Genomic DNA, 72,089 nt, shown 5'->3' on the forward strand with positions numbered 1-72,089 from the left:
TCAAATTCTCATATCAAAAGATGATCTCCCCAAGACGGTGTTTCGATGCTCTGGAGCTCTGGGGACATATGAATGGGTTGTAATGCCGTTTGGTATAAAAAATGCAGGAGCTACCTATCAAAGAGCCATGAATGCCATATTCCACGATTTCATTGAAAAATTTATGCAGGTATACATTGATGACATTGTGATAAAATTGTCATCTCAAAATGATCATCTTAATCACCTTCGACGCTCGTTTCAGAGGATGAGAAATATATGGATTAAAAATGAATCCATCAAAATGTGCTTTTGGTGTACATGTAGGAGACTTCTTAGGTTTTGTGGCACACAAGAAAGGCATCGAGATCAATCAAAACAAGACAAAAGCAATTTTGGATCTTAAGCCCCCATTGACAAAGAAACAACTCCAATCTTTGTTGGGAAAGATAAACTTCTTGAGAATATTCATATCGAATCTAAGTGGCAAGACAAAGGTTTTTTCACCACTGATAAGTGCATATTTATGCAGAATTCTCCAACTTTTTACTTAGGCATTTCTTTATTTTATTTTGTTTATTTTTATATTTTATTATGTTTTCATATTTTATTTTATTTTTAGTTTAATTTAATTTTCGCACTTATTTTTCAACTTTAGCAGTCTGCGCAGAAACGATCATAACTGGAGTTCCGGGAATCCGTTTGAGGCGTTCTAAAAATCGCCGGAAAGCTAAGAGAGAGAGCTACGACTTTTGTGTTGGAGTCGAAGTCAGGTTCGGAGCTCAAAATTCCAGAATTTCGTTTCAAGTTACAGCATTAGAATTTTATTTTAGTGTTGGGTCATGTTGTGGGCCTGGGTTATATTTTCGACCCAGTTGGGTTTTGAACCGGATCCATTTTTTTTATCTTTTTAAGGAGAACGTGTGTACTGTTCAGAGGGGACTATTCACGAAATACTTGAAAGCTTTGGCAAGAATTCTCATGAAGAACTAATCGATCCAAACAATTTGCTGTATTCGGGTTCCGATACCTTGAGATTTTAGTAATTCTTATTCAGGTTTTTTATTCCTTTCAATATTAATATATGTATTTTGTTTGCTTAACCCGATTTACATATGCTATATTGATTTAATCCGATTGATTGTGTGATCCTAACTATAGTCACGATTTCGTTTGCTTAATTCGTTATCGGGTCCGTTTAATTCATGTTTGCTTAATTCATGAAACTTAATCCCGTTTGCTTAATTCGGATAATAGGAACATACAACTTATACTATCAATTGCGCTTGTCAGTTGATATTATAATCGAATATGAATAGTTAATTTGCGGTTGGAATTACGATAGTCGATGATAGGCAAAGACCGAATCAGTAAATTGTTGCTACAACTTATTTCAATAATCACTTATTTTAATCTATTTTTTAATTGAATCCTAAACCAACCAAAACCCCATTAATCGTTATTATCATTGGTTAATTCATTCAAGAATCCTTGTGAGAACGATAATCCGAGTCAATCTGTCGCTAACTACGTTTTGTCAAAAATACTCGTTTTTGATCCGCGCGCGACAGCGGATCAAATTGGCGCCGTTGCCGGGGATTCTTGTAGATCTTAACCAATATTATAATTTTAGGTACTGTGTTTTAGCATTTTTTTCTCTAAACTTCTTGTGTTTTGGTCTTTTTGCGGTTTAGAAAAAAAATAATCTGTTTTTAAACAAATTGTTTTAGATTTTTCCGATTTTTTGTCGATTTATTAGGAAACAATTAGTAAGCAAAAGCCTCTATTTATGAAATAAATAATGGACGACACCCTAAAAAATCGAAATTCCCTATTTTTCTATTTTTTATGATTTTTTTTCTGTTTTGATAGTTTTAGAAAATTCCGAAAAAATTCTCAAAAATTTTAATTGACGTCATTAGATTAATTTCGGTGTTAGTTTATTTTTCTAAATTTGTTTTAATCATTTTCCTTCATTGTGTTTGTTTTTGATTATGGCTGACCAAAGAACTTTAAGGCAGTTAGCTGCCCCTGATGTGAATTATAATGGCATGTGTATTGAATATCCTGAAGCTGACACTCCTTTTGAACTAAAATCTGGTTTGATACACTTGTTGCCAAAGTTTAATGGTCTTGCAGGTGAGGATCCGCATGAGCATCTGAAGGAATTTGAGGTTGTGTGCTCTGCACCTTCTGGACCTTCACTAGAAGATATTGTCAAACAAATGGCTGCAAATAATCTCCAGTTTCAACAACAAGTAGATTCTACTTTAAAGACTTTGCAAACACAGATTGGACAGCTTGCCACTTTGGTGAATGCCATGCAGCAAGCTCAAGGATCAAACCAACAACCCTTGGAAGAACATTCGGTTTTTCAAATAGATTTGATTTCTGAAATTGTTGATGATACTTGCAGTGATTTGTTTGCATCTGATTTTCCATCATTGTCTGGTTTTGATGATGTTTATTCTTGTGATATTTGTACTGAAACTAAAATTTGCTCTGTTTGTGCTGAAATTGAGGCTGTCTTGCAAGTTGATATTCTTACTGCAGATGAGGTTGCGAATAAAGTTGTTCAGGTAGATAAAGCTCTTGACATCCCGGATGCCCCAAACACTCCTTCTATTGAGCAGCCACCTTCCCTCGAGCTGAAGCAAGTTCCTGAAAATATGAAATATGCTTATTTAGAGATGAATGAAAAACTACCGACTATAATTTCTTCTAATCTTAATTTCGATCAAGAAAATAAGCTTTTGCAGGTTTTAAGGAAGCATAAAAAGGCATTTGGTTGGACATTGGCTGACATTCCAGATCAGATCACCTTCACGTGTCCATTTGACACTTTTACTTTTAGAAGATTCTTTGATCCTGGAATAAAAGGCGAAGATACTAATAAAAATTTCACGTTCAATGGACATTACCCAAAGCTATTCCATGACAGCCCCACTTTGGAAGAAGAAAATGTAGAACATATCTCTTTGGGAAAGGCTGCTTATGTGATCACCTATCCTCCTTGACTACTCGGGTGTGTTCTTTCCTCTCTCTTCTCTCTCTTATTTTATGTTTGTTTCTTTCATTGAGGACAGTGCATATTTTAAGTGTGGGGGAGGGAATACTTTATTTTCTTTATTTTTGTTCTTTGTTTTGTTTTGTTTTTGTTTTCTTTCTAAAAAAAATTGCATTTTTGTTGAAAGTTTTAGGCTATAGAATAATTTGAGGTCGAGTTTGCGGAGACTTGGAAAAAAATTCACAAGATCGGTATTGTTTTAACACCGTAAGTCTCCTGCATATAGAAATTGAGTTGAATTTTTATTATGACATAACCTTAAATTCTCATTCTCTGACAGCTCTTGAGTAGTTTATTTCAGCAGTCAGCACCATCTCACACACACTCTACGCAGGGAAGCCGATGAATATAAGTGAGTGTTCCGAAAAAGAAAAAAAAAGAAAGAAAATGGAATGCACCTTCTAAGTTTGGTGACCCTCACCCGGTCACTTAACCCAACGAATGTAGAACCTTCAAAAAAAGTTGGAAATAAGACTCTTTTGTAGTTGGTTCAGCGGTTTCTGGTGCTGAACTTGGTAGGGCGGATTATGGTCCGATCCCCCGCAACTACAATTGAGTAAGCAAAGGGTTATGCCACTTAAGTACCAGAACCCCGTGCAGAAAAGGATCAGAGTCACTAACCGGTCGCCTTGTTATGAGTGTGTGGAGATAACGGGCTTAATGTGATTGCGCCTGAATGAAAAAGGGTAAAAGAAGGATGAGTAAGTTAGGCTTTAGTATAATAATATGATTCGAGTTGATTTGTGTATTCAGGAGGTTTATGTCTGCATAACTGTGGATTAGTGTTCTTACAATATCCTTAGTGTGCAAGATTAGTACCTATCAATGCAAACTTAACCGAAGAAGACTTGTAGCCTGGAATGAGTAGCTATTGATGTGTGTGTGCTTTCTTTGTTTTATTTCAATTTTGCTCGGAGTGCAAAAGTTCAAGTCCGGGGGAATTTGATAAGTGCATATTTATGCACAATTCTCCTACTTTTTACTTAGGCATTTCTTTATTTTATTTTGTTTATTTTTATATTTTATTATGTTTTCATATTTTATTTTATTTTTAGTTTAATTTAATTTTCGCACTTATTTTTCAGCTTTAGCAGTCTACGCGGAAACGATCATAACTGGAGTTCCGGGAATTCGTTTGAGGCATTCTAAAAATCGTCGGAAAGCTAAGAGAGAGAGCTACGACTTCCGTGTTGAAGTCAAAGTCAGATTCGGAGCTCAAAATTCCAGAATTTCGTTTCAAGTTACAACATTAGAATTTTATTTTAGTGTTGGGTCATGTTGTGGGCCTGGGTTATATTTTCGACCCAGTTGGGTTTTGAACCGGATCCATTTTTTATCTTTTTAAGGAGAACGTGTGTACTGTTCAGAGGGGACTATTCACGAAATACTTGAAAGCTTTGGCAAGAATTCTCATGAAAAACTAATCGATCCAAACAATTTGCTGTATTCGGGTTCCGATACCTTGAGATTTTAGTAATTCTTATTCAGGTTTTTTATTCCTTTCAATATTAATATATGTATTTTGTTTGCTTAATCCGATTTACATATGCTATATTGATTTAATCCGATTGATTGTGTGATCCTAACTATAGTCACGATTTCGTTTGCTTAATTCGTTATCGGGTCCGTTTAATTCATGTTTGCTTAATTCATGAAACTTAATCCCGTTTGCTTAATTCGGATAATAGGAACATACAACTTATACTATCAATTGCGCTTGTCAGTTGATATTATAATCGAATAGGAATAGTTAATATGCGGTTGGAATTACGATAGTCGATGATAGGCAAAGACCGAATCAGTAAATTGTTGCTACAACTTATTTCAATAATCACTTATTTTAATCTATTTTTTTAATTGAATCCTAAACCAACCAAAACCCCATTAATCGTTATTATCATTGGTTAATTCATTCAAGAATCCTTGTGAGAACGATAATCCGAGTCAATCTGTCGCTAACTACGTTTTGTCAAAAATACTCGTTTTTGATCCGCGCGCGACAGCGGATCAACCACTCCTCAAGATCAAGAAGGAGAGTGATTTTCACTGGGGACAAGAGCAACAAGAGGCTTTCAAAACCATCAAAGAGTACCTTACAAAGCCTTCCATTTTGTTACCCCCTAGTAGGAATAAAAATATGAGTTTGTATATTGCTGCGTCGGATACGACCATAGGAAGTATGTTAGCTCAAGAGGATATCAATGGTGTCGAAAGACCCATATACTACCTCAGTCAAATTTTGATAGATGCTGAAACTAGGTACAGTCTGATTGAAAACTGTGCTTATGCATGTACTTCTCATGTATGAAATTAAAGCAATATATAAAACCAGTTGATGTTTATGTTTCATCTCACTATGATGTTATTAAACATGTGTTGTCTAAACCTATTATGCATAGTCGGATTGGAAAATATGCACTAACATTAACAAATTTTTCTTTAACATATAAGCCTTTGAGGGCTATGAAGGGCCAAATAATAGCAAATTTTATAGTGGATCAAGCCATAGTCGAGCTTTCATTAAACATGGTTGATACGAACCCTTGCCAGTTATATTTTGATGGGTCAAGCCACAAGAATGGACCGGGAGTTGGGGTATTAATACTATCCCCACAAGACATTCTGACAAGGTTCAACAGTAGACTAAATGAAAAATGTTCCAATAACGAAGTAGAATATTATGCCCTAATAGTTGGTCTTAAAATCTCAAGAGATTTAGGAGCCAAGAAAATAGAGGTTAAGGGAGATTCAGAGTTGGTGATTAGACAAATCACACTAGAATACAAGTGCAATAAGGAAAATTTACTGATGTACTTCGCGGTGGCTACACAACTATTGGAATGCTTCGAGATCGTTAGCATTGCGCACATGCCAAGGATGGAAAACCAAGAAGCCAACGAGTTGGTCCAAATCGCCTCTGGATACAAGGTATCAAAATCAAGACTCAATGATATTATTGAGATACAAGAAAAGATGGTGTTGAACGTCCCGCCATCACCTAATATGGCAATCTTAAGAACAAGGGGGAAGAGGGAATCCAACAGCAGTTTCAGCTACGACGAATGTCTCGAAAATTTTGAGTCCGGAAATTCTGCAAGACACAAAGTTTTTGCCATTGAAAACTTATCACAATCAAATTGGAGGAGACCAATCATAAAGTACTTAGAAAATCCAGTCGGAAACACTCACAGGAAAATCAAGTACATGGCTTTAAGTTATATATGCTTGGGGAATGAGTTGTTGAAGAAAACCCCATAAGGAATATTTCTCAAATGTTTAGGAAATACAGAAGCCTACTTGGCCATATCTGAAGCACACAATGGAGCCTGTGGAGTGCACCAAGCAGGCCATAAGATGAAATGGCTGCTATTCCGACAAAGGCGTTTATTGGCATAGTATGTTAAAAGATTGTATCGAGTTCGCCAAAGGGTGCCAAGAATGTCAGATGCACGCAAGCGTCCAACACATACCAGCAAGTGAGCTACACACACTTATCAAGCCTTGGCCTTTTAGAGGGTGGGAGTTGGATGTCATCGGTGAAATTCGACCAGCTTCATCGAAACAACAAAAGTTTATCCTGGTCGGAATAGACTACTTTACAAAATGGATAGAAGTTATCCCTTTGGGGAAAGTGGATCAGGAGGTTGTGATCGAATTCATTAAAAAAACATATCATATATAGGTTTGGCATTCCATAAACCATCACCACAAATCAGGGTTCAGTTTTTGTTGGACAAAAGATGCAGGAATTCACTGTCGAAACAAGCTTCAAGATGGTAACTTCCACACCGTATTACGCCCAAACAAATGGCCAAGTCGAAGCAGCCAACAAGGTGATAGTTACTTTAATAATAAAACATGTTGCCAAAAAGCCAAAAAATTGGCACAAGACGCTAGACCAAATTTTATGGGCTTGTCAAACATCCCCAAAAGAGGTGACGAATTCTACGCCTTTTCGTTTGACATTTGGGCATGATGTTGTGTTACTAGTAGGGATTTGTTTACAATCAGTCAGAGTGCAACGCCAAAACGATATTCAGTCGGAACAATATTGGGAGTTGATGTTCGACGAATTAACTGATTTAGACGAAGAGAGGTTGGCCGCAATGAACGTACTAATATGACAAAAAGCGCATGTGGCTAGAGTGTACAACAGAAAGGTTAAAACGAAAACCTTTGTGGTAGATGATTACATTTGGAAAGTAATTCTACCTATGGATCGAAGAGATCGAACCTTAGGAAAATGGTCTCCAAAATGGAAGGGACCGTTTCAAATAATCTGAATGTTTACGAACAATGCTTACGAAATCTAGGAACTGAGTATGGATCGAAGGATCTTAAGGGTAAATGGGAAATATTTAAAAATATATAAACCTATGCTACAAGAGATTCAAGTCTAAACATAGTGAAAGTATTCATTAAATTGTTCAAATAGCCAAGGATGACATTACAAAATGGTCAACCGACCTTACAAGGGCCACTATAAAAAACAAAAGTCAAACAGGAAATCTAGATTTAAAATCCTCGAAGGAGGTCGTCTCATGACCGATTAGATTATCCATAAAGCTTTTTATCCCCCGCAACTGCTTAATACTAGCCTCGATCTTAAGGGCTTTTTCGCCATGAGAAATCCCTTTTAGAACTTCAAAGTCGACATCGTCTTGTGTGGGAAGCTCTTCAGCCGTATCTAAGGAAGATTTCAGTGCTTCCACTTCAGCAATCTTCTTGTTGAGTTCGGCTATTTGAGCTTGGTAGTTTGAAATTTGCTGATTGAAGGCTTGTTGTTGGTAGAGGCACTCCTTTTTCTTGGCCTCGAAGTTACTAAGTTTCTTCTCGCACGCTTCGCTGAAATCCTACTCAAGCCTCATCTCATTGATCTTCGTCTTGATCTGAAAGTCAGCATTTCAACGAAGGGCAAAGTCCTTGACCAGTTGGGTAAAGAAAGCCTCAAACTTAACGAAGTACTTGACAGCCAAGGCAGGAAGCTCATTAAGCGCAAGTGCGTCAAAGAGCTTAAAGAAGACACAAGCTAAACCTTTTTTTTCTTCGAGGACGATTAAGAATTCATGCTCAAACAATAGGTCTTCCAACTGTTGAAGTCTGAGAGTGGCGGCAACATCCATCTATGACGAAGGTATAACGGTCGAAGACGAAGGTTGTGCCTCGTCGAAAGCCGACGAAGTTGTTGCAGTTTCCTTAAAGCCTCCGCTAGATTCTGTTGCTTTATAGCCAGGATCTCATCCGGAGTCAAAGTACTGGTAGAGACTCCTTCGCCAATGACAATCAAAGGGTTTAAGTTTGTTGAGCGATATGACTTTGTTGCGTCTCAGGCAATACGCTTTGAAACTCATTTTGTTTTTGGGGACTCAAGATAACTTCAATGGTTTGATTGTCGACCCTCTCTTCTATCACATGCTCAACCGAAGTCGAGTTGGCCATGTGTTCCTTGGATATAGAGAATTAGAACTCACGTCAAAAAACAAGCTCATAAGTTGGTAAAAAGTAAAGAAAGACAAATACCTAAGAAGCCACGCGAGGTGGAGAAATAAGATGACTTATTTCTGGACCATGAGGGGCAAATACCTCATCAAGGTCATCTGGAACTGCAGGGGTTGTGGTCGAAGGAGCGACCTTTGAGGGGTTTTTCTTAGCTTGGACTTTCCTTCTTCGTGCTAAAGTAGGGGGGGTTGTCGGTGGCACCTTCGACGATGGGAAAATATGCGAATGCACACTGCCGTCAGAATCCTCATTGTCGACTAAAGGGACCTCTTCAGGAACCCGAGTCACAAGACAAGTAAGAAGTTGACAGAACTGTTAAAATATAAAGCCTCATAAGGACATTGATACTAAGTACCTTCGATTTTGAAGTCAATGTCGCCCTTTGCTTTTTCGAAGGTTTGCCAGGGGCTGGTTCAGATGGGGGAACCCTTTTTCGACCCTAACAACAGAGAAAAAGAGTGTTTAATCTTCGCGTTATGTAAAGAGAGGAAACGTGAAAGAGTAGTGGTTACCTTTTTTAGGGCTTCGTCAGCATTATTAGTTTGGATTATTGTGTCGGGAGCATCGTCAGACTGTGTTGGAGGAGGTATATTGCCGACGAGAGTGGAAAAGGCATCAATCATATTTTGGAGAAAGAGATCACTAGAAAAAGCTTGACGTTGGTAGTCGGCCCACCATTCGTCGAAATCAATGGTTGTCAAAAAAGACGGTTGGAACTTGAACATAGGTAGTTCAAAGCGTTGAGTGGACTTGTGAAAACGCAGGCAAGCTTTATGGTCATCAAAATTTAAGGATCGACCAGACTATATGATGTCAGTCGAGTGTGACACAAAAGGTTTTAGGACCATTTGACTAAGGCCGAATTGGCGAGCCACCAAGTTGGGTTGATAACTCATAAAGCCATATCCCTTCGACCCCGCTTCAATCCTGAAGGATAGCAGCGTAGGAGTCAAAAACGCCCTCCATACAACATTCGATTACGCTGCTTCCTGAGGAGATTCACTTGTGAAAGGATCTTTAAATCATTTCGGGTCAAAGCTTCGATATGCGAATGGAGCCATACCAGGGGAAAAATTATCGGCCTCGATGAACATATTCAGGTACTTCATGAAAATATGTTTGTTAGAGGTTCCTTGACATGTCATCAGGTCAAGCCTTGCTCTTTCGATTGGTCGATACTAATTTAACCGAAGTATACGCTCTAATACTGGGTAGCCTAACTGATATTCGAAGGTAACATTCAACTAGTGTTGCAATAGCCACATAGGACCCGACAGGTTCAGGGCCTTGGTAGTAGAATGGGGAAATTTTAATTTAAGGGTTGCAAGCCTCAAAGATTGGTACAAGGAAGCTAGTAAAAGCTTACCCAAAGAGATCTGTCAACCCTTATGGATTTGGATCTCTAGATTGATGTAACTCTTGGCTATCTGCAAAGAGCCAGGATAGAACACGTAATATGAGAGCCACAATGTTAGAAAAGCGATATGATCTTCGTCAGAAACTTCGACAAAATCCTTGTCGTGGTGATCCTCGATGTAGTTTTGAAGAGTAGCTCGACCAAACGAAAAAGTGGTCTCTATTGGAAGTGTGGGGTCGAAAGTGTCGCCCAATGGCAATAGACCTGTAATGGCCGCTACGTCGAAGAGTGTCAGCGTCAACATACCACATGGAAGTTGGAAAGTATTGGTCGAACCTTCCCCAAAATACATAAAGGCCAGCAACATACAAGGATTGATTCGGTAAACATACTTGGATATCTGGATAGCGTCAAAGATCCCCGCGTTTCTCCACCGATCTTGGCGTTTTCTTTGGACTTTGTTGAGCCAAGCTAAATATTCTTTGTTGCCTGGGGTAGGCATTGATCTGAAGACCCTTGCCTTTAGATCCATGAATCTGACGTCGATAGCTCCATCTTTATCGAAAGCTGGAGAGCAGCAGGAACATAACCAGAAAAAAGCCTTAAACTGATTTTGGTGCAAATTTTAAGTATGAGAGGTCCATGAAATGCGACTAGTTTTTTGTCAATGACAAATGGAATGAGCATTTGGCGTTGCCAAATTTTTTTCACTGCTTCATCAGCAGAAACAGGTTAAGGAATACGCTTCGTGCTTTCTATTGGATTAAGTTGAAATGCAATGGGGTTGCCACCAGTGTTGAAGGAGTTAACACCTTTGGTACGAGTGGAGAAAACCATGGTTATGAAGGTTGAAGAAAATCTGTGAAAACTAGGATTGCTGTGAAAGTTGCAGGAGAGTTAAGCAGATGAAGAAGCAGGAAGAAAATTTTGAGAGTAAAAAATGGCTATTTATAGGCAAACCAAGGGATAGTCAAGCGTTAGTCGACTGACAACTATCCAACTAGAAGGTAGTGGGAGAGTTGATAACTTTAGTTGGGATCCTATGACCTAGAGAGTAGCTAATAATGATGACAGTTTGTCTAGGAAATCACAACGCATGAAAACTATCATTGCACACAAAAGCATCATTAGCGATTGAATGGCTAGCCGAAATTTGGAAAGTCAAAAGTCAGGTTTCTCGGTCAAAGAGCTCAAGTCGAAACCAGCCCTTTTGGGGGGAAGTTTGTTAGCTGGAAAATTTCAACCTAGAGGTACAGAGTCAGGTCGACCAAGGGATAGTCGGGAGCTGGATCGACGAGGGAGAAAGCCAAAAGCGCTGGGTCGACGAAAGAGGAAGTTTGTCGAAGTCGAAGGTCAGTGTACCATGTTGGGGATTAATCGTGGGTAGCTACCAACAACGTGGGTGATATGCTTTGACACATGCCATGTGATAGATGCGTCATAACCTCATCGCAATTATTTTTTTCTACTATTTAAGCAAATGTAATTTTCATGTCAAAAGGTGACATTTTTAGCATTGCAATAGGAATACACTCGATGTATCAAGCGTTTGAGAAAAAAAATTATCTTTCTACAAAATATACTTTTGCTTCCATCTTTATCTTCAAGTCATTTAACTTGTCAAATTACTTTTATTTGCTTTGTTCATTTACATCATTATTTTGTCTTTTATTGCCTTACTTTTATTGTATTTCTAGTTTGCAAAGCATTGCACTTATTACCCAAAAGTATTTCAAACACCCTACCCATAAAAACTACCATATACTCAACACATATAAGTCTAGAACCTTGTAGCCGGTCCTGCAAGTAAACCTCAAATAGGAAGGCTAGAGGTTGTCGCGAGAAACAAATCCATATAATTTTGGTTCGGGTATCGGGTTTGAGTTTTGCAACCCGTTGACCCAACCCATTGATGTGACTTTAATAATTTATTATTATTTTAAATAAAAATATAAATTTAATATCTCACTAATAACCATAATTTTTCCAAAAAAAATTATTTTCCAATAATAATACTATTAGACCAATGATTTCTGTAATTATAAGATTAAATATTGTTTTTTATTTTCTTTTGTGTCATTTTCAACTTTATGTATTTTATGAAAATAATATGCCTGGTTGAATTTTATATTATTATAATGTATTATATCGTATAAATGAATTTTATTAGATATTATGTGACGTGTTTAATTGAATTTTAGTGTATTGAGTTGTGTTACTTTTTTTTTAAATCAACAAAAAGAATTCTAAAAAATATATTTTTTATTTGAAACCCAACCCGCAAACCCAACCCGCAAATCCAACTCAAAGCCGATTTTGACTATGAAATTGCATGTTGAACGATGAATCAAACTCATTATAATTTGAACGAGTTGGATAACGGATCAGACAAAAATCGATTCAAATCAATCCGCGTATATCCGTAGGTAAAACGGACATACCCAACGGATCAAACCCGTTTTACCACGCTAAACACTCCGATTCAATATAAAAAATGAGATAGGAAAGAGATCTATACCTTAGAACTAACCTGAATAAAGTCTATTTTTTTACTCATGCCATTATTTTAATTTAATCAATTGCTAGAGAAAAACGAAAATTTCAAAGTTGGAGGCTCGGAGCGGTACAATGAAAGTGACAGAAGGCACTTCCCTAATAGTTATTATAGTCAACAAATAAAAAGAGAAAATAGGCAAGTGACAGAAATACGACGACGATGGTGGTGTGGGAGAGGGTAATTGAGCTAACGAAACGGGCACAGGAGAAGAAGACGGAGCCTGTCGTATGGTCAATCGAGGTGACCTCATTGCTGAACACGGCGGCTGTGTCGCTACCGTCGGCGGAGCTAGCAAACCGTCTGGTGTCTCACATATGTTGGGAGAATCACGTGCCGATCACGTGGAAGTATCTGGAGAAAGCCATGGAAGTTCGCATGGTTCCTCCTTTCCTGGTAGTGGTTCTCCTCTCCACCAAAGTTGTTCCAAACAGACACGCTCTCCTCCACCCCGCAGCCTACTCTCTATATCTTCATCTTCTCAACAAACTCGTTTTTTCTCTTTCTTCTCTCGTCAATTCCCCTAACTACCCCTCTCTCATGAACTCTATTCACCACGTTCTTCGCCTTAACCAACTCTATGATGATTATCATCACCCTCACCCTAACCCTCACCCTGGCGTTGTTCTCGTTCAGTTTCTTTTCACTCTTGTGTGGCAGTTACTCCAAGCATCCTTACAAGACGAAGGCTTACTCCAACACAAGTCGTCCTTATTATTCCTCGATCCCGATCCCTATCCCGATCACGATCTCACCATGGAATTGGATACTCATCCCCATAAACACGCCTTGCACGCCAAAAATACATCAACCGCTATTCAATTCATTGCGCGCTTTCTTCATGACAAACTCACTTCAAGAATTCTCTCATTGGCTCAACGAAACATGTATGTAATATTATTACGAACTAATCTTAATTTGTTTGTTTCTCTCGGTTTCATTTTTATTAAGTACTCATTTGCAGGCCAACGCACTGGGGAGCATTCGTTGATGAGCTAGAGCAACTTGCGGGGAACTCGATGATATTGAGGACTTTGAAAAATTTATCTCCAGAGTCGTTTTTTCCTTTGAATTTAAAATCAAACTGGCCTTTGTCTAGTGAACCGAAGAAGAAGATGAAGCTGAGTTCAGTGTTGGCTGGAAGTGCAAGTGCAAGTGGGGTCCAATCTCATAATGATAGTTCACTTTGGCTTCCCATTGATCTAATACTGGAGGATGCAATGGATGGTCATCATGTCATGGCTGCAAGTGCTGTTGAACTTTTTACTGGTTACTCTCTCTGCCTTCGTTTTTTAATATGCCCATTCGCAACTAATACTAACTTCTAACTCCTATATCTAATAATATCAATATCTGATGTCACTGCACAACTACCAACTAAGCTGACTTAACCTGACTTATCTGTATTAATAATATACTAATACTACTTAACTGTATCTATGTTTTTAATTTCTCTCATTTGCAACTTTAATTTCTTACTCTAATACTAATACTACTTGACTCTATCTAACCATTTTTCTTTCCTTTTTTTTTTCATTTATTGCTTGCAGGGTTGGTGAAGGCTTTACAAGCAGTTAATGGTACTGCATGGCACAATGCATTTTTAGGTTTATGGATTGCTGCACTACGACTGGTTCAACGGGTAAGAAAGAACTGATATCAGGCAATTGATTAACCAAATTTTTTTCGGATTGGTTGCTCATTTATGCGTGAGAAACTGAATCATTGATGAGCTTACAAATTTGTAAGATATGGTAAATGCAGATTTCCAGCCATAAAAATGAAAGAATATGTAGTGTGTCATTTACGTTCTTTGTTTTTGTTATCAGATCTACTGATTCTTCACTAAATTTGAGTCAGGGGGTGCTGTAAGCTTGCACGCTATTGGAGTCTATTTGCTTGTTTTGAGGCTTGACATATTTGTTTTCCGCTTCTTTTAGGAGAGGGATCCATGTGAGGGTCCTGTACCTCGCCTTGATACCTGCTTGTGTATGTTATTGTGTATTACGACCCTTGTAGTTGCTAATCTTATTGAAGAAGAGGAAGGTGAACTAATTGAAGAAGCTGAGCGTAGCCCTACGAATCAAAGGAAGAACAAGCCGGCTACTGGAAAGCGTCGAGGGGAATTGGTTACAAGCTTACAGTTATTGGGTGATTATGAAGATTTACTCAATCCACCTCAACCTGTTACTTGGGTAGCTAATCAGGCCGCTGCCAAGGCTATCGTGTTTGTATCGGGACATAGTGGATACTTGGAACATGTGAATGTGAATGACTTGCCCACAAACTGCTGTAAGTGTTTGCTTTTGTGAATCTTTAAGTGTCAGTTACAGAAGGAACCTTGAGCATTATTATCACTTGATCACATATTTTTTTTTCTTGTGGGTGATATCTTCAGATACAAGAAGAATGTAATTAAAATGTTAGGGTCCTAAAATTTAAATAAATGGATGGTTTTAGCCTTTTCGAAACAGTTCAAAACAAATTTAAGGAAATTTCATTACAAATTAGAACCAAAAACAATGTAGGCCTACTCTATGTACGCATTCATTTACCATGATAATTGTTCCTAAATGAATTTTCTGGGGGAAGACAACCTGACCCTTTTCTCTATCATTATCTTGGCCATCATAATTTTAGTCATGAATTGTTTATCATTTCAATTTAGTCTGGTTCCATCAGATTTAATCTTTTTTTTTTGTCATTGATCTAGTTTTCTGTTTTCTTCTGTTTGATTTGCTCTCAGATTTGGTGGTCTCTTAAGGGCTTTTCATATTAGTCTTGGGTTCCTAATTATACCTCTTTTATGATTCGTTGCAGCTGGTAACCTATGGCACCTGATTATTGAGGCTTGTATTGCAAGACATCTGATTGATACCTCAGCTTATTTTTGGCCTGGTTATGTAAAAGCACCTTACAATCAACTACCTCATAGTATTCCTAACCATTTGCCCAGCTGGTCATCATTGATGAAGGGTTCACCGCTTACTCCTCCAATGGTTAATGTCTTAAGTGCAACTCCTGCTTCCAGGTATGCTGCTGCCTCATATATCACTGCTTCCCTAATATGGCACATGTGCTCTTTGTGATACTTGCTCTTCCTACATGGAAAAGTAACAGTGATGAAAATTTTACAATATTATCTGGCCTAGTTTTTCTATTTATCTTTTCCATTTTTTTTAATGTTTTAAATTGATTAAATTGCATTACAAACTCTATGAGAAACCTTTGGTGTAACTTTGGACATTCCAAATTTCTAGTTCGTAATGATACCCTTTGGTTGCTGCCATTCACTCTGCTCACTTAGACTGCTCATTAGTTGATCACTATCATGAATTGCGAGTATTTTGGGATTTTTATTGTTGGACCGTGTATCCTTTTACTACTGTGACTCTGAACAATCAAAACTATAGTTTTTTTCAATAGGATTTCTAATTTGATATTGAACTGTTTTCTCATAATTTCTGTCACATGTGAAGTAAATGTTTTAAGGCTATAGCTGGTAATCAAGATTCATTTCTTTTTATGGAATTCCTTATCACTCTTAGTTCATTCAGACCTGAATATTACTCTCCTTTCTGTTGTCTTTTACTCTCTCTTCCTAAGTTGATCTCTAGATGTGTCTCAGCATCTGCTAATTTCTTTTACTGTAACCATCCTACATCAATATATATTAGCCACACCATGTTGGCATGTGTAGTATTCTTAAAATAAAATTTTGATGTTTCTTGTCTAGTGTCCATGGTTGCACTACCCTTTTGTCCAGTTCCGTGTTTTAGGTATTGGTCCATTCTTGCATGGAGCCTTCTATATTTAATTTAAGAATGCAAATCTTTTTTTGGCTTGAATCTTTTCCTTATTTCGTTGTGGTTTTAAGAACATATGCATGTCTTTTATGTTGCCAAAATAGTTTTTTTGGTTATTCAGTGGAATTGGAGGCTCTTTTAAGCTGATGCTTGTGTGCTCTCCTGTTTCCTTTTTTAGTTGCTATGAGGAGAATTCCTGATGATATTACTTCTGTGTCTGTTTTTTCTTCAATAAATATGTTATAGAAGAAAAAATTTAATCTTACAATATACTCATGTGAAGGATACGTGTTTACAGAATAATAGGGAGAATATCTCTTATTGAATTGAACAAAAGAAATGGCTCTTAAATAGCCTTACAGAAACTGAATCAGAGAAAAAATAGCCCACTCTAACAAACACTAAAAATGTGGGATAGTGGCAAGAGAATAGGTAAAAGCAACAACTCACTAACAGCACTAACATTGCTTATTCTAACTGACAGTAAATTAACGTTAAATAAAAACAATTTTAACATCCTCCCTTAAACTGAATGTTACTTAACAATCAGTTTACTATTGGCAGTTGACACACTCCCAATAGGTTGCGCAATTTCACAAAAGCATCAAGTTTCAAAGGCTTTGTCATCACATCGGCCACTTGTTCTTGAGTATTGCAGTGAACTAGTTCTATAGTTTCATCCTTTACGAGTTCACGAAGAAAATGGAATCGAACATCGATATGTTTGCTACGACCGTGCATTACAGGATTCTTAGCAAGCTTGATTGCTGAGTTGCTGTCGCAATAAACAGTTGTTGAGCTGTTTTGAGTATGTCCAAGCTTCTCCAAAATCTTTCTCAACCAAACAGCCTGACAAGCACAAGTAGATGCAGCTATAAATTCAGCTTCTGTAGTAGACAAAGATACTACAGGCTGTTTTTTAGATAACCAGGATATTGCAGCAGAGCTCAATAGAAACACATATCCCGACGTGCTTTTTCTATCATCCAAGTCACCAGCATAGTCACTATCCGTGTACGCGACCAACTCTTCATTTCCGCCCTTCTTGTAAAACACACCATAATCAGCTGTCCCTCTTAAATATCTTAAGATTTTCGTTGCTGCTTGCAAATGTAGTTTAGTAGGATGCTCCATGTACCTGCTTATGAGACTAACAGCAAACATAACATCCGGTCGAGTTGCCGTTAAGTACATAAGACTTCCTACAATCTGCGTGTAGTAAGTACTATCAATCTTCATGCCATCTTGATCCTTTTGAAGTTTCTCTCCAGGAACCATTGGATTAAGAACAGAATTACTTTTGTCCATTCCAAATCTTTCCAATACTTCCATCACATATTTTTTTTGACTAATGAATATGCCATCACTCTTTTGCATTACTTCAACACCTAAAAAATACCTCATTTTTCCCAAATCGGTCATATCAAACTCAACCATCATGGATTTTTTGAATTCAACATACATTGACTCATCATTGCCAGTGAATATCAAATCATCAACATACAAGCTTACAATTAGAATTTTACCTCCAGCACTTGTCTTAACAAACAAAGTGTGTTCATGAGTGCATTTTTCAAAGCCTTCCTTCAAAAAGTATGATTCTATGCGACTGTACCAAGCTCGTGGAGCTTGCTTCAGTCCATAAAGTGCTTTCTTTAACTTGTACACCTTATGCTCATTGTCCTTGATTTCATATCCGCAAGGCTGTTCCACAAAAACTTCTTCATTTAGTACACCGTGCAAGAATGCCGACTTTACATCCAACTGATAAACGGTCCATCCCCTTTGAGCAGCAAGTGCAAGCACTAGTCGAATGGTATCTAATCTTGCCACCGGTGCAAAGACTTCATTATAATCAACTCCATATTTTTGAGCATATCCTTTTGCTACAAGTCGCGCTTTGTGTTTGTCTATTTCTCCATTCTCATTAAGCTTTGTTTTGAATATCCATTTCACTCCAATTTTCTTTCCACCAACCGGTAAATTTGTCAACTCCCAAGTGTCATTCTTCTCTATTGACTCTAATTCCAAATTCATGGCATTTCTCCATTTTTCACTCTTCACAGCTTCTTCAAATGAAATTGGATCAGCACCTGCAAACATGGCCATGTTAGTCATGTTTTCTTCTTCTTCTGACAGTCCTTCTCCACTTTCATAATCCCTCATCCATGCAGGTCGTCGTATTATTCTTCTATTTGAATCTTGCCGACTCTCTTCAATTGAATCGTTTGAATCAGAGTGATCAAGTTCTCCTTGTATCTCTTCATTGATGCTTGTATCATTTTCTGCACTTGCAGCAGAGGCAGACTCATCTTGTTCATCTTCCCAATCTAAATTTTCTTTGATGTTTTCCTCATGTCTTTTATTCCAGTCCCAACTTTTATCTTCTTCAAAGACAACATCTCTACTAACAATAATCTTATGAGAAATTGGATCGTACAACCTGTATGCCTTTGATTCTTCACTTACTCCAAGTAAAACACAACTAGTACTTTTTCTGTCTAGCTTTGTTCTTTTTCTGTCGGGTACGTGAACATGCGAAACACATCCAAAGACTCTAAAGTACTCAACTGATGGCTTTACATCACTCCAAGCTTCTTCAGGAGTCTTGTTTTTCACAGCAACTGTTGGACATCGGTTCAGCACATGAACAGTCCAATTTACAGCCTCGGGCCAAAAATTCCTTGGAACTTGTTTCTCATACAGCATGCAACGAACCATGTTCATAATGGTTTTGTTTTTCCTCTCGGCTACACCATTTTGTTGTGGTGTATATGCAGCCGTCAGTTGCCTATTTATACCATTCTCCTTGCAAAAGTCATTAAATGCTTGTGATGTAAATTCACCACCCCTGTCAGTACGCAAGCATTTGATGAATATACTTGTTTCTTTCTCCACATGATTTTTAAAGCTTCTAAAAGTGTCAAAAGCTTCAGATTTTTCTACTAAAAAATATACCCATGTTTTACGACTATAGTCATCAATGAAAGTAATTAGGTACCTCTTTTTGCTATTTGAGGCTGGTGTAATAGGCCCGCATATGTCAGCATGTATCAACTGTAGGATTTGAGATGCTCTCCACGTGCTCACTTTAGGAAATGGATCCCTCTGTTGCTTTCCCGCAAGGCAGTCTTTACAAATTTTAGAGGGAGTTTTGAGTTGTGGCAGACCATTCACCATCCTTTTTTGCTCAAGTATCCTTAAGCCTTTAAAGCCTAAATGTCCAAATCTACAATGCCATAACTGAGTTGAGTCTTCAGTAATTGTGTTGAAACAAGCCGATACATTTGACTGAGGCTTAACCGGCAAAATGAACATTCTGTTTGAGGACATTGTTGTTTCCATGATCAAGCCCTTCTCCTTATGATAGATCTTGCATTTTCCATGTTGAAAAATGATAGTTAACCCCTTTTCTTGTAGCTGACCAATGCTCAACAAGTTGTTCTTTAGCTCAGGTACATAGAACACACTAGTAATGATATGTGAGATTCCATTCAATTGAAATCTTACATTTCCTTTTCCTTTCACAGCCATGCTGGAATTATTTCCCAACTTCACAGTTTCACTAAAATTTTCATCCAAATCAGAGAATACTTCCTTCTTACCACACATATGATTACTACACCCTGAGTCAATGAACCATGCTTCTTCCTTATCTGATTCTTTATTTTCCATGGATGCCATCAAAAGCATTTCATCTTGAAATTCTGCATAATTGACTTCACTCTCCTTGCTTGGACATTCATATTGAAAATGTCCAAGTTTATGGCAGTAATAACACTCCACAGTGGACTTGTCAAAATTTGGCATGCCCCTTCCTCCTCCTCGTCCGCGAAATCCTCCACGACCACGACCGCGACCTCTTGTTCTGCTTTCATAGGTTACTTTCAAGGCTTGCTCTTCAATAACAGGAACATTCATGCGTTGCTCATGCACCAGCAAGCTACTTTGTAGTTGGTCGACTGATAAGGAGTCAATGTCATTTGACTCCTCAATGGAGCAAACCACATAGTTGAATTCCGGAGTCATGGACCGCAAAATTTTTTCAATAACAACAACATCTCCCATAGTCTCTCCATGAGTTCTCATCTTGTTGGCTATGGTGAGGGTTCGAGAAAAGTACTCGTTCACCGATTCTCCAGCTTTCATCTGCAAGATTTCAAATTCCCTTCGAAGTGCTTGTAGTTGTGCTCGTTTAACCCTTGCCGTTCCTTGATACTTCTGCTTCATTGAGTCCCAAATGTTCTTTGACGTTTCTTTCTTCAAGATTGTCTCCAAGATAGATCTATCAATTGCTTGAAAAAGATAATTTTTTACCTTTAAATCCTTGAGTTTCTGATCTTCAACAGTTTTTCTTTGTGCCTCAGTTGATTCTGTACCCCCAACTGCTGTAGGGATCCCATTTTCAACCAAGCTCCAGTATTCTTTGGATCGAAGGAAGTTCTCCATGAGCATTGCCCAATGATCATAGTGACCATCAAACTTTGGAATTGATGGTTGAACAAAACTGCTGTTTTCTGCCATCTGCTTGAAAAGACTGCTGCGTTTCAAGTATTGATCAGGCCCCTTCTAGAGGAGCTCTGATACCAATTGTGAAGGATACGTGTTTACAGAATAATAGGGAGAATATCTCTTATTGAATTGAACAAAAGAAATGGCTCTTAAATAGCCTTACAGAAACTGAATCAGAGAAAAAATAGCCCACTCTAACAAACACTAAAAATGTGGGATAGTGGCAAGAGAATAGGTAAAAGCAACAACTCACTAACAGCACTAACATTGCTTATTCTAACTGACAGTAAATTAACGTTAAATAAAAACAATTTTAACAACTCAGTGCTGCTATTTAAGACAATGATAAGTTAATGTGGTAGGTAGGTAAAATACGTTATATAGAATTTGTTTTTAGGTATCATAGATAATATACATAACCATTAGTAAAAAGGTCTTGCATAGTACCTTGTCTTGTTGCAGCCTGGGAAGGGTAGAACCAGTACTTAGTCTATGGGCTTAATTACCTACTCCTATTAATCTGGGATAAAGCGACTTGTTTCATCTGGAAATGAAGAGAAGTTACTTGTTTCTTGGCCAAAATAGAGATGAATTTATAAATTTTATAAAGACACAGACACTTCACATGCATGGATAAAGATGTTTGTGTCTGAAAATGACAGCTGTCTAATTGAGAATAGTTTTTCCTAATATCTGGCTTTAGTGTCCCCTTTCTTTTTCCAGAATCAGCTGTATCAATGCTCTATTTTTTATATTAGTGGTAATGCAACTGAGTTTTAAGCTTTTGAATTTGATGGAAGCTTAGCAGAGATTGAGAAAATTTTTGAATTCGCAACCAATGGCTCAGATGAAGAAAAGATATCTGCAGCTAGCATTCTTTGTGGGGCATCTCTAGTACGTGGGTGGAATGTGCAGGTGATCTCAACACCAACAACATCGTTAGACTTTTTATATGAAAACCTTGTCTGGCTCATTCTTGTCTCTATCCTGCTTTTGCTATTGTTTACTATTATTTTTTCATGATTATAATGACTGTCTCGGTTTGCAGGAACACGTCGTTTTTTTCATCATAAAATTGCTTTCTCCTCCAGTTTCTCCTAAATACTCTGAGACTGAAAACCATTTGATTAGCTATGCCCCATTTTTGAATGTCCTTCTGGTTGGAATTTCACCTGTAGACAGTGTTCAGATTTTCTCCCTACACGGTGCGGTATGTTCAAATTTAATAATCTGTGTATTCTAACGCATACTTGCACATGCACAATGAAAGTTTGCATCTTCAACCCACTTCACTATTTCTGCATTAGTTTATTTCCTGTTTCTGTGAATTCACTTTACCGTCTTTTTTCAGGTTCCGCTACTTGCTGCTGCACTAATGCCAATATGTGAGGCTTTTGGATCATGTGTTCCTAGTGAGTCATGGACTGCTGCAACTGGTGAAAAGCACTCTTGCCATGCAGTGTTCTCTAATGCATTTGTTCTCCTGCTGAGATTATGGCAGTTTAATCATCCACCTGCTGAACATGTGATGGGAGGTGCAGCAACTCCAGCATTAGGATCACAGTTAGGTCCTGAGTACCTTTTATTGGTTCGGAATAGTACGTTAGCATCCTTTGGGAAATCACCAAGAGATAGAATAAAAAGCAGAAGATTTTCAAAAATGATAAGTTTTTCTTCAGAGCCTGTATTTATGGATTTCTTTCCAAAATTGAACACTTGGTATCAGCAACATCAAGAATGTCTTGTATCAACTCGACGTGCTCTTGTTCCTGGAGGGCCTGTTCTTCAGATTGTTGATGCGCTTCTAAGTATGATGTGCAGGAAATTAAATAAAAGTCCTCAATCATTGACATCTACAACTTCAGGAAGCAGCAACTCATCCGGTTCATCATTGGATGACTCTTTAACGAAACTCAAAGTTCCAGCATGGGATATCCTTGAAGCAACTCCATTTGTTCTTGATGCCGCCCTTACAGCTTGTGCTCACGGAAGACTCTGCCCTCGTGAACTGGCTACAGGTTTGCCCAGTTTCCTTGCATTATCATTATTTATCATTAAGAATTATCTCAGGATTGTTTTGAGGCTTTCATGCTTTAAAATTAAAAGTAGAGAATGGCTGAACTATGAAATAGAGTTGTCCTATAAAAAAATTAGAGAAGATTGAACATGACACTACTGGGATCCTTGCAATAACTGAGCTAGTGAAAAGACTGAATATAAATATTTTTAAAACCATAGATATTTTAATACAGAATTCTGATGGCAACTTTCTACTCATTTACTTATATAAGTATTTTCTAAATGATGTATTGTTTTTATTTTATTTTAATATTAGAATATTCCTTGTTTTGATTTAGGGTTTCATAGTATAAGATTTATGTTATGTGCACTAACATTTGATTATGGGGTAAAAGTGATTTATAGGACTGAATATAAATATTTTTAAAACCATAGATATTTTAATACAGAATTCTGATGGCAATTTTCTACTCATTTACTTATATAAGTATTTTCTAAATGATGTATTGTTTTTTTTAATTTTAATATTAGAATATTCCTTGTTTTGATTTAGGGTTTCATAGTATAAGATTTATGTTATGTGCACTACCATGTTAAGAATTTGTAATTGGACCTAACTCAACTCTACAAAACCGGTTAGTAGAGTGAGGACCGTCCCCACTTATAAACACATATTCAGACCATATATTATCCGATGTGGGACTCTTAACAGAACCGAATAATGACAATAGTTTGGAAAAACTGAACCATTAATACATCGACCCGAACCGAGCCAAAATGGTGTAAAGGTTAGGTGAACCGGTTCTTCATATTCGAACTGAATATTTTTTCTTTGCAAAAGTGAACTGTTAACTTTTTACGATCTGACTTTTTTTTAATTTTTGGATTAAAGGTACTTTTGTCCTCTTCCATTTGGGCGAGTTTTGATTTTTTTTTTCTTTTCGATTTCATTCTTGTAATATAATACTTTTTTGTTTAACCCCCTATGAGCCTAATATTGCCCCCCTACCATTTGGGCGAGTTCTGCTTTTGCCCCTCTAATTTCAGGCGAATTCGCTTTAAACCCTGCCACATCATATAATTTGTACAATGAGGATGCAAAACTATATTATAAGAGTGAATTTGCAAACAAAAAATAAACCAAAACTCAGCCCAAATAGCATGAGGCGACAGTGCCTTTAATCCTTTATTTTTTGAGCTGTGTATTTGGAGTTGTAAAGAACTGAATTTATAATATTTTAACCTTACTTTCTACTCCAAAGTTACACTATTTTATTAATTCGTCATTAAAGGCAACATCAGAACATCATAAGCAGTAGAATTCAACCAGCATAAAGCCAATCAAAAGCTCATTACCCATCATTGTTTCAGATTTCAAAATCACAGTCAAATTTGGGACAACATCAAATTTGAAAAATTAAGAACTTATAAGCTATCCTCTGTAACATCTAAAAATATTCGACTTAAAACAAAGCCAGGGACAACATCAAATACCAGAGACAAAATCCATATAAATACTAGAAATCCAACATAAACAATAGTGTTGGCAGCACTTGCAAAGTTGCAATCCTAGGCCACATATCAGCACACTGTTTCCAGTCTTTGTTAGTTCCAATGCCAATTTCCTTTTGGCTACTTCATGGGAAAACCAGGTTTCCCATCTCACTTTCTTTCCTTAATTTTTTCTATTGCATTTCACATAAACCATTTCCATCAAATTAGTGAAACTGAAATTTGGGAAGTAATTAAAAGAAATAATAAAGAATAACAAATGGAAACTTGATGGCCTGGTTTATTGGATGTTTTTCTATTAGGGATGTATCGGAATGTTCATTTCTTAATTCTTATACTTGTATGAGTTGACCATTCCGATACCAATAGTTTAAAACCTATGGCTAATGATAAGGCCTAAAACTATAGTGATCCCAACTTACAAGGAGTTAGACTAAATGTATGTATAAGATTAAGTTGGTTCAGATTAAACTATAGCAAACTCAAGTGCAAAATTCCTAAATTCCCAACTACATGCATAAAACTTAGACCAGATACACTTGTATACACAGTTCACTACAGGGGAATACAAAAGTGATCTCTTAGGAGAAGAAACCCACAAAAACTTCATATTTTTTTCAGAGCATCTAAACACCTACCTGGAAGAGAGTGACGTACAATGCATTTCAATTCAAGCAATAGCTAGCTTTTATACTATATCACATTATCATCATTCATCATAATATAGCTATCAACACAAGAAATTGACAATAGATATCAACGCCGAACTGACTTCATAAATCAAATTATCATTATAATATAGCTAGACTTACATGATCACATGGGTCTTCTCGAGCTAATGCAGCACATACACACAACCGCAAAAACTAAGCCAGAAATGTACAACGGGGGTGAAAACAAAGCTAGAAATGCAGTAACATCAAATCCAAGAAGCACAAAAATGCAAAAATGAAGAACCAATTAAACTCAAACTTGATTTTATCTTGTACCTTCTATGATGCAAAGACTCTGAAACGGGCACCGCGACACGACACGGACACTGCGACACGACACGAACACGGACACCCTGACACCGATATTTCAAAAACCTTGGACACTGACACTGCTATATATGTCATAGTATTTGAGTTTCATTTATTCATCTAATATTAAAAAGGTTAAAAATATTCTAAAAAAATTAATGCTTTTAATTCTTCATTGATAATATTGCTTCAATACCCTTTTAATCGTGAGTGAGATTTGTCTAGAAAATGCATGAAGTGTGTTGAGGAAAAGAAAAACAATTTTTTTAAAAGAAAACTTGTATGAATTATCGTATCCATGTTGTATGAGTGTCATATGGGTATCGGACACTGATTCAAAGTGTGTCGAAGCAAAGAAAAAAATCAATTTTTTTAGGACACTTGTCTGACTTTTCCGACACTTGTTTGACTTTTCTGACATGTGTTGTACGGGTATCATACAAGTGTCAGACACCAACACGTGTCGGTCACCGTGACACACCTACTTTTAGAGATGTCCGAGCTTGATAGTGTACCTTAGTTATATTGATGACTGGCGTGGTTGCAGAAGCAAGTACCTATGGGTATGGATAATTTGGTTTTTAAGTTGTTTGCTTAATAATACATCTATGTGCTTGCTTCTTATCTCAGGTCTCAAAGATATTGCTGATTTTTTTCCGGCATGTTTGGCAACCATTGTAAGCTACTTATCAGCTGAAGTAACACGTGGTGTATGGAAGCCAGCTTTTATGAATGGGACTGACTGGCCTAGTCCTGCTGCTAATTTATCCCTTGTCGAGCAACAAATCAAAAAAATTCTGGCAGCCACAGGTGTTGATGTCCCAAGCCTCTCAATAGGTTTGCAAATTCACTTTTTTTTTGGGTTCTGTCAGAATATTAATTGAAATCAATGATTAGATATGGCCCTCTTTACAAGATCAAATTATCCTTTCCTAGACCCCTCTTGCTGCATTTAAACCATTTTCATCCTAGAGGCCGACTAAGTTGTTGTGTTTTACATATTCATTATTCGATTGACCTTCCCATCAAATAATAATAATAATAATAATAATAATAATAATAATAATAATAATAATAATAATAATAATAATAATAATAATAATAATAACTTGGGCGATGGTAAACTCTCAATTAAGAACCAGATACACATATGATTGACCTGGAAATATTTATACTGTTTTTTTACTGACAAGGTTTATAAAGCCAATCTGCTGACACTATGTTTTGAACTTCTGCAAGCAGATGGGAACGCTCCAGCTACACTTCCTTTGCCTTTGGCGGCTTTTCTAAGTCTCACAATAACCTATAAGCTTGACAAGTCTTATGAGCGCTTTCTTGTTTTGCTTGGTCCATCTTTGATCAACCTTTCTGCTGGTTGCCCCTGGCCGTGCATGCCTATTGTAGGTTCTTTGTGGGCTCAGAAGGTGAAGCGTTGGAGTGACTTTTTTGTATTCTCTGCTTCTGGAACTGTCTTCCACCATAGCAGGGATGCTGTAGTTCAGCTCCTAAAAAGTTGCTTCACATCTACCCTTGGGCTTGGTTCTGCTTGTATTTACAACAATGGTGGTGTTGGTGCTCTTCTTGGTCATGGATTTGGTTCTCACTTCTTAGGAGGGATCTCTCCAGTTGCTCCTGGAATTCTCTACTTGCGAGTTTATAGGTCTATTAGAGATGCTATGTTCTTGACTGATGAAATTGTATCTCTTCTAATGCTTTCAGTTAGAGATATAGCATGTGGTGGGTTGCCCAACCGTGATGCACACAAGCTAAAGAAGACTAAGTATGGAATGAGATACGGACAGGTTTCTCTTGCTGCATCAATGGCACGTGTCAAGCATGCTGCCCTTCTTGGGGCTTCTTTTCTTTGGATATCTAGTGGTTCTAGTTTGATTCAATCTTTGATCACAGAAACTTTACCTTCGTGGTTTTTATCTGCCCAAGGGTTGGAGCAGGAAGTGGGAGAATCTGGTGTTGTGGTTGCCATTCTTAGAGGTTACGCGCTGGCATGTTTTGCTGTATTTAGTGGGACATTTGCTTGGGGTATCGACTCTTTATCAGCAGCATCCAAACGGAGACCAAAGGTTATTGGGATTCATCTAGAATTTCTTGCAAATGCTCTAGATGGAAAAATATCACTTCGCTGTGATTCTGCAACTTGGCATGCCTATGTGTCTGGGTTTATGAGCTTGATGGTGAGTTGCACCCCATTGTGGATCGAGGAACTTGATGTGGGTTTGTTGAAGAGAGTGAGCAAGGGATTAAGACATTTGAATGAAGATGACTTGGCTCTGCACTTACTAGAAATCAGAGGGGCAAGTCTCATGGGCGAGGTAGCTGAAATGATAATCCAAAATGGATTTTAACCGGTCAGAACTTAGGAACATGGTGCGTTTGGCCGATGAATCCGACCTTGTTGACTTCATGGATTCTTTGACGGTAAGGAATCTAGATCCCAGACTAATCATTTTTTGTGAAGCTAGGGATGATGGTATTCTTTTCAGGAAGAAAAATGGCGCACTTCTTTTACTACTTGCTACTATTACTGTACATAATGTAAAATTCAAATTCATATAATCCATTGAATTTTGAGCAGCTACAACTAACCGTATAAACAATTAAATCATAGTAAGTATTACAATAGATATCATGTGAGTAAATTTTGGGGGAGTATTTTTGTTACTTATAAAACATCTTTGTTTAGATAGGACTCCTGATTAATGACTATGAAAGATAATTTGGCTGTTCCCATTGACTTTTGTTGTTTAGTAATTGCTTCACCGCCATATAGAAATATAACTAAAGATTCCTACCCAAAGCGTGAGTAGTTAGACATGCGAAAAGTCATTCAATTTTAACTCTTCTATGGTGTATCATCATTTGTATGATTTCGTTTGGTGCAATGTATTTTAAAGTATAGTAAATAACTTAAGATATGGGTTTAAATACATTTAAAAAATTGAAAATATTAGACACCAGTATCAAATGGTTATATCTCATTTCGCTGTTAATCCAAACTCAACCTTATGGATTGAAAATTTTAGTCGAAGAATTGAATAAAAGAAAAACCTGATATATTATGTTTTGAATTAGTTTTGGTGAGTATAGTACATACAAATCAAATCATTTATAATAATGAATAACAAATTATGTGCCCGTGTAATAACTCATAACAATATGGAGTCACAGAAAGAACAAGAAAGCCACAAGCTGGGCTTGGTGTGCTTGATAGCTGAAATGAGAAGAAAGAAAGAGATATAGAGAGTGTTGTTTGAATCACAATTCAGCTTCAGCACACTTTTTCTTCTGCTATGGTCTCCAACAAAGGTTTCTTTGACCTACTGCATATGGACAACCTGTGCATAGACAAGTCTTGATCAATGTCATCCAAGTTCAACTGTGGCTGTGACAATGCCATTTCCAAATTAGATTCTGCAGTAGGAAGAATCTTGTTGACTTTTGCAGAGACTCTTTTGGCCGTGATTAGCAAGGAACCCATGTCAGATGCCGTGACAGCAGAGTTAAGCTTCTTCATTGGAATCATCACATACACATTACCATACTCAAGTTCTTCATCAGCATGGAGGGCACAAAACCTTCTTCCAATCTGCATTGATCGAGTGTTTACCACAAAGAAACTTGGCATCTCAACCATAAGCTCAGCTGCTTTTATGGCTTCTTCAAACTTGCTTATCTCTCCACTTGGGAATACGACCTTTATGCTTCTCCACTGCTTGTTTCCTCCTCCTGCTGATAGACTGCAAGAAATGTAGTTTCCCATATGTAGAGTAAAATATTTGCTGAAATGTTGGTGAAAAATGGAAACAAGTATTATTTTGAAGCTTTTCAATGCAAGGGTTGGATATATATGTGAGCAAAGCAGGTCAAACAAGAAATTTTAGTAGATTGGAAGATTCAAAGGTGGCCAGTGCAGAGTTATATACATATATACGCATAGGGTTGGCATTGACAATGTGATAGAGTCCGCGTTAGGAGTAATTTAGAAATTAAAAATAAATGCCAGTAAGATCGATGTGGGAAGCTTCTTTCCCATTAGAAGCATATAAGCTAATGTTTGTTTATTCTGTATCAAATGTACGCGTGAAACCCAAACTGCAATGTTTCAAAGAGAGAGCTATATAGTGCACCAGCGATTAATTATTCTGCTTACAGGTTGTTGGTACTAGTAGTAGTACCTTGGCCATATCAATATGGTGGATATGATAGGGTTGTTCATGGAGGTTTTAATCACAAGCAATCCACGTTCATTTAAAATTCATTTGTCATAATCGAACCGGATTTGTTATGATACTTAATATTAGAGGATTGCTCAATGCATCTTTAGTGGTGTTCACACACTTTTGTAAAAAATCAATAATATTTCTAAAATTTGGAAGTGCACTTCCGGACGCATCTAAAATGTTCATACTTTTGTTAAATCTCAGAGTCAGGCCAAAACGAAACTGAACAAATCTGAAACTCTAGTTCTGTAGTTGTTACAGGAACATATTTCCAGAATCTCCTATGTTTTTTTAAACCAAAAATAAATATGGGAAGAACAACATAAATTAACATCAATCATTATTATGACATATATAAAATACGTAGATAATCGTTAACCTAAATCTAATATTATATTTCATCATCAGCAGATGGTTGAGGGGGTTTAAACATCTTTTGAGTATTTTCGGTCGATCTTGCAATCGTTGCATCCACCTCGATCAGACATTTTATTTTGTAACTGTGAAATGTGCTCCACGTAACCGTTAAATCTTCATCCATATTTAGCCCAAACTTATTGAACTGTATCTTCTCTTCGTTGTCAATCGATGGTGAACGATACTAAAGCTTCACAACTTTTCAATTGTCTAGGTATCACAACTTATTCTTTAGTGTTGATTTTGGATCGACAAGACTAATGGTCTTTGAGTATCTAAATTTAAGAGGGAGCATCTCGCAGTTAAGTAGATAAATGCAGTATAAGACATTCTATGGTGATTTTGCTAACAATATGAGGGACACCCATATTTATAAATTTTTTAAACCAATATATAACTTAGAAATTCAATTTAGTCTTAGAGGATATTTCAGAGATGTATTTACAGATTAACTCTGTTACGTTTAGTAAATCACGTAAAAAAGAGTTTCTACAGAAATGCAGTTATGAATTAACCCTCTTAGGACTTTTATGCAATTAGCTGGTCAAGTTTCGGAGATGTCTTTTAGTCTTACTCAATTTGATGAATTTTACTATCCTTTTTAGAAAGTTATCTAGTCAAGTTTCTGCTTCTTTAGTGGAATAAACTGGCCACTCCGATGATATTTGTGGTATATGACACCCCAGTTTCAAATAAATTTGAACAAAATGTAGTGATTTTGAAAGCCAACAAATACACATAATGCGTCTGGTTGGATTTTAAGGTGGGTCACTCCGAAGTGAAAAAAATATTTCACACACCATATCTTGTCAGATCAATATACACCTGGTTACATGCATTGTAAGATAATGAAAATCGTGTCCTTCTCATTGATCAGAATAGAATATATATACATCAATGCGTAACATTTGGTTAACTATTTAATTATGATACAACATAATTATAGGAAACTAATTATGACTAATTATAACAAAATATTCTATTCTATCACACTCCTGCAGTCGAAGCGGGAGGTTCACAGACGCTTAGAATGGTCTGAAAATCCTCAAAGAGAATGGGGAAATCCTTTGGTGAAGATGTCTGCGATCTGATGTCTTGAGGGAACATGAAGGACGCGAGTCTGACCATGAGCTACCTTTCCCCGAATAAAATGAATGTCCATCTCAATATGCTTAGTGCACTGACGCTGCACAAGATTACCAGATAGATAGATGACACTAATATTGTCACAATACACCAAAGAGGCACGTCGAATAGGAAAATGGAGTTCCATGAGAATATTGCGAACCCAACACAACTCGGACACAACATTAGCAACCCCACTATATTCGGCTTAGTACTGGAATGGGAGAGAGTTGGCTGCCTTTTGGAAGACCAAGAAATAAGGTTGTCACCTAGAAAAACACAGTAACCAAATGTAGAACGTCTGGTGTCAGGACATCCACCCCAATCATCGTCAGTGTAGGAGATAAGCTTTGTAATGGGAGATGGGGATAAGTGTAGTCTAAAATGTAAGGTGCCCTGAACATAGCGCAAAATGCGCTTAAGAGCAAGCATGTGTTTTGTGCGAGGGGCATGCATGTGAAGACAAACTTGTTGAACAACATATGATATATCATGTCGAGTGGAGGTGAGATACTGTAGGGCCCCTGCAAGACTCCGATACAAGGATGGATCCTCATAAGAAGTGCCGAAGGAGGTGCTGAGTTTTTGCTTGGTGTCAACAGGAGTGGCTGATGGTTTACAGGACGCCATGCCAGCACATTCAATGATCTCTGAAGCATAAGTGCTTTGACTGAGAAATATGCCATCAGGATGACGAGATATTGGAATACCCAGAAAGTAACTCAAAGGGTCCAAATCCTTCATTGCAAACTCAGATGCTAAGAGTGACATAATTGATTAGCGGAGGACCTGAGTGGAGGTGATGAGGATGATGTCGTCTACATACAGCAGAATGTAGGTCATGTCTAACCTTATCGATATATGAAGAGGGATTGGTCTGATGTGCTATGGCGAAAGCCAATGGTGGCGACATAGTCAGCAAAATATTGGTACCATGCCCTAGGCGCTTGCTTGAGACCATACAATGACTTCTTCAACCGACATACATAATTTGGATGACGGAGGTCGCAGAAACCTAATGGCTGATGCATGTAAACAGTCTCATGAAGATCACCATGTAAAAAGGAATTATGGACATCCAATTGATGAATGGGCCAGGATTTGGAGAGAGCAATGGTAAGCATTGTTCGAATGGTAGCGGGTTTCACCATGGGGCTAAAAGTCTCATCACAATCCACACCTGTAACTTGTGACCTGCCATCACCTACAAGACGAGCCTTATAACGCTCAAAGGAGCCATCCAAATTTTTCTTATGCCTAAAAATTCACATACATTGAATAAGATTAGCATCACAAGGACGAGGAACTAAATCCCACGTCTTATTTCGAATAAGAGCATCAAATTCAAATTGCATTGCGGATTTCCAATTCGGGTATGATAAGGCTAGTTTGGAGTTTTTAGGTATGGGAGAGATGGTGTGGTCAGAGTGAGACATTGATAAGTTAAATATCGTACGGGGTTTGACAATGCCTTTCATGCTTCGGGTGCTGATGGTTCGTGTAGGTGGAGATGGATGCGGTTGAATTGGTGGTGGTGATGGAGAGTTTATTGTAATGGGTGTGTTGATCGAAGAGGTAGGAGATGATGATTGTTGGTTTATTGAGGGTAGTGGTTGGTCAATTGAGATTGTGGGTGTTGGTTGGTTATGTGCAACAGGTGGTGAAATTTGATTTTGCCACTAATGTATAAGGTAGGGGTGAAGGTCATCATCTAGGAATTGATAAGAGTGAGGTGAAGGATATGTAAAGGCAAATTGTCATACAACACACAATCATAGGTTTCGATGATGACAAATGACCACCATGGATGAATCGGCATTGTCGATTCCAATTCTACAAAACAAATGCAACATATCCTTTTCTATGCTCATCTAAAACTGCTATATTTCATACAACATATGTGGATAAAATGTGATCATGACAAAATGCATGAAAATCACAAAAATATGAATTTTTGCAGATTTGCAGGGTTTGAGTCGACCACAAGGGTCACCGCATGAACCACGGGTCAGCGCATAGCATAATGCAGTTGGTCACTGGTCAGCGCATGGAGGCTTTGAGTCGACCACAGGTCGGCGCATGGCATAGTGTAGTTGATCACGGGTCAGCGCATGGAAGACTTGAGTCGACCACAGGGTCAGCGCATGAAACTTTCATTTTCCCACGGGTCAGCGCACGCCGACCTATGGTCGACGCATACTGAAGCATTCTTAAGCCTGTCCAAAATTGCAGGCCATGCATCGACGCATAGACCTGCTATGGTCGACCGCTCGTGCGCAAATTCAGTTTCTGAATATTTTCCACTCTATTTGAAAAGCTGTTATTTTTGGTTGGTAAGTTGGTTACTATATATAGAAGTTTAGTTACTTGTATCAACTAACATTTGTCAAATTGATTCAAGTGTTCAAAGAAACAAGAAAAAGTGAAATAGGTGTCCAAGATTCATCATCTCCATCTTCAACATCTCACAACACATCAACTACACACAACCATTTTTGAAGTGCTTTGTGATTGGTTAAAGGTGATAAGGTTCGAAGCCGAGATTGGGGAATCCGGTTCGGGTTGAAGCTTGTGACAGGTTTTTTCTTGAATAAAGCCGTTAGGGTTTTGTCCTCCAAGACTGGTTTGTGTTTGGGGGTTTTTTGGATGATTTTCTTCATCAATTTTCAGCTGAGCGAAGGTGATTGAGAAGAGGAAGTCTTCGTCAATCTAGTAGCGGATTCAGTGATATTGAAGGGAAGAATTCGGGTTCGATTTGTTGTAGTTGAGATCAGCCGGGCCGAGGGTTTGAAGAACTGAGGGTTATTCAACAAAGGGGCTGGAATCGGAGGTCTATCAACAACAATCGAAGGACTTGATTCACCTTGAATCAAGGAACAAGGAGTGGAAGCAACATTCAACGTCTTGAGAGTTCTGTTGTATATTTGTTTTGCAATCCTTGTATAAACGGTTAATTTCAACAGGTGATATCTATTAAATCATCTCAATTCTAGTTTTAGAATTGAGGTCAGACGTACCCCGAAGCGAGGACGACGGGGGAACTGCCTCATCAAATCTTTGTCTTCTCTAATTTTCTGCATAATTGTTTTAGCTTAAAAATTAAGTGATTTTGGTATAAGCACTTTTGTCAAACCTTGGTATTAATTGAGTAAGAGGTTAAAACTTTGTTTTTGAATCCAAAGTACAATAGAATATTGTACTAGGTTAATTGAGAGCACTTACTCAACATAAATATCACTTGGAGTGTTTTTGCACACCAAGTGTTTGATAATTTGCCTAAACCAAAATTATCTTAGTTGTGTATATAGTTTGGTTTACTCTTTGAATCATTGGAACTAGGAATCCTAGCTAGTGAAACAAATCCTTGATAGTGTAACAAGTGGAGTGATTCGTATTCTACATTATCACTAATCCATAGGCTTGACGCATATCCGGTTTTCCAATAACAGTTTGTTTTAGACTATATTTTCCTCGGCCGCTTCTGCACTTAAAACAAATTTTCAAAACCAATTTTTAATTGGTAGCGCCGACTCAATTTTTAATTGGGATCTATTCAACCCCCCCCCCCCCTTCTAGATCCGTGCCATAGTCTAACAGGATAGTGTATCTTGGTGAAGGGAAATTGAGTTTCATCAAAGATAACATGCCTCGAAATTATTAATTTTCTATTAGACAAATCAAAACACTTGTAACCTCTATGATTCAGTGGATAACCCAAGAAGACACACGGAGTAGAGCGGGGTTGTAACTTATGAATGGTAGATGACGGGAATAATGGATAACATAGACAACCAAAGACTATGAGATGTGTGTAGGTGGGATCACGATAATACAGGAGTTGTGTTGGTGACTGATTATGAAGCGTTTTATAGGGAATAATATTTAACAGGTAAGTTGCCATGTGGAGAGCATGATGCCAAAACGAGGGGGGAACAGAAAAATGAGTTAGCATAGTACATATCATATTATTAATGGTTCTTATTTTGCGTTCCGCTTTCCCATTTTATGAGGATGGTGTGGGGACAAGAGAAACGAAAAACTAGACCATGATCAGTGCAATATTTTTAAAAAGATCATTATTATATTCATCGACATTGTCACATTGAAATATTTTGACTTTTTGCAAAAATTGAGTTTGAATGAGTTGAGTAAGTGACTTGAACGTTTTAAACACATGAGATTTTCTGCTAATAGGAAAAGTCCACAAGAAGTTTGTAAAATCATCTAAGAATAAGACATAATATTTATGACCAACAAAACTTAAAATTGGAAACCTCCATAAATCATTATGTAAAATGTCAAAAGGCATCAAAGTCGTAGTTTGAGAAACAAAAAATGGCAATTTAACCTGTTTGCCTAAAACACAATAGTCACAAACGACCGAAGAATTAGAAGGTTCACAACATATGAACTTACTTTTACGAAGGGAATTCAAAACAAACATGTCAGGATGACCAATACGACTATGCCAAAGACTGGATGTGAGACTGGAAAAACTGGGAGGAATGGTAATTGGATTTAGATCTCCACGACTGTCACATCTGAGAAGGGTGATCCCCGTCTGAAAATCAGAGACAGTAAAACCAAAAGGGCCATAGGAAACAGAAACATTATTGTCAGTGGTGAGTCGTCTCACAGAAATTAAATTTTTAATAATTTTTGGGGCATGCAAGACATGGTTAAGGTGAAGTGGTTGGTGAGATGTGGTTATTTATGTGTGTCCGTCCATGGCCACTGCCAACAACGACTTTCTGATTTGAATTACTTACTAGAAAATAAGACGAGAGATTACCTTGTGATGCGGCTGTATGAGATGTTGCGTCCGTGTCCATGTACCACTGATTGTCAGGAGTGTGGAGTGACAAGGTGTGCATTACGGTCTCAATGTCTGTCGGTATTTGAGATGAGGTAGATGTTGCATACACCTGAGGTCGCTGTCCTAGAATGCCTGGCTGCTTAGGAGGACCAACAGGGCATGTCTAATAAGAGGTGGGATAGGGACACGGTGGCATAGTCCATGGTGGTGGAGTCCAACCCCATGGTTGCCAAGTTAGGTACTGCTGTTGCTGTTGCTAAGGAGAAGCGGACCAAGGTGAGGGAGTGTTGAAAGCTCCATACTAAGGTGCACTGTGGATACCACGTCCTTCTCTGCGACCCTGGTTGCCACAGGAGCGAGAACGGTTGCTGGGGCGACAATTTCCACGCTGAGAGGTGTCTTCAGTAGGTTTCGGCTGAGTGGTGTGCATAGCAGCATGAGAGCCTGTGTTTGCCATCTTAGCCATACCGACTTCTTCCAAAGTGAGCATAGAACGAGCCTGATAGATTTTCGGAAAAGGGTTTCTCTGGCGAATCAAAGTAACAACACTGCGGTAAGCTTCTGGGAGACCAGAGATCAGCTAAAGGACCAGGCGATGATTGTTGATAGGGGATCCAACATTTATCAACTGATCAGAAAGCATCTTAAGATGCTGATAATAAGCAGAGACATTGGAAAAATCCTTCATACGAGTGTTAGAAAACTCTTGCTCAAGAGTGACAACTCGAGCATTTTGGTTGTCCCAAAAAATATCTTCCAAGCGATTTCATGCTTCCATTGCAGTGGAGTTGGGTTCCAGAATAGTGGTCAGCAAATCGGTAGAAATAGTGGATAAATCCACTGAAGAACGATGGCATCAAGAGTGGACCATTGTTCATGGTTGGCTTCGGTAACGACTGGTGGCTCTTTCTCGATAGATGGAATGATGTGATGCAGGACTCGATGTGAGCGAGCATGGATGCGAAAAAGCTCGGCCCAGGTACCATATTGATATTTTTCCATCTTAATAATAATAGGAACATGGTTTCTAATATTGGAGACAGAAAGAGCGGGATGAAACTCCGATTTAGAACCTCGAAATGTGGTATTCTTGGACTAGCCGAAATCACCAGTATCGACGGATTTATGGGTATCGGGGTCACTGTGTTTTGAATGGTCTGAATCAGACATGGTTGCAGGCGACGATGCAAATAGATGCGGAAGGCAAGAGAATAAAGTGGTTCTCGTGTTCGGCGGCGGCGGTACAGAGGACGGTAGTCCTGTTGCGGCGATAGACTTCAAGGAGGGAGAAGAAACATGCGACGGCGAACTGTAATGAGGGACAAGAAGCATGCGACGACAGACTGTAATGAGGGAGAAGAAGAAATGTGTTTCAATGTTTTTATTTATTTATTATTTTTAGAGAGAGGGATCAGTTAGGATTGATACCATGTAAGATAATGGAAATCATGTCCTTCTCATTGATCAAAATAGAATATATATATATATATATATATATATATATATATATATATATATATATATATATATATATATATATATATATATATATATATATATATATATATATATATATATATATATATATATATATATATATATATATATATATATATATATATATACACACACATTAATGTGTAACATTTGGTTAACTATCTAATTATGATACAATATAATTATAGGAAACTAATTATGACTAATTGTAACAAAATATTCTATTATATCATGCATTTGCTATAAGATGATCCATTTCAGAAAAACACATCTATTTTTTCTCCAGTGACAAATCACTAACACAGGGAATAAGCGATGCATGAATTGCATTGAAATATTTTTTTTCATATACAGTTGTGTATGATTCCATATACGCTTTTAATTCTTTGAGAAATTATTGGCAGAAAAGTGTATGATTCTCCTATCCTTTATCCAGCAAAGTCGAAACAGCGCAATAACTACAGGTAGCGTCACCTTTAACATCTACATTTTGTTCAATGTATTTGTGCATAAAAAGCAGCATATCTTCAATGTGTATGATGTTAGTAAAGGCAGTGAAGTAGATAGTTTGCTAATGCAAGCACATTTGATTTTTTTTTTAGATTTTGAAGTTGAAGAACTCGAAAAATATGCGTTAACATGTTTGAAATAAGGAAGGAGACCGTTTCGTAGAATTCTCAATCGGTGTTGGTTTGAATTTCAGTGAGCACCCTTTATTTTTACCGGTTCCGATGGTGGTTTCAAATTTGTGGTTTCTGGATAAACAATCTCCCCGAGCTACTCTTTGATGTGCAATTTCATGTTGTCACCAGCTTTCAAAAATCTCTCTTGAATCACTTCCCAATTGGTCATGATAGATATTTCAATTTATCATCCTTCATCACACTATCATCATCAAACTAGAGTCTTTTTCAGTGCGTGTAAACCTCATCCATACGTACGGGTCTATCAAATTTCATCTTTTTTGAAATTAAACAAGCACGAAAGATTGCACACCTTCCTAAGTGTACAACCACACTTTAAGTTATCTCAACCTGTTTTCTCAGCTTGCTTGAATTCATGATAAATAAAATTCATGTTCGTCCGAGATATATTACCCACCAACTGCGAATAAATTTTTTTATCTTTGAATTTGTGTTCTAATACTGTAATTATGCAATCAAATGATGTTTGTACCTCATTATGTTGATTTTGGATCATTTGATTCACGGAGTCTCAACCTCTACATAAATCATATTTAATATCCCCAACTAATTCTTCAATGTAACATGAGCATATTCAACTCTGTTAGTTGTCGTATTTCTAAAGTGTCTACCTGATCGGTCCCAACACAAACAATTTTCTCCTACACTTGGACTAGAATTGTACTTTTAATGATGAGCACAACGAAAAGTATTTTGAACAACGTGATGGTCTTATATGTTGAATCAATAACGAGCATAGTGGGAAATGTGTTGAATGAAATTTCGTTGTAGTTAATATTGTTTTATTTTGATGTTCTGTCTAAATTAATTGGCGCATGTGTAATTTAATTTATTTTGTATTTGTATTTCATTTGTAATTTATTTATAACTTAACAAGTTCATTTGTTTGGACATGCAACTTGAGACACCCCTAAGTTTAATCTATTGAATTTGAATTCATGATAATGTGTTTTTTAACCCTTGCAATATGATATAAGTTAATATATCGAGTATATCTTGAATCACAAGTTAGAACACTTAAATCAAGATTTTTGTGAGGCTTGATTCGAATCAAACAAGTTAAGATTTGAATTAAACACTTGCTTGGAAGTTTAGAATTTGTCTGAAAACCTGATTCGAACCGGGAAAGTATATGATTCAAATCACAACACTTCATTACTCAAATCACATGCCATTTGATTCGAATCATGGGAATTAAAATGTTATTCAAAATGATTTGTGATTTGAATCATGTTTTGTGTGACTTAAATCAGAGACACAAACACATGATTCAAATCAAAATAACAAATTCTTCACTTTACTACCTTTTATTCATATTATTGTTTCTTTGATTTAAATCATAACCTCATGATTTGACTCGAATCACATTGTATTTTGCCTCACCTTTTTATGCATTATCTCTATCACCTATTTAAACCACTTTCTTGTCTTTTGATAAAGGTTATTTAAATGTTCAGGGTAAGAAAATCAATTAATTATTTTTGATCATGAGTTGGTCAATTCACTTAGATTTATTAACTCAAGATATTCACTAAGAACTATATACTTTTTTTGTCAAGAATCATGAGAGAAAATATGAGAATTTCTTCATTCACAAACACATTATCTCGTTGATTTAACCTTGTGAAAAAATTCCTAGAATATTGAGATTGTGACAATTTTGTAGTTGTGTTGTGTGAGATCTTTTAGATATTGTTCATCATCTTCAACCTTATACCAAGAACTCATTATTGTGGTTCTCAACTTTAAAGATTGAGTGTTAGAGGTAGATTTAAGCTGCATTAGGAAATCTAACCTTTTTTTTGGTGATGTTATGTTGTATGTATCAAGAGAAAGGTTTGCTTCTTGTTAATAATATTGTTTGGTTCTTATCAAGAAAGAGAAGAGTTTCTCAATACTTCAAGGAAGATTTTGGTTGATTCGAGTAAAGGTTATCGTAGAATAAAGTTGAGAGTTGTCTAATCATTCATCATTAGAACAATCGCTTAGACAAGTATTCATCAGATCCTAGTAAAGGTTGTTGTAGAATCGAAGCTTGGAGCATGATTATTCTATCTAAGAAGCTTGTTGGATTAATAACATTGAAGACCTTGAGTATTAACAGTTGATTAATCTACATCAATAGAAAGGATTGTCATTTTAGATATGTGTTTGCTAAAGTATTGAGTTGTTAGTGTTTAGAATGGTGATAATTCGTTGTACCAAAATACTTGTATCTTAAACTTTAAAAATAGTGGAAGACGTTACAATTTTCAATGGTGATAACCATTGAAGAGTATAGTAGACATAACGAGGACGAATTGGCAAATCACTATAAATCTGATATGCATTTTTTTTCTCTATCTCTTTTAATTTTTTGCATATTATCATGTATGTTAGATATAATCCATATTTAGAATATCATCTATAATTAGATCTTACTTATAGTGTTTTATCATATAAGTATAGGTATGAGATGCATCTAATTCATTGAACAATATTTACCTCAATTAAGATTATGTTATCCTTAAGTTGTTGGATTTAAATTGCTTGGTAAAGCAAATTCATTTTCCTTTGTTGTTTCTAATATTGATTGAATCACTCTTCTTATGAAGACAATGAACACATTTAAATTTTTAATCCATCTGCTATATTTTATTGAGAATATATCAAGTGTGAGTAGTGTGGATAATAGTCCCACATTGGTTGGAAATGTGGAGACTTGAACATTTATAAGTGAGAGAACCCACCCACCTATCACTTTAAGGTTTTAGGTGAATATGTGGTGTGTCTCTCACAAAGATATTGCTCTAGAAAATAAGTCTCACAATATTCAATGCTCCCTAGTGAAAAAAACCCCCAACAAATGGTATCAGAGTTTGGTTTCAGAAAGGGACCGACTTAATTGTATCGAAAGTCAACGGCGCCGGTGTGGTGAATAAGCTTTCGCTTGAGGGGGAGCATTGTGGACTCACACTTGAGGGGGAGTGTTGAGAATGTAGTAAGTGTGAGTAGTGTGGATAATAGTCCCACATTGGTTGGAACTTATAAGTAAGAGAATTCACTCACCTATCACCTTAAGGTTTTGGGTGAATATGTGGTGTGTCTCTCACAAAGGTGTTGCTCTAAAAGAAGAAGTCTCACAATGTTCAATGCTCCATAATGAAAAACTCCCCCAACATATTTTTTCTTCTGTGCTGTCACAATTTTCCTTCGCTTTTTAAACTCTGATTATCTTTATTTTTAAATGGTATAAGGGGATCAGTCTATTCAACCCTCATTCTAGACAGTTTGATCCCCATATTCTCGCAAATCATTGAAAAACTTGATGGAATCAGAATGAGTATAAAATATATCTCGAACACTTTCTCCATCCTCACACACTTTGTACCTAGATACAACATATATAGTCAGCACACGTGAGGCTCAAAGTAAAATTTTCTAATCTTTATTTTTCACTATACTCATCTTGGACTCTTTAATTTACTTGGGCATTGGAGCGTTAACCTTGCGGATCCACCCCATGTCACGGAGACCAACATCACCGATTTTAGAATCCACATCATCATCAGTTAACACCAATTACGGTTCCAATACAAAACAAAAATATATTTCAAAAATATTTTTTATGAAAAACTATTTGAAATTAGATTAATTGATATGAATTGTCAATGTCAAAATTTTACACAATCAATGCATCATATTTATTCATAGATGATACTTAAGATGTGATTAAAGAAAGTCAAACACATAAAAATTTAACGATTATGATTAACCGACAAAATAAAATATTTTTAAACGATCAATACATATCAATTAAATTCATGTGTAATATCTTCAAATTTAAATGATTTTTTAAAATTTTATTATTAAAAAATTTATAATAAAAAATAAAATATCTAAAATAACATTTTAATAATAACTAATTAAACTAAATTTTTATTTGAATTTTTTTAATATTCTGTACAAATTTTTTAAAATAAAAAAAATCTAATATTAGAAAACCATTTTAGAAAAATGAAACAAACGAGAGCTTTTTACATGTGATTAATCTAATAGAAGAAATAAAAATATTATAGTAGTATATGTGAATGTGTAAGAGTAGGGGACATTATCTTTATTGTCTTCAACGCAAAATAAAGGAAGTTAGTTCAATTAGAATGAATGTGAACTCACGGAACATTGCTGATAGATTAGCTTTGCGTGACATTTTTACCTACGTTGACGGTGTCGGTTAGCTTGTGTCTGCAAGGAGTAGCAGCTCATCATCATATTTAACGAATATTTCCAACTTAGCAATTCTATTCTACTACAATAAAGAATGATTGCAAGCTTGCTTTCCATCTTTTATATCTCAGCTTTATCGGATGACATCTCATTATTTGTAGAACGCCTCCCTTATATATATATATATATATATATATATATATATATATATATATATATATATATATATATATATATATATATATATATATATATATATATAAGTGGTAAAAAGCTCTGTATATAATTTTTGTGTGAATATGAAATTTAATTTTTCAATTTCAGGTTTAAGATATTTATAATAGTCTTGAGCATGAATCCTATATTGTAAATAACATGAAAAAATTTAAAGAATCTAAAGGTGTGTAATATCTTAATTTTGTTCGACAGATTAATAAAAAATGAAGGCTATGTTCAACTTTATTGTTTGTTATTATTCTTTAATATAATAATTTTTTTTAAAAAGATAAAAGAAATTGAAGGATTTATTCATTTGACCCTTCAATTGAATCCGAATTTCTTAAAAAAAATTATGATAAAAGTTATTAACTTTATTTTTCTTTTTAGAATCTAAAAAAAATCCAAAAAGTTTTTTTTATTTCAATAATCCATCTTCTCATACATGATCGAGTCATTAATATAGGTATTTATGTGACTTTTTAATTTTTGGTAATGATTTTGAAAATTGTCTTGTGCACCTAAATGTTGTTCTTGAGAGATCCACCGAAACGAAATTGGTTTTAAATTGAGAAAACTATCATTTTTTAGTAATTTAAGGTATCCTTTTGGGCACAAAATTTGTGCGAAGGGAATAGAGGTGGATTAAGCCAAAATTTAGGTGATTGAAAGATTACCCCCTCCTATGAATGTTAAAGGAGTGAGGAATTTCCTTGGACATGCCGGTTTTTACCGAAGATTTATCAAGGACTTCTCAAAGATTTCAAAAACACATTGCAGTTTGGTTGTTAAAGAAAATGACTATGTATTTGATGATGAATGCTTTAAATCTTTCTCTGTTATTAAGGAAAAACTTGTGATTGCGCCCATAATCACTTCACCAACTTGACAACTTCCCTTTGAGATGATGTGTGATGCTAGTGATTACGCGACAGACGCAATTCTTGGTCAACGCCATGAAAAAAATTTCCATGCAATCTAATATGCTTGTAAAGTTTTGAACTAAAATCAGGTCAACTATACAACCACTGAAAAAGAATTACTACCAGTAGTGTTTGACTTGAAAACATTTCGGGTGTATCTAATTGAATCCAAAGTTGTTGTTTTTACAAATCATGCGACATTGAAATACATGTTCAACTAAGGAGATTCTAAGTCAATGCTCCTCAGATGGGTCTTGTTGCTGCAAGAATTCGACTTAGAAATAAGGGATAAAAAAGGGGTTGAAAACGTAGTAGCTGATCACTTGTCCCGGTTGGATAAAGATGATGTAACAAATAATGAAAAAAGCAGCAATGAAGAATTTTCGAATAAGCACCTAATGGCAATTAGCGGACGACCTTGGTTCGCCGATATGGCAAATTATAAAGCCACCAAAAGTGTTCCAAACTACTTCACGTGGCAGCCGAAGAAGAAGTTTTACAAAGAAGCTAAATACTACTTGTGCGATGAGCCTTGTCTGTTTAGAGTTAGTGCAACAAGTTTAATCCAAAGGTGTGTTGTAGGCAAGGAAGTGAAGGAAAATATATGGCACTGTCGTAACTCAACTTATGGAGTCCATAATAGTGGTGAAAGAACAACTGCCAAAGTCCTTCAAAGTGGTTTCTGGTGGCCAACACTATTCAAGGATTGTAAGTCATAAGTGAAGGAAAAGAGCGATCCAAAACGCATTGGAATTTAAAAATTTCTCCTGTAGTGATCCTTACGAATGGGCATGATCAGTGATATAATCGTTACCTCTTGTGGCGATTGAAACCTTTGATGCAGATCTATGGAGCGATCACGAACTTTGAATGGTGACAACGCCTCTACTCAGTCCACACGGACGTATTCCTTCAATCTCAGTGCTAGCTGCTACGAATGAAGGCTTTGAGTGAGAGAGAGAGAGAAAGAGAAACGAAATTACAACTGCACAAATGCTTCAGCACAAGGGTTCTATTTATAGAACCACTTGTGTGGGCTGTAAGCTAAAAAGCCCACTTAAGTGTATGTGGCCCATATCTTATAATATGCCAAAATCACTTAAGCGCGTGGTACCTTACCATATTTAGTATTCTACTTAAGTACACCGTACCTTACGATGCTCTACAATTCACTTAAGTGCATCGTACCTTACGGTGTACCTTAGTTACTCTATCTCTCATCAATCTGTCCTTTTGTGTGTGACCCTGTAGGTTTTCGCGACATTGATAATTATATTAAATCACGTATTTAACATAATAAACAATGAGCGGTATCTAGCAACACATCACGGCTACCCAAGACACGAAAATATCATGTGATCTGAAAAATCCTTTTGTGATAATACTTATGTGTACAATTACGCTTTTGCCCTTATGTCTATATTGAACACAAGGCATAGACCATGCCATCCTTGTCCAGTTCAATATTGGGCCCGTAGGCATTTTTCCTGTTACGCAGGATGGGCAAATTCTATCTAGGTCACTCATGTCCCCCAGCATGCTTCGTGGAGTACCCATCAACTGTCTATATGGTCATCCAATTATGGACAATGTTTGATCAATAATAAGGCACTCGACTCTACATCTAAGGTCCATAGTGGTTTCAGGTCGAAGGGTGGTATACACCACTATCACCATGAGAATAACTTATGACACTTTGCATAACATTCTATATAGTATTCTAATTGCGGTTCATTCCAGTATAAATATTACTCTTAACATTCATACATATGTTTAAGACTTGATAACTCCTTATCCATGATCCATTAGATGTGATCATCAGTCTATATACATAATAGTCTTAATGCTTTAATGTTATCCCACTTTACAACAAATATCGACTACGAATACTTTAAGAATAATGTCCTTATGTTTAATGGGATCTCATGATTAAGTCACACTTGATACATTAAATGGACTCCCTATTCTAGGAACTTTATTAAACAAACATAATAAAGAAAAAGCTTTTTATTATTAATAAATAATTTGATACAATTACCAAAAGTATTGGCCTTTAGAGCTTACACCAACAATCTCCGACTAGCACTAGAGCCAATCAAGCATACCCCTAATGCCTATAGATCTAGTATGGCCATCATGCTTCTGTTGCGCAAGAGGCTTTGTCAGTGGGTCAACAATATTGTCAAGTGTAGGTACTCTGCATATTTTCACACCTCCTCTATCTATTATCTCTCGAATGAGGTGATAACGCCTAAGTATGTGTTTGGATCGTTGGTGAGATCTAGGCTCCTTAGCTTGTGCGGTAGCACCATTGTTATCACAATAGAGATCAATGGGATCCACAATGCTAGGAACTATGCCAAGTTCACTAATGAACTTTTTGATCCAAACAACTTCCTTTGCTGCACTTGAGGCAACAATATACTCGGCCTCGGTTGTAGAATCAACAACTGTGTCTTGATTTGAACTTTTCCAACTCACAACACCACCGTTTAAGCATAACACATAACCAGATTGCGATCTAAAGTCATCCTTATCTGTCTGGAAGCTAGCATCGGTGTATCCAATTACAACAAGCTCTTCCTGACCTCCATATATCAAGAATGAGTCCTTAGTCCTTCTCAAATACTTAAGGATATTCTTGACAGCTACCCAATTGTAACACCTCAAAATTTGCCCTCCTCTCTTGGGACTAGCATAACATATTACATATCATTTTTAGGTCATTAGGCATTGCATATTGCATATCATGTGGTTACATTGTGCAAGTCATCCTCACAAGTCTTGATCAGGAGATGAAGAGGTTATGTGCAAGCTAGGGTTTCAGTGGACTGGTCATTAATCATCTGAGGATGTGGAGGTCCAAATTAGGGTTTTGTGGTTCTCAAGGAGATTGGTCTTCATCTTGGTGAGATTGATACATCATCATCATCATGGTCTTGATATCATCCAAGAAGTTCAGAAGATTGATCAGATACCTTGAGATTAGGGTTTTGACCACTGGTCAACCCTAATCAGTTGCATTGGGCCAATCAGGGCATAGCAAGGAGATGGGGTCTATGATGTATATGGGGATCATTCCATGATTATATTGAGCTTATTGAGGCTAGGGTTTCACCCTTGAGCCATTTCATCAGAAGATTGGGGCTCAGATTGATCAGTGCATGGCTAAATTCATCTATCAGTTGAAAAAGTCAACTGTGGTCAACTGTGCATGATTTTTATGGATTTGGAGGTGGAATTGAGTTGGATACACTTCATTAATGTTGGAACAAGTGTTATTTGACATTGCAAAGCTTAAGAATGGAGAAAATAAAGTCAGGACAAAAATTGCCAAAAATAGAAAGTGACTTATAATGGAAGTTTCCAAAAATGGAAAGTTTTTGACCTCAAATTTACATGTCCCAGGAAGCTTCAAATGAAAATTTGTTCAACATGAAAGTTGTAGATCTTGATCTCACCTTTCCAAAAAGTCCAATAACTTGAAATTCCCATGTATGGTTGACAAGTTATGGTCCATTCAATTTCAAAAATGACCCATAATCAAAGTGGCATAACTTCCACATGGAGTGTCCAAATTGAGTGGTCTTTTTATGTGCAAACTCCATTTGACATGTACTTTCATGGTGCATAATTGGAATTCATCAGAAATGGTCAATGCAAAAAGTCAAATTTCAAGTGTATAGTTAAAGATCCAAGGGCAAAATGGTCCAAGTTGAGAAATAATTGGAATTTTGGCATGGGAGTTTTTGCAACACCTCACAAATGCAAATTAGAAATTGTTTCAATTGTCACAAGTGCTCAAAGTTCAATATTTGGATAGGCCATTTTGGAACTTCACTTGAAAATACACAATTTGGCATAGCATGTTGGAAATGGAAATTACAAGTCCAATTGCCATGAGACAAGTGCCAACACATCACAGCTGGTATTTGGAGAGTGTGTGAGCTGTCATACAGCTGTCACAAGCCCCAGGGTGAAATGTCCATTTTGCCCTTGCTTTGTAAAATTGCATTTTTGCTAATTACATCATTTTTGGTTAATTAGTGATTAAAGAGTGGATTAAGGGAGAGTATTTAAACTTAATCATAACTGAATGTTGATTACAATTGCAATCTCCAAGATTCATAACAAACTTTCCCTCCAAAAGTGCATTTTCTCTCAAATTTCATCAAGCTTTTTTTCACCAAATCTCCATCAAACCTTAACCAAATTGCAAAGTTCTTGTGGATTCGTGTTCATTGAGCCTTCTTCTCCGACTGTTTCATCAAGATTCGTGCTAAAAGCTTCCAAATCACAACTGTTCAAAGTGTGCTCATCAATGGTGAATTGACATTTCTCACACGTGGAGCTGTTTCGGATCAGGCTACGAGTTGCATTCACTTTGTTGAACTTCAATCTTCATCTGTTTTGAAGAATTACGCGCAAAAGCTCAAAGAACAACCACTGCCATCTCCAAGGTACCTAAATTCGAACCTCATCGTTTCCTAAATTGTTATATGCTTTTGAAAGATTGTTCAACGTAGAATACGATGCAAGTTGTGGTTTGTGGATTGGTTGATTATTAAGAGAGATATCTTGATTTTTAGTTTTGATGTTGTTTCTTTAATTGATCGATCCGTCTAGTATAGTGAGAATTAGGCAAAAGCGTTAGCATATTTGTGATCCTGGTACTTAGACCTTTCCATTGGTACCTCCTTTGGCCATTTTCATGGAGATTTGTTCATAACCGTTGCTGGACTTGAAGAGGACGATGAACACGGCCAAGAACTTTCGAATTCTGGGAAAAAACGCTGCTGGATCTTGTTCGTTGGCTTGGCAATTCAAAAGTGTGTTTCCCTCCACTTTCGTCCAACCACAGCGTGACAACGCATTAATGAGTTTGGACCGGCCAGGATTATTTACAATTCTGCCATTGTTATTTAATTAAATCAATTTAATTCATATACATTTAAATAATTATTCCATAATATTTAACAAACTTAAGAAAATCATAGAAAATTCATTTCAAGTCCAAAATTAGTGAGGTTTTTTTTGATAGATCCCAAATTCTCTCTAGTTTTTTATAGGCATGATACCATAAGTTGTGCTTGGAGGAATGTTGACCTGGCCTATTGATCTTTGACTTGTGTGCATATTTTGTATGTTTTGCCATTTTTAACATGAAATACTCATACTTGTAAAGAAATGAATGAAAACTTTTGTGCTTATTCTGGACTTGTTGATGGTGATTTCCATGTAAAGTTTGTGATTTTTGGATACCTGATGATTGAGATATGATTTTTTGAATCTAGGTGTGACAATTTGTGTCACACCTAGCTAGGTCAACTTCATGAATTTGTTTGCATGACCTATGATTGTTGGATTGGATTGAAATTTTGTATGAATGATCATTGATATGTTGAGATGTCTTGTGAATTTTTCTGGATTTTTCTATGGCATTTTCAATTTGATTGATATTTTTCTTCTCTGTTGGTTCATTGTGCAACCTTATGTGACACATGTTTGTATATCTTGTGTGAAATTCTCATATGGTTTTGGATGAATGTGAAATTTGGTATGTTGATTATAGACACATTGAAGGACATCACTGTTTTGGTCCCATTCATTTCTTAATTGTTCTTACTGTTTTGTGAATTTTTGAAGTGAATGCATGTGTTGATGCTATGAATTGGCTTGAATAATTGTGTCTGGATTTCTTGATTTTCATTGACCTAGTTCCTTTTGTCCAATGGAGCTGAAAATTGACATGCTATACCTTGAATATGTCCTGTTTAGGTGTGAATTATTTGAGGATTTTTGGAATTATTTTGGTATGCTTTTGATGGAATTCATTCTGTTTGGACATTGGATGTTGCATTTGACCTAGTTTGACTTGTTTTGGTCATAAAATGAATATGGTGAATGATATGAGTATGGGATCAATTGCATTTGCTTTCTATTTGTGTTAATTTGGTTTTGGTTGAGAATTGCTTGCTGTTTAGATTTTTTTCTCCCTTTTGGACCCTAGGCTTGGCCTAGGGGTCTAGTTTCTCACATTTGGTTTGACTTTTCAGGATGAAATGCATAATGCTTAAGGAGAATGCTTCAAGTCAATTAAATTGAGATTGTTTGGTGTTGTGAACTAACATGACTTTGTTTTGTAGGTTGTGAAGCTTGAGCTTGGGCTTATAGCTTGCACTTATGGGCATTAACTTGTGTTGCATTGTACAGATTAACTGATTAACAATTTGCTGTTTACTGTTTGTCTGTCTGAGTACTGATGATACTTGATTGATTTCAGGTACATTTAGTCGCTTACAGTTCTTTAAGAACTTGCTTGCTGCTGCTTGGTTTTTAAACCGCTTGAGGTAGGACTTCTATTCTTCATGTAGTCTGGAAGACCTGGCCTGTTACTTGGCCAGGCAACTGTCTGAAGTCCTCCTTAAGAGGCGATGTTTGTGGTTGTTTACATTTGTGCCAAGCAGGTAAAGACCTCTATGAGGCAATTGGTGGATCAAAGGGATATGCAATCTATCCCCCACTATTCTGTGAGTCGTCCCTCTGCTCACACGGCTGTGTGTTGATGCATTGGGACACAAACCCAAGATCCTGTGATGTTGCACAATCGAGTCAGAGTCTTGAGCGTAGAAGGGTCCCTCCATTCTGGACCCACGCTCCTTTGTCTGAAGCTCTCCCTGGTCAGGGATAAGAGTTGTGAAGTCTAATCTTCACTCACCTTTCATCTGCTTCACCTTAGCCCCATAATGGCAAGGTTAAGAGCGAATACTACCCATGTACAAATGACTTGCTTCGGCAGTCAAGCCCATTGGTTGAGCCCACTTGATTGGCTATAGTGTGTGCTATGTGAATACTTGCTTGAAATGCTTGTTTGATCTGTTGATGCTTGTATGCTTGTATGCTTGCTTTCTTCCTGGATAGGATTAGATTGCAGTTGTGCAAGTAGGTAGAAACCTCAACGTAGGGCAATGATGCATGACAACACTAGGCTCGAGTCCAGCTCCCTGGTAGTGTGTCTTCCCTTGGTTTCTGGCTAGAATTTCTTTCCCTCGAGGGGGAACTACATCGCCCTGATCCTCGTTCCAGACGAGGTATGTAGGCAGGAGACCGCGCGAGGTCTCTCCGGGCACCCTTTTCTTTTTTGCGTGTGTTTTGTTTGGCAGCTATCAGGCTCGGGTTCCCGACTCCCTGTTAGTCTGTGTGTGCCGTTTCTTCTGACGTCTCAGCGTCTCTTCTGGCTTGCTTGATGACTTGTAGGCTCGAGTTCCCGACTCCCTACTAGTTTGCATGTTCTTCCTTTCCCTTGAGGGGGAACTACATCGCCCTGATCCTCGTTCCAGACGAGGTATGTAGGCAGGAGACCGTGCGAGGTCTCTCCGGGCACTTTTTTTTTTCTTTTTGTGTGTGTTTGCTTCTTGCTTGTGTTTGGTTCGGATGCTGACGTAAGTCCAGTGATTGGCGGTCGGGCTCCACGTTTGCCTTCTTGTGTGTGTTTTGGTTCGGATGCTGATGTAAGTCCAGTGATTGGCATTCAGGCTCCTAGTTTGCCTGTGTTTGTGTTTGCTTGTTTGGCGTGCGTAAGCCGAACTACGGCAGCTCTGATTCTCGTTCCAGACGAGATACGTAGGCATAGGATGCGACGTCCTATCGAGCTCTCTTCTCTTAACCCCACCTGCGTTCCCTGTGTGTGTGATGTTTTAGCAACCTTTTCTTTTCTTAGAGCGTGGATCCCGTCGAGTACGACAGACGTGAGGGGTGCTAATACCTTCCCCTTGCGTAACCGACTCCCTTACCCTTTCTCTTTGGTCGCGAGACCATTTCCTTTCCAGGTTTCTCTGAGCGTTTCCTTTCCCTATTTTGGGATAAATAACGCGCAGTGGCGGCTCTGTGTTGTGTTTTTATTTGAGTCCCGCCGGTTGTTTTTTCGCGGATGCGACAGCTGGCGACTCTGCTGGGGAATTCATAGATGTTGACCTGTGCTGGTCCATCTTCCCTAAGCGAGTCTCTCCTAGCGTTCTAGGATAGTTTAGGTTGCTTGTTTTGTTGTATTTATTGCATTTATTATTCTAACCTGTGTATATATTTGCATAAATATTTGCATGCATCATACTATCATGTTGCTATCCTCTGTGCAGGTGGTTCCTCTGTTTGGGGTGGGTGTTCTGAGTGGGGCTAAAACCCAGGCCCGAGTATACACCTAGGATTAGTGTGGTCTCACGTTCCTCAATTGCTAAATCAGCATATTGTTGCAACGTGACATGCCACGAGCCGGACGAGGTTCATCTGATAGTGCTTTCCATTGTGGAATATTCCACTTTGGTTGAGTTACTTCATTTGAGCTGTTGACTCTGGTGACCGATCATTTCCCGGATCTTTGGTTTAGACGATCTTAAGGGAGCTACAATGGCACACCCGAAAGGGCAAACCCATTGAGTATCTCTGCCCGATTGTCGAGACTATTATCCGCCTTAGGATGACCTGATTAGAATTTACCTGTGAGGGGAGGGTGATTCTTTCAGATGCATGTTCTATTGGTGACTCAGATGGTGACTTTTGTTCCGTGGATCAGAGTCATATTTATAAGTCGGATTTATGGTCATTTATTGCCGAGACGCCGGAGTGCTGTCCGTGGTATTTATCAGTGGGGATCCGTTTATTTCAGGATTCCCCGGGCCGATTTTATCAGTGGGGATCCGTTTATTTCAGGATTCCCCGGGCCGATTCAGATGGTTGTGGATTATCCGTTCAGTGGATCGCTGATGATGATGATGATGATGTATCTTTCTTCCGTTTATTTCGGAACCCTTGAGATGGATTTGTGGTTACGTTTTCCTTCAGATGGTTGTGATCAGTCCAGAGATCCGGGCTGTAGTTCAGAGCAACAGATGTTCAGATGACTTGGAGGATGGCAACGCATTGCATTCATTCATCTGCATCATTCTCATTTTGCATTCATCTGCACCAAACCTACATCTAGCCATATGGGGAGTATTATGGATTGAGAATCTGGTTGAGAGACATCCGGATGTCAGAATGTTATTGGTCAAAATATTATCTGTCTCGATGAAGCCAGAATCAAAGGACGGAATCTTCCTCATATGGGTAGATGTTGCATTCATGCATATTAACCCATTTGCTGTTTTGTAGGTGTCAACCAGTGCGCATAGCTTGTTTGCTCAGATATCCTGCTAGGGGCAACAAATCCAAACTGATGGATCTTCCCAACACCGACATTCTCGAGCTGAAAGAGAAGATGGGAGAGCTGATCAGTGTCATGCAAGAGTTCGCCTTGGGGCAGAAGGCGATTGCCGAGAAAGTGGGGAGGATTGAGGACTGGCTGAAGAAGGGGGAGATGCAGAGAAACGTTTCGTCGTCTGGACCGAAGAAATCCTTTGGTAATGACCAGCGCAAGGAAGAGGGTGAATCGAGTGTTGTGCATGCCCAAAGAGGACGCGGTAGGGATCGTTACTACCAGCACACTGCTGCAGTAACCCTCCCTGCTGGCAATCAGTCAATCCGATGGCAACATCAGCCAACCTCACAGAGAGCACAGGGAGCTGGGAGCCAAGTGAGAGGAAAGGGGGTCGATCGCCATTTTGACAAGCCGCCCGTGACATATGCTGTTCTGTTTAAAAAGTTGATGGATCTGGGGATGGTTCAGCCCAGGATGTTGGTTCCGTTAAGATCAGATCAGAGGCCTCCTAACTATGATGAGAACGCCCAGTGTGAATTTCATTCTGGAACACCGGGGCATAACATTGAGGGCTGTAGAGCATTCAAGAATGTTGTCCAGGACCTGGTGGACTCCAAGGCTATTAACTTTGCACCGTCTCCAAATGTTAATGCTAATCCCATGTCGGCGCATGGTCAGGCGATGGTGAGTGCAATTGCTGAAGATTCAGATCACGCCTGTGTGATGGGTGAAGAGACTGATAGTGACTGCAAGTTTGATGGTTGGATAACGCCGTGCGTACCAGAACTGGAAGGCCTAAAAAGATCATCGCTGTCACTCATTCGGAAGAGTAATGATTTCTGTTTTGATTTTATCTGCATGAAAGCCATACGTGTTGCCCGACACGTAATGGTCCATTGTAAGGGCCACCTCATGTTTAAATTTGCATTTTCTGCATCATTAATAAATGGATGTTTTTCAGTCAAAAAGCGGTGTTCCTTGTTTTTCATTTATTTTTGCAGTTTAAAGAACAAATAAAAATGGCAATGTTTGTTTTCATTTTTCTTTTTTTGATTTGTCTCGTCCCAAAGTCGAAAAATAATTCTCCGGATCTCATTGATAACAATTTGGTTACACCTCATATGACTTCGACAAACCGATCTATCATGCCGAAGAAGAAGACGAAGAAGATTGTGATCTGCCGGAATTAGCCAGGTTGTTTAAACAAGAGGAGAAGGTGATTCAGCCGCACGTGAAGCGGGTTGAGATTGTTATTCCAAGCACCGCCGAGGTCAGGAAGGAAATAGGAAAATGGGGCCGCTTCAGAGGCAAGTCGAGAGCGGAATGGTAGCCCTGTTGAAAGAGCAGGTGGATACCTTCGCCTGGTCATGTCAGGATATGCCAGGGTCGGATACCGATGCCGTTGTGCACAAGCTGCCATGGAGAGAAGATTGTCCTCTAGTGAAGCAGAACGCCGGTGTTACTGTATCAGAGAGCCATGGTGACTTTGTTTCATGATATGATTCATCATGAAAATGAATGCTATGCTATGACATGATAGCAAAGTCCCAAACAGGAGAGGGGCATCTGGCAGACTGGGGCAGGTCGTTTGACCAGTTGAAATGATTCAAACTGAGGTTGAATTCAGATAAGTGCACTGTCAGAGTGCGGTCCGGTAAAATGCTGGGGGTTCATTATAAGAGAGGAATCGAGGTTGATCCTGCTAAAAAAAAAAAAAAAAAAAAAAAGGGAAAAAAGAGAAAAATGCCTGAACCGGAAAAAGAGAGGTTCGTGGTCTCCTAGGTAGATTGAACTACATGTCATGGTTCATATCTCACCTAACAGCCACGTGGGAACCCATTCAAAAAAAAAAACAGATCAGACGGTCAGGTGAAATAATGATTGCCAAGGGGCATTGAAAATAAAAGAATATAAGTTGCAGGAACCTCTGATTCTGATACCTTCCGTGGAAGGAGCGATTGTTAATCTGTGCTTGACGGCCTTCGAGGGGTCTACGAGGTGTATTGGGTCAGCATGACGCGTCTTGTCGAAAAGAGCATGCAATTTACCTTAGCAAAAAGTTTACCGACTGTGAAACAATACATTCACTGTTCGAGAAAACTTGCTGTACTTTGGCATAGGCTGCTCGCCGACCGAGACAGTATATGCTGGTTCATACCACTTTGTGGGTTTCCAAGATGGATCCGATCAAGTATGGGTTTGAGAATCCAGCATCGGCCGGACAGGTTGCGAGAGTGCAAAAGAAGGATGACTGATTTGTGATACTCTCAGAAAGCAATCAAGAGGGGAGTGTATTGTCTGATTACCTCGCCCAACAACCCGTGGAGGATTATCAACCAAGGAAGTTTGAGTTCCCTGATGAGGACATCTCGAGGTGCTCTAATCGAAAGATTGAGAGTAACCGATCCCGGAGGAGGGGTCTGACTCTGAATCCGAACGGATTTTGATGTCTGATGGGGAGGTTAAGGTGAATAAGCTTTTGTTGCCCGGATAACATTTAAATGCACCAGCAAGGGTGGCTGAGTACGAAGCTTGTTACATGGGTATCGAACCTCGGTGCGCCTACTGGGGCAACTCCTTTCTCATTGGTATATGGAATGGAGGTTGTATTACCTGTTGAGGTTCAGATTCCCTCTTTGAGAGTCCTGATGGACGTGAAATTGCAAGAGGCTGAGTGGGTAAGGACCCGGTACAAAGAGTTGAGCCTGATTGAGGAAAAGAGGCTGGCAGCCATCTGTCATGGGCAGTTATACCAGCAACGGATGAAGCGTGCTTTTGACAGAAAGGTGCGACCTCGGGTATATCACGTGGGTGATATGGTGTTGAAAAGGATCCTTCCTCCTCAAAACGATCGAAGGGGCAAGTGGACACCCAATTATGAAGGTCCATTCGTGGTTAAGAAGGTTTTCTCTGGCGGAGCCTTGTTGTTAACGACCATGGATGGCGAGGATTTTCCATCCCCTGTGAATGCGGACGCAGTTAAAAAATATTTCGTGTAAAGAGACCCGCTGGACGAAAAGAATAAAATAGTCCAGGCAAAAATGGGCATCCCGGCGAACCGAAAACAGAAAGAAAGGTTCGGGCAAAAATTAGGGATAAAATGAAGAAAAATGTACACCCGGCAAGCCGAAAACCTGAAAAGGCGACTTGGGCAAAAAGGGGTATCCCGGTGGACTGAAAACCCGAAAGGGCGGTCCAGGCAAAAGAGGGATTGAAACGAATAACTGCGTCTAGCATGATCGTTTGTGCTTTGGTTAAAGCATCATGGATAATACCCGGTAGGGATCAATCGGAATCGTCTTGTTCAGAAGGCGGAAAGCACGGAGAGTCTGAGGACATAGGGGGTGTAACCGAGTTGGAACTCGATGAGATCACGGGTTTCACATTGCCATTAGGATAGATTTTTCCTTTTGCGCAATTACCTCTTTTCAGGAATTGCTTCCTTTGTATTGCTCAACTTGAGCCACACACTTTTCAAATCAATAAAATGCATATTCAGTCAAATAATTTTGTTTTTGTTTTCATTACCGCTTTGATTGCAAAAACATCCAATATTTTTGATAAAGAATGTTGCATTTTAAGACATACAGGTCCCTTCCAATGCATGCTTATAAGATTGAAAGCTTGAAATCTTATTTGGAAGGATTGAGTGACCCAAGTGTTGAAATCTTGACACGCCTGGGGCACGGTTTTATCTAACGATCTGTTTTGCAGGAACTGTTAGGTATTTTCACTCACTTGCAGGTTGTGGTGGAAGCTGTACAAAACAAATCCCCAGGGAGTCCAGACAGGGACGAATGAATGTGAAAGGATGACGGAGAAGACGTTGAGACGTACGATGATCCTTGATGGTAATCAAGAAGACTCTTCAAAGTCGGAAGATTTGAAAGTTTGTAGAAATTCCCCGCAGAGTCCGATCAGGGACAGTCGAGTTGGAGAACGGTGAATAGACGACGAGAGACGTCCGACGACCTTTGGAATTAATCAAGAAGACTCTTCAAAGTCAGAAAATTGAAAGTCTGTATAATCCCCAGGATTTCGCTTTCCGTCGAGCGCGGAGCGATTGGGAATACAAGATGATGGAGCAGAAAAGGTCCAGACGAGTCTGGGAGTTCTCAAAAGTGGAAAGCCGGTACGAGATCGGGAGGTGGATACCATGGTTCGACGAGTCGACGGGTGTTCTGTACCAACTTTTCTCATTTCCCCAGCGAGGTCCCCAAGCAGAAGTAGAGGACCAGCTCCCTAGCAGATCCAATGGTCTGTGGATCCCCCAGCCGAGTCAGGATGGTTATCCCCAGCAGGTTTAAAACGGTGTTTCCTCAGCAGCCAGGCCTGAAGGTTGCTATCCCCGAGTAGAGCGGGTGTCATACCCCAAAATTTGCCCATTGATACTACAAAGCATTTTCCAAGACCCTCTGACTTGATCTGCAAGGCACTGATATCAAATGGACAAAAGCCCAGCTCACAACAGGCCTAATCCAAAGTGGCCCAAAATAGCTTGCTCGCTAGGCGAGCAAATCCTTCGCCTAGCGAATATCTCAGCATGTCACTCGCCCAGCGAAGCATCAGGTCCAGAAAAAGCCCAAACCTAGCTTGCTCGCTAGGCGAGCAATTCCTTCGCCTAGCGAAGCTTGCGAGAATTTGAATTTTTGGACCTCACTTTAAGCCCATTAGGTCACTACTACCATTACTATAAATACCTACTCCTCTGCCACGAAAAAAAGACAGACAGAGGCGGACTCACTCACCCGGAGACACTCACACAGAGATCCCGAGAAAACCCTAGCACCGAAACCCTGCTGGCCCAAAGAGTTCAGAAGGCGGAAACCCTGAAGGCCGCTCCCCGCTCCGAAGCTACCGTCGCCCAACTCAATCCGGCTCGCCAATTCAAGGTTGCAACTCGATTTGCAAACAGGTTTGCCTCACTATTATCGCTTTAGTTTCTTACTTGGCATATGATTTAGGATTCTTAATCTACATATGATTATCACTTTGTGTCCTTATTTTGCATGTGGTACCACTTTAGTGTCTTAATTTGCATATGATATCGTTTTGTACTCTCATTTGGCATATGGTATCACTTCATGTTCTTAATTTGTGGAGGATATTATAATTGAATTCATAAATATTTTGGAGTTTTGCATGAGAATTTAAATGTGCTTGAATATTGTGAAACTGAACCATATAATTATGTGTTGGATGCCATAAGCCATGTTGCAGGTTGAGGTCCTAATGTTCTCAAATTTCAAACCCGTGGCCGCTCGCTAGCTCCTCGCTAGGCGAGCCCGCAGCGAGCCTTCGCTGAGCCTTCGCTAGGCGAAGCAGAGGCGACCAGGCCAGGGGCTGCTTTGCCCTTTTGCTGCCCCTTTCATGTTTACCTGATGATAATACTGCATTATTTGGCTTAAATTCCTGGCTGTTATATTTATCTTATGGTGCAATTTCCAATTATATTTTATCTCGATGCTTTAATCCGTGTGTTCATGGTGTAAAGGCTAGCATACTTCCGAAGAAATAGCCGGCTAGGTACTCCGCTTTATGCATGGGAAGCTTTCATGGAGATGGATTCTAAATTGTTTCACTTTAATGTGAAGATTCATATTGATTGCCTAATTAATTTTAATGTAGTGATCCTTAATGTGTTGATTTTAATGTATCGATTTAAGGCGGTATCACCATAATTACCTAATGAACTTAAAACATGGACTTTAAATAAATGATATCGGACCTCTCTTTATTACCCCACAATTTCGATATTACGGTCATGTCCCGCGAATGTGGGGATACGCTTAGCAATGGCCCTTCGATTAAATCATCATAAAATAAATCATAGTCCCTCGGATGTTGCCTTCGAAAATACGATTTTGTCCCTCGATGACCCTTCGGTGTAGCCTACGGTTAAATGATGATAGTCCCTTCGAATGCTAAGGTATCCTCACAACTGTTGCCTTCAATGACCTATCGATGACCCTACGATGACCCTTCTACATCCCCAGGATAAAACTACTTACTTCTCAATAGTAAGGACAGTTTTACCCTCATAAGGATAGGAAATGCCCGGAAAGACCTCGGACAGGTATAACCCTTAATTGCTCATTCATAACAAAAAATGCTTTTCACACCTCACACCTTTCAAATATCCTTTTTAGAAAATCACCACTTAGCATACATCCGTACTAGGATCATTGCCGAGTTATATTTTTCTAAACTACTTTCAGAAAACTATACGAGATAACCACTTTGTATACATTCATGCAAGAATCATTACAAAGTTAAATTCTCGTTTTCAAAGCCTTTTTATACACTTTTCAACCACCTTTTTCAAACTAAAAAAAAAAAACATAAATGATTGAGCAATTAAGAGCCCATGGATAACCATGGATACAAAGGGTGCTAATACCTTCCCTTTGTATAAAGTACCTCCCGAACCTAAGAATTTAAAATTAAGGTCTTTCCTGTTCTTTTCCACCTTTCCTTATGGGATAAAAGAAAAGTCGGTGGCGACTCTTGCTAACCGCGACATTGCGATTACAAATCCAATAAGGTCCAGTTCACCGTATGACAGAACTGGCGACTCTGCTGGGGACTACAAAGAGAGGTCCATCTTAAAAAAAAATCATTTATGTTTTATTATTCCTTCTTTTAAGGGGGCTTTGAGTGAAAGATCCTACACCCGGATCTAGTGTACCTTAGGTAAGTAGCAATAGATCATCGCGACTATCCGGCGTATACTGGAATGGTCAAAATGATAGCTACGGTTAATGTGACACTTTGGTTGTCCTGATGGTCCTCATGTTATTTGAGGAAAAATTTGGCTTCCGCGTGGTGTCATCAAAGCATTAACCAGACCTTTAGAACCCTAATTGACTCATCCTAGCCTTTAGAAAGTAGTGAGATAACTGGCTTCGGTTCCGACTGAGGTTGGTTGATACTCGATACTACACTCTTTGAGATTGGACTTTAGGGAAGCTTCGGTCAACCACTTGGTGTTGCACTGAAGTGGACCTAAAGAAAGGTCGATGATCTGAGATCCTTCTAGAACCCGGTTACTATTCTAGGACAGGTTGAACCAACCAAACTTCAGTGGGGAGGGTATTTACCTATGGAACTCATGCAAGCCTTAAAACCTAGGATTGATTGTTGTGTGACATGTCTTTGCTTGCATAACATCATAACATCATAACATCATGGCATTATACTAACCATTTCAAGGACTTAGGAATTTAGCTTTGCTCTGTTGAACAGGTTATGGCTTCCAGGAAGACTATCCGGATCAATCTTGTAACGATCTCTCCTCAACTCAAGGATTTGGTGTTAGAACTTCCCGATCATGCTCAGTTCAACAAGAAACATGGTCATCTTCTCAACTTAGTTACCACTGGTTTCAAAGAAGATATGATGAGAGTCCTATTCCAGTTCTTCGATCCTAAGCATCATTGCTTCACTTTCCCAGATTATCAGTTGGTACCCACATTGGAAGAGTTTTCCAAGCTGCTTGGGATACCTATCCTCGATCAAGTACCCTTCAGCGGTTTAGAAAAGATGCCAAAGGCCGAAGAAGTTGCCGCAGCTTTACGCATGACAAAGTCCGACATTGAAACTAATTGGGTAACAAGAAGTGGAATTAAAGGTTTACTTGCCAAATTTCTGATAAGTAAGGCCCGAGAATTCCTAAAAGTTATGAATGTCCATGGTTTTGAAGATGTTCTAGCATTGCTAATCTATGGTTTGGTGCTATTCCCTAATCCGGACCAATTCATAGATGTGAATGCTATTAAGATATTCCTCACTCATAACCCTGTGCCTACCTTGCTTGGAGATGTCTTGCATTCCCTCCACACTCGTACCATGAAGAGGCAAGGGACTCTCATGTGCTGCATACCTCTATTGTCTAGGTGGTTTATTTCGCACCTTCCTCAATCAATCTTGAAGAATGATCAAAATCTGAAATGGTCCCAAAGGATAATGGCACTCTCCCATTTAGACATCCGTTGGTGTTCTAACCTCAGAGAAAATGTTATCATCATCGACCGTTGTGGAGAGTTCCCTAATGTACCCCTCATGGGGATAAGAGGAGGTATTACTTATAATCCTACCTTAGCCCTACGTCAGTTTGGGTATGCTCGAAGGGATGGTCCGCATGAAATGATTGTTCAAGGTATAGTGTTTGACTATGACAATGACTCTCAAGGTCTCCGCCAAAGGTTTGTACGAGCTTGGGGCATGGTGAAAAGAAGCAATTTAGGAAAGAAAAATTCTATTCCTATGGAGCCTTATCTCAGATGGGTACGCGCCAGAGCTCGCGAATTTGTCATGCCATATCTTGCAGTCGGACTATTGATTGTTGAATCAGAGGTCGAAGGAGGTACTTCCCAGACCATTCCTTATCCAGATAGGCCTACTGATGTTGAGGAATTGAAAAGATCCTGGACCCAGTTGAGAGAGGAGAGAGATACTTTCGAAGCTCAGTTCAATGCAGAAAGGAAGAAAGTACTAGAGCTCACCAGTCAGCTTAATGAGGAACGAAGACTCAATGCATACCTTCGCCCAAAAAGAAGTCGCCCCTGGGAGACTTGAACTTTCATTGTATTTTATCATTATTCCTTTTGTAATGAACATTGAAAAAAGTAGCAATAAAACATTTCCCTCTTGTTGGGGATTTATGCGGAGTTAAATTCCAAAAGTCCTTGAAAACATTTCATACATTGCATCGCATAACATAACATTGCATAACAGGTGTTCTAAAGGACCATATTCTCACGGTCTGCCTCTTAAACAGAAAAATGGATCTCGAACAAACTGTCAAAGATCTCCAGACTCAGAATGCTCAATTCAAGGAGATGATGCTAAGCTTATCCAAGGGGCAGGAGGAACTGAAGGCTCTTTTGGCCGAAAAGAAGAAGGACAAGAAAGCTGTGAGTTTCATTAACCCGGGAAGAAGGCGTAAAGGACAGGCTACGGGAATCAAATTTGGAATCCCGAATGGTCCAGAAGAGGGGGCGGAGAATGATTCAGAGGAGGAGAATGCTGATTTCTCTAACCCTGAGGATGACGATGAAGAGTATGAAAATGAACAGTACTCTCCGAGAGATGATAAGTATAAATTGCTGGAGGAACGCATGCTAGCCATGGAGGGTCAGAAGACACCTGGTCTGGATTTCGAAAGTTTGGGTCTGGTCTCCGATGTGACCATTCCTCGCAAATTCAAAATCCCCACTTTCACTAAGTACGATGGTGCGTCTTGTCCTCAGATGCATCTAAGGGCTTATGTGAGAAAGATTCAGCCGCATACCACTGACAAGAAACTGTGGATCCATTTCTTCCAAGAGAGTCTATCTGGCACTCAGTTGGAATGGTATTATCAGCTCGAGAGCTCTGACATCCGCACCTGGACTGATTTAGCAACGGCTTTCTACAAGCAGTACCAGTACAATTCTGAATTAGCACCTACTCGGCTGCAGTTGCAGAATATGGCTATGAGATCTAAAGAAAGTTTCAAAGAGTATGCCCAGAAATGGAGAGATTTGGCCGGCAGGGTCAAACCCCCTATGACTGACCGAGAATTAGTAGACTTGTTCATGGGTACCCTGACTGGCCCATTCTACAGCCACCTACTGGGGAGTTCTTCATCAGGTTTCACTGAACTTATACTGACAGGTGAACGGGTGGAGAGCGGCATTCGAAGTGGAAAGTTACAAGCAGCTACTTCTACAAGCAGTAAAAAGTCCTACCATGGGAAGAATGAATCGAATGCTGTGTATGGTCAAAAGAATCATAACAAGAAAAATGGTGACCATGCCGTCGGAGCAGTGACAATCGCAGCCCCGCCAGCTCAAAACTTCCAGCAAAGACAAGACAGACCAAGAAGGCAGTTTACCAAGCTCAATATGACTTTAGCACAAGCACTGCAAAGCATGCTGAAGGTAAACCTAATCACCCTCAGAGGTCCTCCTGCAAATGTCAACACTGCTTCGCCTCGTTACAATCCCGATGCCAGGTGTGCATATCACTCCGATAGCCCCGGGCATGATACAAATGATTGTTGGCTGTTGAAGAACAAGATTCAGGACATGATCGATGCTGGGGAAATTGAGTTCGAGCCTCCGGAGACTCCTAATGTCATCAATGCACCTATGCCTAATCATGACAAGGCTGTTAATGCTCTCAATGACGATTCTCTCATCACTACTGTAGCGGACTTAACATCTCCTCTCCCGATCATAAAGCGGAATTTATTACAAGCTGGTTTATTTCCAGGTTGTACTGAAGATTGCAATCTCTGCACACTTTGGCCCGAGGACTGTTTGAAATTGAAAAATGGCATTCAACGGTTGATGGACGACCGTACAATTCTCTTTGAAAGGGTTTCTAAAACGGAAAACCCTATTGAAGAAATATCTATGATTGCAAGGTCCAAAGTTCCGGTTAAGATTACCGCTCCCAGGGTACCTGTGAAGATCATTGCTGAGCCCAAGGTAGTTCCCCTGATCATTACTGCCCCTGGCCCAATACCGTACTCCTCACGCAAAGCTATTCCGTGGAACTATGGAGGCGACGTTTATATCCATGGCGTAAAGCAAGTTGGTGATTCTGCTAATCCTAATGACGTCGTTGGGACTAGTAAAATTACTCGAAGCGGTAGGATCTTCTCTCCAGAGATCTCACCCCCAGCCTCTGAGACTCGAGGAAAGGAACCAGTCAATCCCTCTCAGTCAGAGACACCGGTCGAAGATACTACTGAAGACGTTGCCAAACGAGAAATGGAAGAAGTGTTGAAAATCATTCGCAAGAGTGACTTTGATGTTGTAGAGCAGTTGGGGCATACCCCATCTAAGATCTCAATGTTATCATTGCTGTTATCTTCTGAATCTCATGCCAATGCGTTGATAAAATTCTTGAAGACTGCTCATGTGCCTCAGGAAACATCTGTCGATCAGTTCGAACATTATGTGGCTCACTTGGCTGTTGACAATGGCCTAGGATTTTCCGACGCTGATCTGACACCAGCGGGAAAGAACCATAATAAGGCCCTGCATATCTCCATTGAGTGTAAATGGATCACCCTGTCTCATGTGCTGATCGATAATGGCTCTTCTTTGAATGTGTTACCGAAAGCCGTGCTTGAGAAACTTGACTGCAAGAGCGTTGAACTAAAGCCTAGTGACATTGTGGTGCGGGCTTACGATGGTGCAAAGAGTGTTGTCCACGGTGAAGTTGTTCTCCCTATCAAGATAGGACCTCAAGTTTTCAACACTACCTTTTATGTAATGAACATTCGACCGGCCTACTCCTGCCTACTGGGGCGCCCTTGGATTCATGAGGCAGGTGCCGTGGCTTCGTCCCTCCATCAAAAGCTGAGGTATCCAATAGAGGGCAAGATCGTCACTGTGTGTGGGGAGGAAGAATACATTGTCAGTAGTGTGCATACCTTCAGATACGTTGAGATGGATGGTGAATTCTTCGAGACTCCAACTCAGTCATTTGAAGTGGTTTCTCCGCCCGATCCTGTCCTTAAGCCAACTCCCTGGGTGCCCAAGGTTACTCGTGCTCCTCCTGCTATGATTTCTCTGAAAGATGCTCAAGCTGTGGTTGAAGATGGTGGCTGTACTGGCTGGGGTCAACTGATCAACGTACCATACAAGTCTGATAAGTCTGGTCTGGGATTTAACTCTGAAAAGATGGTCAAAGATCAAATCAATGCTGTAGAAGATGCTGACAGTGATTGCGACCTGGATAGTTGGATCTACCCAACAATTGGCGACGGACTCAACAATTGGAAGGCTGAAGACACTATCCCGATCTCCTTTAGTCAGGAGTAATTGTTATTGTCTATTTAGCATTGCAAATTTTAATTGAACTTCTTAAGGCATTGTGTCTACGCCCGGGGCACAATAGCTAATTTGTTAAGGGTTTTGTCATTTCATAAGCATATTTTCATATTCAATAAATCAATGGACATTTTCGCATTCAAATGTTGCGCTCTTTATTTTTTCCTGTCGTCTTTCAAACAAGCTATGCTTTCTTACACACACTCACGTAACAAATTGCAGATCCGTACTCACTCTGGATCCTATTGATAATAATTCCGCTACTGTTCATTATGACTTTGAAAATCCAATCTACCAAGCCGAAGATGGAAGTGAGGAAGATTGTGAAGTCCCTGGAGAGCTTGCCAGATTGTTACTGCAAGAGGAAAGGACTATACAGCCGCATGAAGAGTCCCTCGAAATTGTAAATCTGGGTACTGAGGTAGACAGAAAAGAAGTCAAAATAGGAGCAGGATTGGAAAGCAGTGTCAAGGAAAGATTGGTTCGGATGTTGCATGACTATGTAGAGGTTTTCGCCTGGTCTTATGAAGACATGCCTGTGTTGGATACTAATATAGTGGTGCATCGGCTGCCTACGAAGGAAGACTGCCGTCCTGTCAAGCAAAAGGTTCGCCGCATGCGTCCCGAAATGTCTGAGAAAATCAAAGCCGAGGTTATGAAACAATTCAATGCCGGTTTCCTAGCCGTTACTTCCTATCCTCAATGGGTTGCTAATGTGGTGCCAGTGCCAAAGAAGGATGGTAAGGTGCGAATGTGCGTAGATTACCGAGACCTGAATAAAGCAAGTCCCAAAGACGACTTTCCACTCCCGCACATTGATGTTCTGGTAGATAACACCGCTCAACACAAAGTATTCTCATTCATGGATGGATTCTCGGGTTATAACCAGATTAAGATGGCACCTGAGGACATGGAGAAAACTACGTTTGTGACGCAATGGGGCACTTTCTGTTACAAAGTAATGTCGTTCGGTCTAAAGAACGCCGGGGCAACATACCAGCGTGCTATGGTGGTTTTGTTCCATGATATGATTCATCATGAGATAGAGGTATATGTGGATGACATGATAGCTAGATCTCATACTGAAGAAGAGCATCTCGATCATTTATACAAACTGTTCGAGAGGCTGAAGAAGTACAAGTTGAGATTGAATCCGAACAAATGCACTTTTGGAGTAAGATCCGGTAAACTCTTAGGCTTTATTGTCAGTGGTAAAGGAATTGAGGTTGACCCGGCTAAAGTGAGAGCTATTCAAGAAATGCCAGTTCCCCGTACGGAGAAAGAAGTCAGAGGTTTCTTGGGACGCTTGAACTACATTGCTCGATTTATCTCCCACTTGACCGCTACCTGCAAACCCATCTTCAAATTACTGAGGAAAAATCAAGAGATGACATGGAATGATGAATGCCAAGAAGCTTTTGACAAAATCAAGAACTACCTCCAGGAACCTCCAATTTTGATACCACCAGTTGAAGGAAGACCTCTAATCATGTATTTGACCGTGTTAGAAAATTCAATGGGGTGCGTATTGGGGCAACATGACGAGTCTGGTCGAAAAGAGCATGCCATATACTACCTGAGCAAAAAGTTTACCGACTGTGAAACAAGATACTCACTGCTCGAGAGAACTTGCTGTGCTTTGGCCTGGGCTGCTCGCCGACTAAGACAGTATATGTTGAATCATACCACTTTGTTGATTTCTAGGATGGATCCCATCAAATACATGTTCGAGAAGCCCGCTCTCTCCGGAAGAATAGCGAGATGGCAGATGATCTTAACAGAGTACGATATCCAGTACACTTCCCAGAAAGCAATCAAAGGAAGCGTGCTGGCTGATCATTTGGCTCATCAAGCGGTGGATGATTACCAATCTATGAATTTTGAGTTCCCAGATGAGGATGTCATGTTTGTTGCTGATAATGAAAAACCTAAACCAGATGAGGGATCCGAATGGGGATCCCGATGGACTATGGTTTTTGATGGGTCTTCTAATGCATTGGGCAATGGTGTTGGTGTGGTAATCATTTCTCCCGAGGGTTACCATACGCCTTTCACTGCTAGACTATGTTTTCATTGTACCAATAATATGACTGAGTATGAAGCATGTATTTTGGGACTCAAGGCTGCTATAGACCGGCGGGTCAGATTTTTGAGTGTGTACGGAGACTCAACATTAGTAATCAGTCAGATCAAAGGAGAATGGGACACTAAGCATCCGAATCTCATCCCTTACCGAGAACTGGTGATGACATTAATCCCATACTTTGAAGAGATAACATTCGAACATATCCCACGAGAAGAGAACCAGTTGGCAGACGCATTAGCTACCATGTCATCTATGTTCAGAGTCAGATGGGACAATGAAGCTCCCAGGATCACCATTGGACGGTTAGATGAACCAGCATACTGTTATGAACTTAACACTGAGAAGGTACCGGAGAAACCTTGGTTCCACGACGTAAGAAGATATTTAGAAGCTCAGGAATACCCTGAAGGGGCATCCATCAATGACAGAAAATTCCTGAGGAAGTTCTCCACTAAATTCTTTCTGAGTAACGGAGTATTATACAAACGTAATCATGATTCGACTCTGCTTCGCTGTGTGGATAAAAAGGAAGCAAAAAGGATTATGGAAGACATGCATGACGGTATTTTTGGGACTCATTCTAATGGACATACAATGGCCAAGAAGATTCTGAGATCAGGGTATTATTGGTCTACCATGGAAGCGGATTGCCACCATCACTCCAGAACCTGTCACAAGTGTCAGATCTATGCGGACAAAGTACATGTGCCTCCTGCTCCATTGAACGTGTTGACAGCTCCTTGGCCCTTTGCAATGTGGGGCATCGATATGATCGGAGAGATTAAACCTACGGCTTCTAATGGACATCGCTTCATTCTCGTCGCTATTGATTACTTCACAAAGTGGGTAGAGGCAGCCTCATTCGCTTCTGTCACCAAGAATGTGGTGGCACGGTTCGTCAAGAATAGCCTTATTTGTCGGTATGGCATCCCTGAAAGGATTATCACTGACAATGGTACTAATTTGAACAACAAGATGATTACTGAACTCTGCATGCAGTTCAAAATCAAGCACCATAACTCTTCTCCGTACCGGCCAAAGATGAATGGCGCCGTGGAGGCTGCTAATAAGAACATTAAGAAGATCATACAAAAGATGACAGTAACGTACAAAGACTGGCACGAGATGTTACCTCTTGCTCTCCATGGTTATCGCACTTCAGTACGCACTTCGACAGGGGCAACTCCTTTCTCTTTAGTCTACGGAACGGAAGCTGTTTTACCAGTGGAAGTCCAGATTCCCTCTCTAAGAATCATGAAAGAAGCGGGCTTAGATGAAGATGAATGGATTCAGACTCGACTCGATCAGATAAATTTGATTGATGAGAAGAGACTGGCGGCTGTTTGTCACGGGAAGATATATCAGAAGCGCATGACCCAGGCATTTAACAAAAAGGTCAAGAGACAGGTGTATCAGGTAGGCGACTTGGTGATCAAGCGTATCACTCTACCACAAGGGGACCCCAGAGGCAAGTGGACTCCCACATACGAAGGGCCATTTGTGGTTAAGAAGGTATTCTCCGGTGGAGCCATGATGCTTGCTACAATGGATGGCGAGGACTTCCCGCATCCTGTGAACGCGGACATAGTTAAAAAATACTACGCATAAAAGAGACCCGCTAGGTCGACGTACCTAGGCAAAAGTAAGGGCATCCCGGCGAACCAAAAGGGTTCGGGCAAAAGTTAGGAATAAATATATAAAGACGTATACCCGGCAAGTCGAAAACCTGAAAAGGCGGCTTGGGCAAAAAGGGGTATCCCGGTGGACTGAAAACCTGAAGAGGCGGTCCAGGCAAAAATTAGGGATTAAAGCGTATGACTATGTCCCGTTCTCTGCCACCTTCACCCAAGTTCAAGGGGCTGAACAAGCCAATCACCTCTATCCGACAGCAGGAGATGAGATGCTTGAAGACATAATGACAGTAATGGAGTCAAAATCAATAGGGCTTATTCTGCATAGCTTTCTCTTTGTTTTCTTGACAATTTCCTCTTACTAGGATTTCTGTCTCCTTGTACACAAATTGCCTGTTTATAGGCCCTCTTTCAAAATCAATACAATTTCATTTCCAAAAAGATGCTTTTGTTTTTACCTTTTCTGTTTTGTTTGCGTAAACGTCCATTAATTTAACTTGAATTGACTTATGCACTTGAATATGACCCATGTTTACAAAAATGCATGCCTAAAATAGCAATAGCAATTACTACACGACTTCAGGATCGAGGAGAAGGTCTAACCACGCTTCCCAAGGAGGCTGTTACTAATTCGATTCCCCGACAACGCCAATTATTCCCCAGAAGAGGTCGGCATCGCCCTACCGAAAGGTCATCCCTTCTATCCCCAGCCAGGCCCCGTTGGACAGAACCCGAATCCCCAGCTAAGGAAGGGCCATCAATACCAATGTCTCCGACCAGCAGACCGGGATCTATCTCCCCAGTAGTGTCCCCTGGAAGAACGTTTCAGACGCATAGTGCATTCATTACATCATTTCACATCACATACCTACATACAATTTTCATTCCGCATCATATGCATTACATCATTTCATAACATATACATGCACACAATGCTCGCATTTATTCCAGACGCATAATTCACTCATTACATCATTTCACAGCACACGCACGCATACAACATTTGCATCTCATGCATCATGACATGGCATGAAGCTAACTTTATTTTTCAGGTTAACTATCCTCTTGATACAATCAACACAAAGGTCCATTCAGACGGACATCTGTATCAATTACATTCAGGATTCAACTATACCTTTCAAATATACTCCATGTCAACATTCATTCTGACATTCTCCCAACGGTGGCATCTCTAAGCCCACCCCAGGTATTCGCTGCAAATACAACAAACAGTATCAGATACAGCCTAACGTATGGTTCACTCTGATTCAGCCCAACATATGACTCTTTCACGGTCTAACGTACGACCCATTTGGACCTCCAGCTCAGATACGATCTAGCGTACGATCCCTTCTGATCTTCAACAACTCAAGTATGGTTTACTGGACGACCAAGTTAAACCTTCATTTTCTCAGGTGCTACCTTTGGACAGGTACATTCCTGAATGGTAGTCTGGTATACGGCTACTCCCTTTCTCAGGTGCTACCTTCGGACAGGTACATTCCTGAATGGTAGTCTGGTATACGGCTACTCCCTTTCTCAGGTGCTACCTTCGGACAGGTACATTCCTGAATGGTAGTCTAGTATACGGCTACTCCCTTTCTCAGGTGCTACCTTCGGACAGGTACATTCCTGAATGGTAGTCGAGTATACGGCTACTCCCTTTCTCAGGTGCTACCTTCGGACAGGTACATTCCTGAATGGTAGTTTAGTATACGACTACTCCCTTTCTCAGGTGCTACCTTCGGAAAGGTACATTCCTGAATGGTAGTCTAGTATACGGCTACTCCCTTTCTCAGGTGCTACCCTCGGACAGGTACATTCCTGAATGGTAGTTTAGTATACGACTACTCCCTTTCTCAGGTGCTACCTTCGGACAGGTACATTCCTGAATGGTAGTCTAGTATGCGGCTACTCCCTTTCTCAGATGCTACCTTCGGACAGGTACATTCCTGAATGGTAGTCTAGTATACGACTACTCCCTTTTCAGCAGCTTCAGCCTAACGTACGGCCCATTCTGCAACTCAGAGACGATCTAGCATACGATCCATTCTGATCTTTCATCCCCATCAAAGTCACCCGCCTAACAAACACCTCACTCTGGTATCCAGACACGGTCTAACATACGATCCATGCTGATCCCATATCCCCAGCAGTATATAGCATACTCTGACTCCCCAGCGAAGTCGACAGCATAATGGATGACTCACCATACGGTCGGATGTATGACCCGATGTGACACCCATGTCTCTAGATATCGTCTAACATACGACACCATCTGGAAATCTCCTCGGCAAGTTTCTTGGATGGCATCTCTAAGCCCATCTCCGTCAAGACTGATGGACAAGCGCAAATTTTCGGGGCATTCTAGTGTTCAATAATCTTTCACCTCCAGATCACGAACGGCACATACCATTCTATTCTCTCGGTTCAAGAATATTGAACAGGGGCAGCTGTCATACCCCAAAATTTGCCCATTGATACTACAAAGCATTTTCCAAGACCCTCTGACTTGATCTGCAAGGCACTGATATCAAATGGACAAAAGCCCAGCTCACAACAGGCCTAATCCAAAGTGGCCCAAAATAGCTTGCTCGCTAGGCGAGCAAATCCTTCGCCTAGCGAATATCTCAGCATGTCACTCGCCCAGCGAAGCATCAGGTCCAGAAAAAGCCCAAACCTAGCTTGCTCGCTAGGCGAGCAATTCCTTCGCCTAGCGAAGCTTGCGAGAATTTGAATTTTTGGACCTCACTTTAAGCCCATTAGGTCACTACTACCATTACTATAAATACCTACTCCTCTGCCACGAAAAAAAGACAGACAGAGGCGGACTCACTCACCCGGAGACACTCACACAGAGATCCCGAGAAAACCCTAGCACCGAAACCCTGCTGGCCCAAAGAGTTCAGAAGGCGGAAACCCTGAAGGCCGCTCCCCGCTCCGAAGCTACCGTCGCCCAACTCAATCCGGCTTGCCAATTCAAGGTTGCAACTCGATTTGCAAACAGGTTTGCCTCACTATTATCGCTTTAGTTTCTTACTTGGCATATGATTTAGGATTCTTAATCTACATATGATTATCACTTTGTGTCCTTATTTTGCATGTGGTACCACTTTAGTGTCTTAATTTGCATATGATATCGTTTTGTACTCTCATTTGGCATATGGTATCACTTCATGTTCTTAATTTGTGGAGGATATTATAATTGAATTCATAAATATTTTGGAGTTTTGCATGAGAATTTAAATGTGCTTGAATATTGTGAAACTGAACCATATAATTATGTGTTGGATGCCATAAGCCATGTTGCAGGTTGAGGTCCTAATGTTCTCAAATTTCAAACCCGTGGCCGCTCGCTAGCTCCTCGCTAGGCGAGCCCGCAGCGAGCCTTCGCTGAGCCTTCGCTAGGCGAAGCAGAGGCGACCAGGCCAGGGGCTGCTTTGCCCTTTTGCTGCCCCTTTCATGTTTACCTGATGATAATACTGCATTATTTGGCTTAAATTCCTGGCTGTTATATTTATCTTATGGTGCAATTTCCAATTATATTTTATCTCGATGCTTTAATCCGTGTGTTCATGGTGTAAAGGCTAGCATACTTCCGAAGAAATAGCCGGCTAGGTACTCCGCTTTATGCATGGGAAGCTTTCATGGAGATGGATTCTAAATTGTTTCACTTTAATGTGAAGATTCATATTGATTGCCTAATTAATTTTAATGTAGTGATCCTTAATGTGTTGATTTTAATGTATCGATTTAAGGCGGTATCACCATAATTACCTAATGAACTTAAAACATGGACTTTAAATAAATGATATCGGACCTCTCTTTATTACCCCACAATTTCGATATTACGGTCATGTCCCGCGAATGTGGGGATACGCT

The 72,089-nt window shown here is 39.1% G+C and overlaps 2 protein-coding genes across 3 annotated transcripts; one reads left to right on the plus strand and one right to left on the minus strand.

The window, feature by feature from the left end:
* Positions 1-12,488: 12,488 nt before the first annotated feature.
* Positions 12,489-28,079, plus strand: LOC127118657 (mediator of RNA polymerase II transcription subunit 33B). Of its 2 annotated transcripts, none has more exons than XM_051048897.1 (10): positions 12,489-13,343; positions 13,421-13,725; positions 14,007-14,098; positions 14,397-14,748; positions 15,277-15,487; positions 21,575-21,689; positions 21,823-21,984; positions 22,126-22,792; positions 25,958-26,164; positions 26,567-28,079. In XM_051048897.1, exons 1-10 carry the CDS (start codon positions 12,619-12,621, stop codon positions 27,688-27,690), a joined length of 3,960 nt encoding a protein of 1,319 aa, XP_050904854.1. In that variant the 5' UTR covers positions 12,489-12,618; the 3' UTR covers positions 27,691-28,079. The 2 variants fall into 2 exon arrangements, with proteins under 2 accessions (XP_050904854.1, XP_050904860.1); XM_051048903.1 differs by having other exon boundaries at positions 26,570-28,079.
* A 534-nt stretch (positions 28,080-28,613) lies between these two features.
* LOC127093300 (uncharacterized) lies at positions 28,614-29,105 on the minus strand. The gene has a single exon (XM_051032210.1). It carries the CDS (start codon positions 29,103-29,105, stop codon positions 28,614-28,616), a length of 492 nt encoding a protein of 163 aa, XP_050888167.1.
* Between the last annotated feature and the right edge of the window lie 42,984 nt (positions 29,106-72,089).

Source organism: Lathyrus oleraceus, chromosome 1 (assembly GCF_024323335.1).
Source record: "Lathyrus oleraceus cultivar Zhongwan6 chromosome 1, CAAS_Psat_ZW6_1.0, whole genome shotgun sequence".
NCBI classification, from domain to species: domain Eukaryota; kingdom Viridiplantae; phylum Streptophyta; class Magnoliopsida; order Fabales; family Fabaceae; genus Lathyrus; species Lathyrus oleraceus.

Coding starts and splice junctions, on each gene's coding strand:
- LOC127118657 (XM_051048897.1), top strand. CDS start 12,619: ATGGTGGTGTGGGAGAGGGTAATTGAGCTAACGAAACGGGCACAGGAG. Junction 14,749..15,276: donor TGACTTGCCCACAAACTGCT/GTAAGTGTTTGC, acceptor GATTCGTTGCAG/CTGGTAACCTATGGCACCTG. Junction 26,165..26,566: donor TGTCCCAAGCCTCTCAATAG/GTTTGCAAATTC, acceptor AACTTCTGCAAG/CAGATGGGAACGCTCCAGCT.
- LOC127093300 (XM_051032210.1), bottom strand. CDS start 29,105: ATGGGAAACTACATTTCTTGCAGTCTATCAGCAGGAGGAGGAAACAAG.